General features: G+C 45.0%; 2 protein-coding genes across 9 annotated transcripts; one reads left to right on the forward strand and one right to left on the reverse strand.

Annotated features, from left to right (window-relative positions):
• Positions 1–10066: 10066 nt before the first annotated feature.
• On the reverse strand, positions 10067–11324 carry LOC115091494 (myb-related transcription factor, partner of profilin-like). The gene is made up of 2 exons (XM_029601705.1): positions 10755–11324; positions 10067–10593 (listed from the first exon to the last, which is right to left on the reverse strand). The coding sequence occupies exons 1-2, from the start codon at positions 11209–11211 to the stop codon at positions 10559–10561; spliced, it is 492 nt and encodes a 163-aa protein (XP_029457565.1). The 5' UTR covers positions 11212–11324; the 3' UTR covers positions 10067–10558.
• A 10542-nt stretch (positions 11325–21866) lies between these two features.
• PRSS23 (serine protease 23) lies at positions 21867–40789 on the forward strand. 8 transcript variants are annotated; one of them, XM_029602269.1, is made up of 3 exons: positions 21867–22133; positions 31449–31520; positions 35626–40789. In XM_029602269.1, the coding sequence occupies exons 2-3, from the start codon at positions 31510–31512 to the stop codon at positions 36770–36772; spliced, it is 1158 nt and encodes a 385-aa protein (XP_029458129.1). In that variant the 5' UTR covers positions 21867–22133; positions 31449–31509; the 3' UTR covers positions 36773–40789. The 8 variants fall into 8 exon arrangements, with proteins under 8 accessions (XP_029458129.1, XP_029458131.1, XP_029458136.1 ...); XM_029602270.1 differs by lacking the exon at positions 21867–22133 and adding an exon at positions 24162–24369; XM_029602268.1 differs by lacking the exon at positions 21867–22133 and adding an exon at positions 25637–25818.
• Positions 40790–72089: the final 31300 nt, after the last annotated feature.

Below are 72089 nucleotides of genomic sequence, written 5' to 3' on the forward strand. Positions count from 1 at the left end.
AGCTCCTTCAGTTTTGTTTAAATTGTAAATTGATTCCTGATGAGACAGTACTTGTTCAAGGATTCTGACTTCCTCTTCTAGTTACTCCCATCACTACAAGTGCAATTAAATTAGGGGGCTGCCGTGCTGACTTGTATCCGAGCTCCTATGCGGGCATCGCACTGATGTATGAATGTGATTAGGATATTTGAAAAGTGGAATCAGGACAGGAGATATTCAAAGCTAAGGGGATGTAGTTATAAAAGAAAGAGGGTTCACCCTTTAATTTTTTTTTTTTAATGAAAGTGTTAAAAAAAGTAAGAAATTATCATGTTATGCTATTTTAGGACAAAAGGAGTAGAAAATAAAAAAAAAAGAAGGAATTTCTTCTTGATAAAGCTATCTTGGATATGAAGTAGTAATTGGGCTTTCATTGTATTCTTATCTGTTCTGGCTGTGACTGTTATCAAGCCATCTTGTATTAATGGTTGTAATGTGCTTCTTTTATAATCCCAATAAAATAGAGAAGTGAAAAAAAAATAAAAAGTGTATTAGGGAAATCAGGAAAGGAGATCTAGGAATAAGACCTAAGCAATAGATCCAGGAAATGGGCAAGATGTTGTTTTGAGGATTCCAGCTGATTCTGCTGCTTTCATTTTATTCCTGAATAATATAATACGAAACCTTTCCAGAGCATTCCCGTCTTTGCTGGGCTGGCCCCCAGAGGAGGGAGAGTGCGGTCTGTTTGCTGGCTCAGACTTGTGACTGAATCCCATCACTGCTGAAACAGTACTGACAGCCCCTGAGGGGCAGATTAGGTTAAGAGCACTTATTAACCAACAAAAGGGCACATTGCTGCTTCCTGTTCTGTCTGTCTGTGCAGAGATTCTTGTCTACTTTGTGATTACAGATATTTTAGAAACTCTTCTGAAAGGTAGCACTTGTAGTAGCTTGATTCCTTCCAGTGGTGGCTATCCACTTTTCTGATTTTGTTGTTTTCCTTTTGTGGGTGTGGGGTGTGTGTGTGTGTGGGGGGGGGATATCTTTATACTTTTTGTTGTAACAAAAGGACATGCACCTTTTATCATGGCCTGCACCTTATTTTTACAACTGTCTGTCCCTGAGCTTGATCTCAAGCAGTTCTATATCAACTTGATGCTAAATGGAATTCTGTATAGGATCGTCATAGATTCACACCTTCCTAATGGTGGTAGAGGATTCTTTTTAAAGCAGCTAGTTTTATCCTCCTGCTTTGGCAATGGTTGTGAGGTCATCGTGTCCCCAGTGAGATCAGATGGCAGAGTGTTAAGCTCCCTACCATTCTCCACAAGAGACCATCCTCAGTGCATGGCTCATACCTTACACTTGGATCTTAGCCAAGAGCAATGGTTCTCAACCCTGTCCTAGGTGTACACCTAGCTAGTTAGGTTTTCAGGATATCCACAATGAATACGCATGAGATAGATTTCATTACAATGGAGGCAGTGCATACAAATTTATTTCATGCGTATTCATTGTGGATATCCTGACTAGCTATGTGTGCCCTCTGGACTGGGTTGAGAACCACTGGCCAAAAGATCAAGAGGTGAATCCAGAGACTGTGGACAACAAGCTTTCCAAAACTCAAAGTATCCCACTGCTGCAGTCAAAGTGACCCAGTGTCTGGAGGGATATGAGAACCTTTGAGGTAGATATTGAGCTGTTATGTGGCTCAGTTAGTTAGCTGGATAAATTTATTCAGCTAACTTTAGGACAGCTCTATAGGCCAACTAGACTACCTCTGGCTAACTCTGAATATTTGAGTTAGTCGGATAACTTATCTGGCTGTTCCTCCCCAGAATGCCCTTACCCTGCCCACTACTTAGCCAGATAACTAGCTATCCAGCTAAGTGGCAGCCGTTCAGCAGGACCGGATATTCAGCCGCTGCTACTTAGCCGGATAAGTCCTAACTTATTCGGCTAAGTAGCGGTAGTATTGCCCTCCATCTGACTTTATTCTTACCCTGGTACCTATAGTGCTAATGCAAAATGGAAGCTATAGGACCACAAATACCACAATGCGCTAGAATGGCCAGGAGCTGGACCACTCAGAAGACCTATCTTTCGATGTAACAGGTGTGTTTATATCTGAAGATACTATCAAGGCCCCATTTACCTTTCTCTCAAATAAATGTGCCTGCTCTTTTTCCAAAAGTCAGTGGGCAGATATGTTTGAAACTCCAGCCAGAGTTATTTAAAGGAAAATTTAAATGTGACTTGCACTGTACATAAACTGTAAGCCAGAAGTGGCTAATTAATACCAATCCATTAACAATGCATGTGTGAATTCCACATCCAACTTGTGATGTGCTTGTATAGTTCTACAGATCTATTGGGGACATTTTTGGCAAATAAATATATCCCAGGGCAAGACTGGCTCATGTTTCTGTTAGCGTCTGACATGTTCCTGGCTAAGTTTGCAGAAATTCATAATGTTTATCTAACCGGTTGTTAAAAGAAAATAGATCTGAATGCTGGAGTTTGCTGGATGACTTGGTCTGCAGTTGGGTGGGGACATGCTGAAAACTTTTGAAAGCAGACAGCAAAAGACTCCAGCAACGTAGAACTAGGTGCCTGCTGCGTACAATTAGGAGCTCTGTCTTGTGTAATGGATAGGACAGAAGAAAGATCTCAGCCATGGGGGCTTGTGAACAGGAGACAAGAGTAATACAGAAAACATGCCCAAGCATCTGTTAACATGCCATAGCGCTGCTGGTAACTTTCATGGTAGACATTCCCTTCCCAATGCATCAACTAAAGGCTTTCCTAGGAAATCAGGTTTCTGTACCTCTTTATTCTGTTTTCTGATAGGTCAAAAAAAAAAATGCAGAAATTGACACAGATTGACGGGCAGATGTTTCAAACCGTTGCTCCAGAGCAAACATTGGTCTCCATTTAACAATGAGGTTGTCATAGTGTTTTCAATGGGAATCCAACAGCAGGGAAAAGTTGGAACATTGTTGAGCACTGGGGCACAAGTTTGCTACATCTGCCCTGAAATGTCTAGGTGAGGTTCCAATGAATGAGAATCATCAGATGCTCCAGAGTGATCTGGTGAGAAAGAGACAAAAGCAAATCGAGGCCCACATCAGCATCCCTTTTGCTTTTTTGTCTTGGTCTTCTATGTTTTCTTTTTCTTTGTTACCTGGACATGCTGTGCCACATAAGGATGCTCATTCTTATAAACCAAAGTTACAGATATAGGAGTCCATTTTAAAAAAAAATGCTCAGTCCCTAAATTAGGTGGCTAAATTGCAAGCTCTTTAAATTTAGTTGAATTTTCAGCCGAATATACAAAAGGTCCAAATTTAGGCCCCCAATGTTATGCTGTAAGCCACTTTGATCGATTTTCTTGGAATTTGTTGGGTATAAGAATGTATAAATAAATAAATATATCGGGCACCTAAATTTATGATAAATTTTTAAATTAATTTTGAAAAAATATAACGGGTAAAACATGTAGCATACAATTGATTCTGTTGAAGCAGAACAAACAATTCAAGCATATCCTGTATCGAATTCCATCCACCCACCCCTTCTCTTCTCTTCCAGCTCATCCCCTATCCTTAATCCTATCTAATCATAGCCAAAGCAGACGCCCCCAAATAAAAAAATTCCTACTAAAAGTCATTCAAGATCTGGCTTCCAGCCTTATGAGAAAGTGTAGAATGTAAGGAAGCCATAAGTCCAAAACAATTTTTTTCCTCCTTGGGTGCAATGATTTATTGGTCATTTGCTACATAACCAATAAGTTATATATTTTGTTTCTCGAGAAGGTAATCAATAGAACTTCTGGTTACCACCAAAAATGCAATATAGTGTGTCTCGCCAGTAGGAAACTTTCTTAATTCACAGCTTCTGTAATGCAGAGCATATTGACGATGATCAAATATCTCCAAATAACTCTGAGGAGGCCTCACTAAGGATCTGCTATACTAGAACCGCTCTCGCATATTAACTTTTTCAAATCGACTCCACTATGTAAATTGTATTTAAGTTTACCAGATAAGCAACCGCTCTTTGCTTACCTGCTCTCCTCTACAGTTAGAATAGAAATTGTTAGAAATTGTTATACTATCCCTTTTTCTTCAAACAACCTTGTTCTACTTCCCTGTTTTAATGTAACTTTCGCTTTCTGTGTTAACTGGTTTCCCCCCTTGTTTATTGTAAACCGGTACGATAAGACCTGGTCTTGAGCATCGGTATATTAAAAGAATTTAAATAAATCAATCAATCAATCAATCAATCAATCAATCAAAGACTAAAGATTTTGAAAGAATCTGTTTCACATAGGCATAAACCTTACTCCAAAAGAATTGTATTTTAGAACAGGACCAAAAGAAATGACCAAGATTTCCCACTTCTGTTGATCACTTAATGCATGTCTGAATCTGAAATACTAGCCAGAAAGGCTTGGAGTTGTGAAGTGTATGCTCTATTCAAAATTTTAAACTGTATCTTTTGTATCTGTCCATTGTTCAAAAGTTTATGTAATTGAGGAAAACAGTCAATAAAAATCTTGTATTGATAACTCCTGAGTTCATTTATTCCATAGTTCCTCATTTATTTATTTAAAAACTTTTCTATACTGTCATTAAGTTAAATAACCATCACAACGGTTTACAGAAGGGCACGATAAAGAGAAATATGGATGGTATAGATTACAAATTACTCATGTGCCATCATAGTATGGTAACAATTTAAAATAATAAACTAAGTGTGTTAGTTAATCCTGATTGTTAGGAACAAATTAGGCGGTTTGATTTTAACATTAATATGCTTTTGTAGGTTACTAATAACAACTTCTAGCTTGGTTCATCCTTATCTATCAACTATTTTTCTCCTTCTCGTTATATTTATAAAATGCTTGTTTAAAAAGCCAGGTTTTCAGATTAGTTTTGAATAATTTCAAATTTCTCTGTAGTCTTATTTCGAGTGGCATGGTGTTCCATAGTACGGGACCAGCCAGTGACAGTGCTCTTTCCCTTACTTGCGTGAGATGTGCTGATTTGACAGAGGGGACAGTTAGTAGAGCTTTAATTGCAGATCTCAGGTTTCTTTGTGGTACATGCACGCGCAGTGCCATGTTAAGCCAGTCAGCTTTTTCATCGTGGATTAGTTTATGGATTATACAAAGTGCCTTATATTGTATTCTTTGTTCAATTACAAGCCAGTGGAGTTCAGCAAGTGTTCCTGTAATATGGTCACTCTTTTTTTTGCCAGTCAAAATTCTGGCAGCGGAATTTTGCAATATTTGCAGAGGCCGAATTGTAGATTGAGGTAGTCCTAAAAGCAGGGAGTTACAATAATCTGTGCTTGCGAATATCATTGCTAGTAGAACTGTGCGAAAATTGTTAATCGTTAGTAGAGGTTTTAGTCTTCTCAGGATCATTAGTTTTGCGTACCCTTCTTTTATTTCCTGTGAGATGTGTTGTTTCAAGTTTAGTTCAGGGTCAATTATTACTCCTAGATTCCTAACTTTTATTGCTAACTCAGCGGTTTGAATATTTTTGATTGTGAATGTTGGTTGAGTGTGGTGTGTGTTTTTACGTTCAAGGTGTAAGAATTTAGTTTTGTCAATGTTTATTACCAGTTCCATTTGGTTTAGGAGCTGTTTGATTATTTCTAGATACATATTGGCTAGTTTCATTGTTTCTTCGATGGTGTTTGGAATGGGTAACAGTAATTGTATATCATCTGCGTAAATGTAGTGTATGATTCCCAGTCCTGCTAGTAAATGACATACTGGGAGGAGGTAAATGTTAAAGAGTGTTGTAGATAGGGCTGATCCCTGTGGGACACCAGTTAGCAGTGTGACTTTGTCTGAAAGTGTATTTTTGATTTGTACCTGGAAACATCTATTGTTTAAGTATGACTCGAACCATTTTATTGTTTTATCAGTGAGTCCTATTTCGTTCAGTCTATTGATTAATATTCTGTGATTTACAGTGTCAAATGCTGCAGAGAGATCTAATAGAACCAGAAAGTAGTGTGTTCCTGTATCGAATCGATTATGTGGGTAGCAGAGTTTAATTGTTTAATCATTTTTTCTACTTCAGGGTGTGATACCTCCTCAAATTCTGACCAGATACTGACGTCTCTCGTGGGCATCTTAATCCTTGTTTTGTAGTTACGGGGATTTTTTTCCTTAGATTCTCGATTTTGTCTTTAAAGAATTGGGCTACATCATTGCATTGATTTTCTTGTAGGGTTAGGTGATTGTATTGTCGCATGTTAGGTTGTTTACTATATTAAATAGGGTTCTGGCGTTGTTTGCAAATTTTTCTATTTTTGAGCTGTAGTATTTCTTTTTGGTGTCTAAGATTGTTTTTTTGTAATATGCTAGTTTATTTCTGTACTTAGATTCTCAGTTGATTTGTTGTTTTTCCATTCTTTTTCTTTTTTTCTAAGTAACCGTTTTACTTCTTTGATTTGTTCACTATACCATGGATTGTTTAACTTTGGTTCTTTAATGCGGGCCCTTTTGAGAGGATTTAGTTCGTTAGCTAAAGAAGTGATTCTGTTCAGCCAGTCAGTTGTAGCGTTGTGGCTATCTACATAGTTGATGTGTGTTATTTCTTCGGATAGTTTGTTTTTAAGAATTTCTGAGTTGTAAGGGGGGCGGTATGAGAATTCAGCTGGTTCCATGTTTTGTTTTTTTATTGGTCCTTTGTGCTTTATCCAGGAGTTAATGAGGAAGTGGGCTGACCATGGGATTTGTGTGTATTCATTTTTTATGTTTTCAAGGAGGCTACTGTTAATGAAGGTTAGATCTAATGAGTGGCCTGCTTTGTGTGTTGGTTTGTCCGTGATCAATTTAAAACCTAATGCAGTCATTATGTCTAATAGTGCTTGGCAGGTATTAGATAGGGGGAGAGTGTCCATGTGTAGATTAAAGTCGCCTAATATTATGGTGGGTTTAGAGGGATTTAGATGAGTTGTGAAAATTCTATTAGTGGGGAGATATTTAGTTCAAGGAGTCTAGGAGGGCAGTAGACCAGGCAGATTTGAAAATGATTAGTATCAAAAAGGGCAATTTCATGATTCATTGGTGTTTTGATTGAGAGTAATTTAGTTTTAAATATTTTTTCAATAATTAATAATAATCCGCCTCCTCTTTTATTTATTCTTGGGATCGAGAAGACCTCGTAGTTTTTGTTTGGTAGTTGATTCTTTAGAACTACATCTGATTTTTTTTAGCCATGATTCTGTTATTGCTATAAAATTAGGTTTTGTGTCATATAGCAGGTCTGTTATGTTACTGATTGTGCGTTGACTAGAAGAAAAGAGATCATTAGTAGGCTGTTTAATTTGGTACTGATGGTTCGTGTTACTGGAATTAGGTTATTTGTAGTCGTATCACTTTTTTCTTTAGTGCTGTGATGGTGTTTGTGTTGGTGCTTCTTTGTGTTCTTTGTGTACTTACCATTTCCTGTGCGTACTTGTGGTCCTTGATAAGGTCCTGTTGCAGGTAGCTGTTGGTCTATGTCCATTTTTTTTCCCCTAAGATAATTAAAGACTTGTAGAAAGAAGAGAGAGTAAGTCTTCCTAGATACTCTATATCAAACCAACCTTGCAAAATAGACCATTTATCCATAATTAAATTTGTTGACTTCAAAGATTTTATATAATGACAAACTTGAAAAAAACTAAATTTGGATTCATCACTTGTCCTACCATTATCAGTCTCTTTCAACTCCAACAAGAAAAGATCGCTCAGTTAATGCCTGGAGGAAAGTCTTTATTTCCTCCCAAGGGCAAAAAATCGATATTCTAAAATTCAGAGTGAGCTTATGTGTCAACCAATGCCAGGTCTTCAATAATGGAGCAATCAAACAACGATTCCTCAAATGTATAGGTAATTGTGATCTAGTGATGTGAAGTATAAATGGTAGAGAAAGTGAAGAAATTAATGTTGATTCAAAAACAAATAGGGTGTAATGATGAGTCCCCTGGATCCAATCACCAGTGTGGTGAAGATTTGCTGCCATATTGTAAAATTTTAAATTTGGTAGGTTTAAACTTCCCTTGCTCCATGGTTTCATTAGTTGGTATAATGGAATTCAGGATCTCTTGGCCTTCCAAAGATATTTCCTCAACTCCTTAGAGAAAAGACCCAGAAAGGACTTACTCATATAAAGGGGAAGAATTCCAAAAAGATAAAGCCATTTAGGTAGGCAAACCATCTTAAGTAAATGTATTCTACCTATGAGAGAAATTGTCAAAAGTATCCAGGCCAGAGCCATAGTGTGCCTATGGCCAATATGGCCACGGCCATAGACGCCACTTCCAAAAGGCGCCATAGCGCTGCCATGTGCCAACAAGAGTAGTACGGCCGGCAGGTCCTCAGCAAATGAAAAAGCAACGTGACCCTGTCAAACTCGACAGCATGGATGGCGCAGCCATAGAAAGTGGAAAAGCACTGGCAACACTGCTGATTCTGGTGGGCCTGCACTGCTTTTCTACTTACTAAGGCCACGCTTATCATGCCATCAATTTCAGTGGGGCCGCACTGCTTTGGAGGAGGAGTAGTGCCCCTGCTGGAAGTAGTCCAATGCTAGTGCTGGATCGGCCCAGTGGCCGGAAGTCATTCCCTTGGACACGGAGGTTGAAGAAGGAGGCTGCTGCTGCCTGCTAAGCAAAGAAGAGAGTGAGAAAGAGTATGTGTGCATGTGTGTGGGAGAGAGAGAGAGAGCATGTGTGTGGGAGAGAGAGAGCACGTGTGCATGTGTGTGGGAGAGTGAGAGAGAGCACGTGTGCATGAGTGAGAGACTAATAGAAATTCTGCTATAAAATAAACGTTCTTATTGTATGTAAAGAGTGACCATCATACAGCGCCCTTGCAACTGGTGGCTTATGCTGAGTAAGCTTTTATGAGTGCTGGGGCTTTATAATCATAGGTCACTTCTTGTATGCTCATAGAAAAAATTCAATGAGAATAATATATTCCCCCTTGCTTTGGTTATTGGGGGCTATATAAAGGTGCACTTATCTTGCAATGAGATGTCAAAATTGCGATTACCTAAGACTTTGATTTGATTTCAAACAGTAGCCTACATGTCTTCCTTAATAAAGTTGTCACTGGTTTGAAAAATACACTTCCTGGTTGGCTCCTTTCATTGTGTTTTTATGTAAAGAGTTCACTAGGTACAAGGTGGGCCCTCCACATAATCTTGCATGCTAGAATGCCCTGGCAAATTCCAAGTAGCCACATCTAGCAGACAAGACCATATGGGTTAGACCATACAACTGAGCGTTCAGTGTATGCTCCTAAAGAAGACAGCAAGAGCTAAAGAAGAAGTTTATTACTGGGGACCTTCAGTATTGCAAGGATAAGATAGCAAATAGCACAAAACAGTGTATATTATATGCACAGCATATTTTGTGTAGACCTGTACATACGTTTATTTATTTTATTTATTTATTTAAAATCTTTTCTATACCATCTTTAAGTTATATACCATCACAACGGTTTACAATAAGGCACATATAGTAATTTTAAAAATGGGTAATACGTTCTAAAAGTGCCAACAGGGCTCCGGTTACAGCATGTTCCAATATAACAATGAATGACATAAGTCTTGTCCTTTTAATACATGTATCCTAGTTAATATACATGTAAATCTCTCTTGTAATGTATATATTATCTAAGGTTATCAGTGAGTCTTAAAAAAAATAACAAATAAGCACATAGGAAACTAAATGCTGAGTGCTGATGTTATGATGGCACCATTACATATACAGGCTTAGCATCTTATGCTTATGGCACAATCATGATTATAACAAAGACCCTAGGAAGCAGAAGTAGCACCCCCAATAGCTATAGTACAGCTCTAATGTTGGAGCTGATAGCAGCCCTGCTATCTGATGGCTAGGAAAAGGCCCAAGACAGTCCATGTTGAAAGAGTGCACTCAAGGGGACAGCCTACGGGGCAAGGCAGCAGAGTTCAAGTGAAGGCAGCAGGACCAGGACCAAAGAGCACAGCATGGAGGCAGGAGGCCCAGGAGAAGACACAGCAGCATGGAGGCAGCAGCGGCATGAGCTGAGATGAGACACCAGCATCCGGAGCAGGAGACGACATGATGAGAAGAGGCAGCAGCTGGACTGTGTCTGGAAGTTGCATCAAAGAGGATGGAATACGGGCAGAGCATCGAGAAGGACTTTAGAGTTAGACTGTTGGACCACAGTGGCTGACAGTAGACCATCCCTTCTGCATGCTGGCATGTCAGGGCTTCGAGGCTGCTCATGCTGAGGGTGTGGTGCTTTAAGCTGGCGCTCTGGTGTGCTGGCTTGAGGTTGTGATGAGTCTATAGGCTCCTATTCAAGGCTCTGTTCCTCCATGAAGCCAGAGAGGTTGAGGGACACATTGAGTGGGCTGGATGAAGCCAGGGGTTGCATCATCTGCAATGGCTCTTGAGCCTGTGGCTACTGCTCCTCCTCCTCCTCGCTCACTTGGGTCTGGGCATCATTCAGCAAGGGTCTGTGCAAAAAGGCTGCTGTGCTGCTGGTCCCGGGGACTTCATGGCTGGTCCCGGGGGCTTACTGACTGGGACTGGCTGCTTCGTGGGCAAGAGCTGTGGAAACAAAACATAAGACATAAGTACCAATGGCAGCAAGTAACCTTTTTTCATTTGGCATCAGAGGATCACTTTGCTTCTTAGCATTGTGAGCATCTTATGCCAAATGATGTGAACACTCGTTGCTGCCTGCCCATTTACAGGTGAGGTGAACTTACCGGTTGCAGCTTGCATGGTGTCTAGCCGCTCAGTTATGTCCTCAAAGACATCTGGTCCCAGCCTTTGCACAAGGCGCTCCTCCATGGGGGTGAAGATGATGGGACAAGGAGCTCCTCCTTCGGTCCGCCATATATATTTATTTCGGGCAGCCACCTTGGCTTTCAGCTGCACCTTGAAGTCCCAGTACCTGTGGGCCACCTGCTCCCTGCTTCGTTGGACTCCACTGCACCTAGAGATGCTCTGGGCTATGTTGCACCAGATCTGACTCTTGGATGCCTTTGAGGTCATGGCTGCCCAGTTGCCAAACAGTATGACATAATGCTCCAGGACCCCTGCAATGACCAACTTGTTCTCCTGGATGCTGAACTTGATAGCTCTGAGATGAGGGCGTCCTGCTGCCTGGCTGCCAGAAGGGGGGTGCCACTTCTGCTTCTGGAGAGGTGTCCTCCCTTTCATGTTCCTACTCCCCTCTCCGTTCCTCCCCCCTCCTGCCCTTGCCAAATCGCTTCCCCTCTGCCCTGTCTAACCATAGTCTAACGTCTTCTGCCCTGTCTTCGTCTGCCTCCTCCTATCCCTTCCCTCTTGCCTATCTCTATCCCTACTCCTGCTCCTCCTTCCCCTAGCACTCCTGCCCTCGCCCTCCCACATCCTCTCCTCACCCTCCTCTCCCTTCTCATGCTCCATCTTCCTCACTCCTCCTCACCACAAAAAACAGTCATCCACCATCACTCCTCCACTCCTTCTCACTCCTCCACACTCCACCAGCACACCTCCATGCCTCCTCACTCCTCCAACACTACTCCTCCTCACTCCTCCACCACCACTCCTCCACACTAAAAGACAGACAGACAGACAAACAGACAAATTGGACAAACAAACAAAAACTTTCACTCCAACAAAGAAGTCAAAAGACCAAGGCAAAGGGAAACAGATGGCAACATAAAGCAAGACAATTCACTCAATAATCACTATAAAGAACCTACAACTAGCCACCAACATCTACCTACCTCCTCTCTCCAAACTCCTGACACACCTTCATAGAGGCAGCTGCAGGAAGAAGGACATATAAACTGCAAAAAAATAATGCACTTGCACTAATTTACGCTAGCCTCGTAAAATGAAGCACCATGTGCTAACACAACGCATGACATGCTGATACAATGCCACGTGCACTGACACAACTCTGTGTGCGATATTTATCTATGCAATGCAGCAGACTGCAAATTAGCCTAACCACACACTTTTTTTCACGGACGCTATTTTTGCTATATTTATAGCAATTTGATGAATCTAGGTCTACATCTCTTAGTAAGGGATCTAGAGATAGGACAAATAATAATGGGGATAAAGGGCATCTCTGTCAGGTGCCTCTGTACAATATAAATTCAATTGACAGTTCCCCATGTTCCAAGATTTTTACTCTAGGATTTAAAAATTTAAAAATTAGCCTTCAAATCTTCCTATTTTCAAAGACTCGAATAAGAAGGTCCAAGCGACCCTATCAAAAGCTTTGCACCTAAATTTATATCTGCAATTTATTTACCTAGATTTAAGGACCTAACTTAGGTGCCTAGTGTTGAAAATCAGTGCTAAGCACCTAACTCTTTTCCCTGCCCTAACTCCACCCCTGTTGCTGCCTACTTTTTAGATCCCTAAATGTAGGTGCTTAGTGAACATAGGTTCCTAAAGTTAGACTTGAAATCCTAGTCAGTTTTTAAAAGGGCTGATTTAGGGGCAAAATTCCCAGAGTTGGCATCTAAACTCTTTAAAATTAACCCCATAGATGCTCAATTCTCTTTAGAGTGATCTCTTATTTCAATGGTTCCCAAAACTGGTCCTTGAGATATGTCTAGTTTTGAGGATGTCTATGATGAATACAAGCCAGTTCAAGATGAATAGCTGGATTATCCTGAAAACCACACCTCAAGGAGTGAATTGAAACATAGAAATGATGGCAGAAAAGGACCAAAATGTACCTGTCTGCCCAGCAAGCCTCCCATGATAGTCCTCCACGTTTCTCTTAAGGGTAGCAACTACTGCTCTGTAAAATTATCTCTGAGCCTTATGATAACCCACAAAAATTTACTGCTAGCAACATGTTTAATGGGTGATGAGCCTTCCTGAAAATTCAGACAATCCTGTTTCATGTGCTTTGCTTATGGACTTGGTCGTAGAAGCAGTCCTGTATTATTTCCACCCATGTCTGCACATCAGTTCCCCAGATCGCAAAAGTCAGGGAACTGATTCAGACAGCAACAATTGATTGCAGTCTGAATCCAATTCCCCTTTTTCCCCTGCCGTAGAAGCAGAGAGCAATGATGGAGATGCATCAACAGAATCAAGGCTTAGTGACTGAGTAGTACCTGCCACACCAGCAAGTTACCCCCATGCTTATCAGTTCCCCAGCCTGTAAAAGTCAGGGGCTCTCATTGGTTGTTGTCTGATTGGGGTACCTGTTTCTTATTTCATGCCATTCATTCTGGCTGGCTCTTAAAGGTTATGGTGGCAGCCTTCTGTTGGCTTTCTCACTGCACTCTGCAAATTCAGGGATTACATTCCTGTCTTCTGCTTGTAAAAACTTTTGTGAGTAAGATTCCAGAAGAAGGCATCTGCTCAATTCGTGTTAATCTGTCACACTGAATATGCTTTCCCAGCTGGGGTTTTGTTTCACACACAAGTGGTATGGATTAAATTGAACTGCCTGTGATTTGTGGAGTTATTTCCATTGCGAGTGGTAAGAGTAATAAACACTTTTTATGCCAAGTACATGAAAACATAAATTTGTGTTTCATCTGCAATCAAAACTCAAAAGACAGGCACAAAGATTTTGTATAAAAAGAAATTAAATGTTGGAACATTTCATGATGCCTAGTTTTTTCCCTTGTTACAGAAATTTGAACGTGCTTATGATTACTACTTGCCAATACGGATGCGCATGGGAAAAAAATGGTTTTATTTGGTTTGGTTGTTTTTGTATATTTTGTTTCATTTGAGGTTCATGTCATTTCTGTTTGTTTAACTGAACTGAAATATTTTTTAAAAAATGCAAAAAGAAAAAAAAACCCAAAAGAAATAATGAAATAAAGAAGCCAGATTACTTTCTCCTGACACAAGCCCACCTCCCAGCGGTGCTGCAATAAAAACATTAACACTCGCCCGGACCTTCCCCGTCTCCGCACTCTCCTCATACCCATCTTAGCCTACTGGGGGGCTCACTCCAGTCTATTTGATCTCATTGGTGGGGTAAGATGAGTACAGAAAACACTCTTCCCCTCCCCTAAAAAAAAGGCACCTGCTGGCGATACCTTTTATTGGACTAACTTATTACATTTGTGGTCAACCTTCAATACTGTGTACAGTTCTGGAGACCGCACCTTCAAGAGGATATAAACAGGACGGAGTCAGTCCAGAGGGTGGCTAAAATAGTCAGTGGTCTTTATTCTAAAGCATATGGGGATAGACTTAAAGATCTAAACATGTATATCCTCTGGACTGACTCAGGGTTCAAATCCCACTCCTTGTGACCTTGGACAAGTCACTTTACCCTCCATTGCCTCAGGTACAAACTTAGGCCCTGTTTACTTGGGCTTTTCTTCCGTTCTGTGTTTATGGGGGAAAAAATGCTTAGAAAATGAGACCCTTAGATTGTAAACCTGCTGGGGGCAGAAAAATGCCTACAGTGCCTGAATGTAATCTGCTTTGAATATAAATTAAATTACAGTTCAGCACCATCCTGAGCGTAGTTTGCATGAAGCTGATGAAACATAGAAACACGACAGCAGAAAAAGACCATATGGCCCATCCAGTAGGCCCATCCATCCAATTAATTTAGCATTATAATTCCCATCACTTTCTTGGAGATCCCCTGTATTTATTTATCCCATGCTTCCTTGAATTCAGATACAGTTTTTGTCTCCACCACTTCCACTGTGGTGGAGACAAAAACTGTATCTGAACGTACACTTTGATGTGTACAATTTTGTAATATCATCTGTAGCTTATCCTCCACCAAGCCAAAGGATACAGTTGTAGTGAACCATTCACAGATGCATTAGGTTTTAGTTTAGAATTATCACATACAGCCTGACTTTAATTTCTCTGGCCAGAAATGATTCCTACTTACCATGAAAATGTAGATAAATACCAGGTGATTTTTTTTTTTTTACATCAGAAATTAATTTTGAGTTTCCTTGTTTTTGTGTGCAGATATGAACTGCTGATGGACAGCTCCTTCCTCTCATCCCCACCTCCATCAGAAAGAGGGTTAGAGTGCATGGCACCAAATGAAGATATAGACCTAAGAGGCATCTTAGAGATCTGATGGAAAAAGGACAACCAATGGGATAGAGTCATTCCAGGGTTCAAAATAAAACAAAATGACGGAGAAGGTAGAAGAGATTGTGGCAGGGCACTATAATGTATATTAAGGATTCCATAGAGTCAAGTAGGATATGAATTCTACAGGAAGAACCTATACTCTGGAATCTCTATGGCTAGAAATTCTATGTGTGATCAGGTAAACCCCCACTACCAGTAGTGGGGGTTTACCTGATCAGGATGGTAAATAAACTGTGACATGCTAACACCGATTAGAAAGGCTACTAAAAGAGGAAAAATTATAATTTGGGGAGATTTAAATTGCCCCAGTATCAACTGGGTGAATGTCTCATTAGGGCACGTCAGGGAGATTTAATTTCCAGATTCAATAAATAATTGCTTCATAGAGCAGTTGGTCCTGAGAGAGGGAGCTACTTTAGATCTAGTTCTAAGTGGAACACAGGATCTGGCACAAGGGGCATCCAAATGGCAGATAAAATTTAACGTGGACAAGTGCAAAGTGATGCAGATGGGGAACAATAATCCAAACTGTAGTTACATGATGCTAGGTTCCATATTAGGTGTCACTATCCAGAAACAGGATCTAGGCATCATCATGAACTGTTCCTTGAAATCCTTGGCTCAGTGTGCAGTGGTGGTCAAAAAAGCAAACAGAATTAACAATTATTAGGAAAGGAATGGAGAATAAAATGAAGAATTTCATAATACTTCTATATAATTATGGTGTAACCACATCTAGAATATTGTATGCAATTCTGGTTGCCACATCTCAGAAAGATATAGTAGAACTGGAAAAGGTTCAGAGATGATGGAATGATTCCTCTATGAGAAAAGGCTAAAGAGATCAAGGCTCATCAGCTTGGAGAAGAGATGGCCTAAGGGAGATGTGATAGATGTCTATAAAATAAGGAGTGGAGTGGAAAAGTTAAATGCTAATCATTTGTTTTCTCTTTAAAAAAATAGACTAGGGGACCCTCCATGAAGTTACTAAATAGCACATTTAAAACAAATTGGAGAAAATACTTTTTCACTCAGTGCACAATTAAGCTCTGGAATTAATTGCTGGAGATGTTATAAAGGCAGTTAATTAGCTGGGGTAAAAAAGGTTTTGGAAATTCCTGGAGGAAAAGTCAATAAACTGCTATTAACCAGGTAGATTTGAAGAAAGCCACTGCTTATTCCTGGCCATAAGCAATATGGAATTTATGTCCTATTTGCCAGGGTCCATCAAGCCCAGTATCCTATTTCCAGCAGTGGATTGGCCACTGTTGGAAACTGGATACTGGGCTTGATGAATCCTTGGTCTGACCCAATATGGCAAGTCTTATGTTCTTAAACAATGGAGGGAAAATAATGAATAAGAACTACAGTAGTATTTAACTTTAAAAAGGGGAGTCTATTAATTTTATTTTTTTTTAAATTCACATTAAAAGGAGCAGATATGAGGGTTAAAACTCTGCATGAGATGTGGACATGGTTTAAAAATACCATCTTGGACAAAGATGTCTCAGTAAATACAGTGAATCTGGATTTTCAGAAGACATTTGCTAAAGTCCCTGATCAGAGAATCCTCAGGAAATGAAAAGTCTTGGGATAGGAGACAAAGTCTTATTATGGATTGGTAACTGGTTAAAGATAGAAACAAAGAATATGACTAAATGTCAATTTTCCTAAGAGAGAGAGGTGAACAGTGGCATGTTCTAGGGGGATCTCTACGGGGACTGGTGCTGTTTAACTTATTCATTAACTATCTGGAAAAGGGAGCAACGAGTGAGGTGATCAAATCTGCAGATGACACAAAAGTATTAGCAGCACTGAATTTAGCAGCATTGTCTGAATTTTCAAGAAAGCTCATCACCCAGTAAAAAAAAAAATGTTGCTAGCTGCAATTTTTATGGGTTATCATAAGGCTTGGGGGAAAACTGCATGGAGCAGTAATTACTGCCCATAAGAGAAACATGGAGTAAACTGCACTGAGTGGCAGTTACTACCTTAAGAAGCTTGTTGGGCAGACTGGATGGACCATTTGGTCCATTTCTGCCTTCATTATTATGTTATTCAAAGCAGATGAGCAGACTGTGAGGAACTGCAGGAGGACTTTGCCAGACTGGGGAACTGGGCATCTATGATGAAATTTAACATGAATAAATACAAAGTAATGCACATAGGGGAAAAAACTCCTATGTGGATACAATATTGGATTCTACCTTAGGACCATGGGATCATTTATTTATTTATTGTTATTTCTTTGATATTTCTTCTGCTTTTTGTACTTCAAAGTGGATTACATTCAGGTGGTGTAGGCACTGTGAACAATATATCAAAATCCACAACTTGCTGCAGTGGTAAAAAAAAAAAAAAAAAAAAAGCAAAGAAAATGTTAGGAATTATTTGGAAAGAAAATGTTACGCACCCAGCCCGTCCCACACACGGGCCTGCTCACCTTCATGGTTCCACAGCAGGTCCTGGTACGACCTCCCTCGCGGTAGTTGCAAGTCCTGCCAGGCCCCAGCATCCCACGGCGGCGGTCGCCGGGCCTTCCACTGCGCGCCAGGCCTCACGCCGAGGCTCGGCGTCCTTTGCCATGTTAGGCACACCCCTACGCGCGCGCACGCGGACCGCCCGGACTCATGTAGGGCCGGGTCTTAGCTCCACGGCGTGCCCCGATTGATCCCTCGATATAAGGAAGTTCCTGTCTCTGCTTCCTTCCCTTGGCAATCGGGTTGGTTTGCTCTAAGATTGCCTTTGCATTTGTTCCTGCTCTTGCATGTTCCTACTCTTGTTCCAGGATCCTTCTGTTCCAGTTCTGTTCCTGACTTGTTCCTGCATTCTAGTTCCTGCGTCCTGCTTGTTCCTGTGTCATCTGTCTGTCTACCCAGGTAGTACCTTTGGACTGTCTTACTGGTACTGACTAGAGATGTGAATCGTGTGCCAGATCGTCTTAACAATCAGGTTCGGCTGGGGGGGGGGGGGAGAAATCTGATCGATAAGATATGTGAATTGGAATCGTTTCCGATTCCAATTCACATTGCTAATTTTTTTTTTTAGGGAGGCCCGCGCCGCTAAAAAAAAAAACCCACCCGACCCTTTAAATAGACCCCCCATCAGCCCCTATTATATAGTATAATAGGGGCTGATGAGTAAAGATGGCGCCGGCCATCCAGTGCTCCTACCATGTGACAGGGGCCGGCCAATGGCACGGATACCCTGTCACATGGTAAGGGCAAAGGGGCATCGGTGCCATTTTCTTTTTAGCGCAGCTGATGCCTGGGAACGAGAAATCGCTCCCCGAAGCCCCCCTGGACCACCAGGTAATTTTAAAAGGTTTTGGGGGGGTCGGGAGGGTGGGGGAGGCTAAGGGGGGGTCAATTTAAAGGGTCGGGTGGGTTGTTTTTTTTAATCGGGCCATCGGCACCATTTTAATTAGTGGCAGCCAAAATGGCGCCGATGGCCTGAAAGCGGGAGATCGCGCCGGGACCCCACCCCCCCACTGGACCACCAGGTAATTTAACATTTTGGGGGGGTTCGGGAGGGTGGGGGAGGGTAAGGAATTGGTTTTAAAGGGTCAGGGTGGGTTTAGGGGTTGTTTTGGTGTGCCGGTTTTCCCGCCCTCCCCCAAATAATTCCCGTGCCCTATTTAATGATTTAGGACGATTTATGACGATAAATCAGGGGCATTTGTATTGTATCGTGCACTCTGACGATTTAGGACGATTTTAAAATTATCTGACGATAATTTTAATCGTTCAAAAACGATTCACATGCTTTCTCCTGACCTACCTGCCTCAAAGACCTCAGCTTGTTCCTGACCTGCCTGCCTGGTGCCTGCCTTAAAGACCTCAGCTTGTTCCTGACCTGCCTGCCTGTCTGCCGCCTGCCTCAAAGACCTCAGCTTGTTCCTGACCTGCCTGCCTGTCTGCTGCCTGCCTTAAAGACCTCAGCTTGTTCCTGACCTGCCTGCCGCCTGCCTCAAGACCTCAGCTTGTTCCTGACCTGCCTGCCGCCTGCCTCAAGTCCTCAGCCTGCCTGTTATGGTTTTGAGGTGTTGGAGTGGATTCTTGGGTACTGTGGTGATGGCCACTCCCACGGGGAGGAGCCCCGTGAGGAACTGCAGTACTAGGCTAGACTCTATACACCCAGACAGAGAATTTGTATTTATTATACAGCTTGATGGTACTGCCCGGGGTGGACAGCAGTGAAGGTAACCCAGTGGAAGTAGTCCAGGGGTCCTCGGCAGAGGAGACCAGTCTCACACTTCAGTAGATGAAAGGCAGCGCAGGGTAGCAGCGGAAGGTCCTGGATGAAGACTCCAAGCGCTGAAGCTGAGACAGACTGACAGGGTTAGTACTCACTGAATAGTTAGCTGTATTGATGAAGATCCTGGCAGGCAGAAGCAGATCAGATGCAGGCACTAGAGTAGGGAGCGCAGGCCCTCGAGGAGCGAGTACCCGGTTTCCCAGATAGGTACCTGAAAGAGAGAAGAAGGGCCCCCGAGGAGCAGGTACCCAGGTTAGCAATGAATTACCCCGAAGGGCAGAGAGAGAGCTTCCGGCGGCTGCTGGGAAGAGGCAGAGCAGCTTAGACCGGAGCGATTCCAATCCTTGCTAACTCAGTTTGTCAGCAAACGAAGGGCAGGCTAAATACCAGGATGTGCTGACGTCACGCGGAGGGGACGCCCCCCGAGGTTCCCGCCATGACGTGGATATAGACGTGGGTGGCGTGTGCACATTCACCCTAGGAGGCCCTCAGGAAAAACATGGCGAACGCTATCGCTGTTGCTGATCCAAGGACCCCAGGGAGAGCGGCATGAAGACGCGGTGGCAGCCATCTTCCCAAGGCTTGAGGACAGAGAAGGAAGAAAGGTGAGGCACAAAGGTCGAAGCCGTCTGAGACCGACGGACGCGGCAACACTGCCTTTGACCTTGTCTGACCTCCGGTACCTGACCCCTGCTTTGCTGACCATTCCTCGGACTGACCTCTGGATCTCGACCTTGGCCTGCCTGACCTCATCTCCAGATTCTGGCTCTGTTCCTCGCCTTGTCATCACCAACTCTGTTCTGATTCTCCTTGTTCCAACCAGCCTCCAACTTCGAACCCGATCGCGCTCCCCCTGTGTCCGTGGGCACGCCGGACTTTCATTCTCTCAGGACACCCTGCGAGGCCCACCTAAGTCCAAGCGGCCTGGGTCCCAACGGGCTCCTCCCGGGCAGACCTCGGGCTTCCAGTGGTGAAGCTCTTCACAGCCTCTGTCTCCTCCAGTGCTCCGCCCCCCCTGGGGGCAGTTACCTCCTGTTCCCTTTCAGGAGACGTTCCTTCACTGCCCCAAGAGCACAACAGAAAACGAAATCAAAACCGAGAGCATTGTGAAGCCTCTGTGTAGATCTACGGTGCAACCACACTTCTGAATACTACTGTGTGCACTTCTGCTCTCCCCATCTGATAAAAGATATAGCGGGAACAAGGAGGGGCATAAAAAATGACAAAGGGGGTGGAACAGCTTCCTTATGAAGAAAAGCTTAACAGATTAGAGGTTTTCTGTTCGGAGGGGGTTTATAAAATCATAAGTGGCGTGAAGAACAGTTCAACACAACTCATTGTAAGCTCTTGGGACTCTCTCCCCTTTATGCACTGCCCAGCATCTCTCCCTCACACTCTCCCAACATTGCCAAGCTTCTCCTTCTTTCTAACTCTACTCAGTAACCCCTGTCCTCATCTCCTTTCTTTCCCCCTCCCTCCTGAAACTGGCAGATATCAATATTGAATGTGCAGAAAATATGATTTATGCTCAGACCTTGTTTTCTGCTCATAAATCCTGAGTATCTTTCTGCATTGGGTGGTAATAACGAATCCCTTTATTTATTTATTGCCCTTTATTAGCATCATATTTCCATGAGAGGGCACATGAAGTTTTACACGTACATTTTTTTGTGCAAAAACTCCCTGCTCCATCGAGAGTAAAGTATGTACACAAAAAAATATGCACTCATCTGCAGACCGCTGAGCAAACCTTATTATATCGGGCCCCCCCAACAGAGATCATCGGCCCTCTGCTTCCCGCTCCAGCCCCTCCCCTCCGAGGCAGCAAACGGGGAATCGGAGAGAAGGGGTGAGACTGCGGCTGCCCTACACGAGAGTCAGATAACTTTATTGGCTTGGCAGTTTTTATATGCGTTGCCAAAGTGGTACATAAAATAGAAGAGGAAAACATTTACCAAAATAGTGATAATGTAAAATAACACTAAGCTACAACTGCAGGGAGGACAAGGATGCTGGTCCATAATGTTCCTGGCCAGATCAAGTTTCTCACCTGATAGCAAGATACAATTTTTTTTTTTTGCTGCTTTAGCTGCTGCTTCTTGTGTTTTCTTCTCGTCTCAACCGTCCGTCCTAATATCTAGCCCTACTCCTCCACGTGTCCCCCACCTCCCCGGCAACCTGCAGAGGGTGCTGGGGCGCAGAGATTTCCCCAGGTGTTTCCAGCGACACCTTCTCTCCCCCCTCCCTCCTTCCCGTGCCCAGAAAGCAGGGTCACGACGCAGGAGAATAAAGCAAGTTTGCAGCTTTCAGTCTCTGCAGCGGTGGCTGTCGGAAAGCGGTAAAAAAAAAAAAAAAAAAAAAAAAAAAAAAGAGCGCGCGCACCCCTCCCCCGTCTCCTGTCCTCCCCCCCCCTGCTCGGTGGCAGTTCAAAGAGCCTCCTTTTCTGCAGCCCGGCCCTAGCCCGCCCCCGGCCTCTCTCATTGGTGGAGCAGGGGGCGCACGTTGTGTTTAGGTTGCTGGTGCCTGTGCACGGATGACCCCACGCCCATGCCTGCACGGAGCTCGCGCCTCTGATGCCCGGAGACTGCCCGGCAGGGTCCTGCTGAGCTCTGCGCCGGGATAGTTATGCTGCTCGATCGGCGGCGGCAGCCCTTTCACCTGCCCCAGTCTGCGTGAAGGCTTTGCGATTTAATTTTATTTATTTTTTTTCGTTTTAAAGACTCGGAGGAAAAAAAGTGGAGAGAGAGTTGCAAAGTCCCCCCCCCCCCCCTGAATGAGGCTTGGTAAGTCCCACTGTCGGCGGGCACTGGTTAGAGAGGATGTGCACAGGAGTCTCACGGCGTTTGTCGCGCTATTTATAGAAGAGATGCGCTGATAATGTGCTAGTGAGTGGCCCAGAGGACAAAAGAGCAGCGGGAGCAGCACAGCCGTAATCTGAGGGGCGGACGCTTAAGTCACCTGCATTGCTCCCTGAGGTTGCCGGAGACCTTGTACTCTCTGAAGTTAAATAAGGCTTTGACTTGATAGGGAGAGAAGGCTGAGCGCTTTGGATCCGGCAGAGGCAGCCCTGGGGGTGGCTGATGCTGGAAACTGTCGTTTAGGCGGGGGCCGGCTGCTCAGAAGCTTGGAGCCCCTCACTACACAGCTTATGAGGGAAGAGATTTGCGAAAGCAGAGCAGAGGGACACCAAAGAATGAGAGAGAGAGACACCACGGAAGCGAGAGGGAATAGGTGGCCATGCTGCACAAAATCTTCTTGTTCCATAACTTGGCAATGCTTTCTGGTGCCCTTTCAAAGAGACCTTGAGTTAAAATAAGTTTAGGGTTTGTGGTGTTTCTTCTTCTTCTTCTTCTTTTTTTTTTTTTTTAACAGTATTTGAATGGTTTCTTGCATACTCCGGCCACCTTCACGCCTACAGCTGGAGACACGTTTTGTATTTGCGAGTTTAACTAATGCTAGTTTACCATAGTCAGTGCCCGGCTAAACAACTTATACTATAGTCACAGCACAATTTAAGATTTTTTTTTCTTTTTTTTACCCTATGCTGTCATTTTCATTTTAGATATGTTTTGCTAGTTTTTTAAAAATATTCTGCAATAGAAAGTTAAATTGTGTATGTGGGGAGTACAGTATAATGTTAAACGCTGTGTGAGGGACTGGGAGTGTCATTCTGCGGAATGCAACCCAGAAGAGCATTCTCCTTGGGTGACAATCGTGGGACATTAAGCGGGCCCTTCATTTTCAGTTTAGCTTTGAATTAAATAAAATCAAACAGGTTTTTTTTTTTACAAAAACTATTATTCAGCTTGTAGTGATTTTCACCCTAATTTTGTAACCCTCAAACACACAGAAATTTTCCGGTTTGCTCCCACAGAACTTGTGACTGGTGCAAGCTCCCACTCCCTGTATTCCCTGTACATCGCGCACCCCAGTAGGACCCCCCTGCCCATGACGTCTTGCCCTCAGCACCAAACCCTGACAGTATAGGTTTGCCAACTGTCCTGATTTTTGTTTTTCCGGACACTTCAGTTTTTTTGGGGGTACTTAATGGAAAATAAAAGGGAAGGGTTAAACTGTTTTGGAAATGTCCTGATTTTAGCCCTCCAGCTGCAGGTTAACATCTGATTCACCACGGCCATCACATAACACGGTGAGCGCTATTGGGTGGCCTCTTTATATTCGGTATATGTTCTGGATAACATTCATTTTGTGCCACCTATGTAGACGTCAGTCCACGATTTAATTGGAAATCTAAAAAAAAAAAAAAAAAAATCCAAACCATTATTTTGACCCCTGGGTGGTGAAAGCAAAGCTTTTTCGGAGGAAAGAAGTTCTGGGAGTGCAGTTCTGGGAGTGCTGGTCGTGCTCCAAGGCTCCACTCAAGTGTTACATCAAAAACAATTCCTTCACAGGAAAGGGTAAAGTGGGTGCCTGAAACAACCTCCCAGTGGAGGTGAGAGAAGCAAAAGCAAATAATTCAAGAAAGCACAGGGCAAAGTAGAGAGGATCCTTAATTGCAGAGAGGGGAGGGGGGGGGGGGGGGGGTGACAGAAAGCCAGAGATGCAGTGGAGTCTGTGGCACTGTGGAGCAGGAAGTAACCGGGGCAGACGAGATGGCTCCTTACCAGATTTCTAATGATGAAGCATGGTAGTAAACGTCGCATATGTGTAAACCCCATCAGCGAAGATATTAAGCAGCACATCCGAGTGTTTTGGACATTTGACAGTTGAAATTGGCAAATGAAGAGGCTTTTTTTTTTTTTTTTTACGCTGATGTTCTCTCATTTTTGTTGTTGTTGTAATAGGCACTGATAAACGAAGAGCTTTGGGCACTGGAGGGCCTGCAGGGAACAGAGACTGTGAAACCGGGGAGCTGTGTGGGTGGTTTCCGCACTGAGTGGGCTGAAGGATGTCTCTCTGGAGATGGGAGAGAGTTGGGACGCTCTGCGCCATTTAATTGGGGCCATCCATCGCCGTTCAACGCCCAAACGCTGCATGGTGGCACTGCGTACCTTCTCGGTAAAACTCAGGCATTGGTGCCCTGGCTGGGCAGAGTTTAGCTGAACAAGGCATGGGGAAGATGCGTACCTGTTGTTTGTGGGATTGACGTTTACTAGGGGATATTTTTTGGGGAGTGGTTCCTGACTCTGAGCCTACCGCCACGCCCTTTCCAGCCCTGGTTAGCAGTCACTTTGAGTGCTTCTGCATGTACTAGGGATGGGTGAGGGGGTGGGCGGCAGGGGCATGGCCGTTGTGGAGGAGGAGGAAGATTGAGGTTGCCCTTTGCAAAATGATCACACTTTCACTTCTATTACCTTCTTTCAAAATCCCATTTTTGCATGACGGGGGTTGATTAAAAATTGCTGCTCTCCCCTATTCCCGGGAATATCTTGCTCTCCCCCAATCCCCCACCCACTCCCAAAAACATTTTTTCCTTTAGCAAAGTCTATGCAGGAATTGTTGCTGGGATGCTCAAAATATCAATTTGCCTGGCGTTAGGACTTCTTTCATGTCACTTTTGGTCACATCCCTAGGTCGCCTTTTCTTTATGCCCTAATATATCATAATTTCTCTGTTTCAGCGTTCTGAATGAACGGTGAGCACTTTTTAAGAATAGGACCTCGCCTTGTTGTGGGCAGTCTCCTTCTACGAGGCCACTCTTCAGCTGTGCCATCCCTTTACAAGTGCAAGCGCGTGCTCAGCATCGAACTCTGATAGGGCTCGGCAGAACAGCACCCCGATTCCTGGAAAGTCTGGAAGAATCACTTTTAAGATCAAAATGTCCTTGGGCATTAAATAAAGTTCATAAAAACTATAAAGAAATCTTAAAGATAGTGCAAACTGAATTATTTTGGGGGAAATTTATAAGTGTTGCTGGTTGAAGGTAATAAAACGGTGCCGGTGAGAAAAGCAAAATGGAAAGTGGACTGTGTGCCTCCCCTCCCTAAAATCACATATTTGCATCGCTTTAGATATATTTTTCACGTTAATGTACCTGGACGTGGGGATCACATGACTTATGGCCCTGCCCAGAACCCTCAGAGGGGTTAGCTGAAGGTGATCTCGCTAAATTTTCTTTTGTTTTTTGCTGTCACATGGACAGATACACCTGTACCCTGTGGGTGGGAGGAAGGAAATGTGCAGTTGCCGAGCTTCCGCACAGCAAGACCGCCGTGTCCGGAGCAAACACCTGGGCCTCCATTCACTAAAAATGCTTTTATTTTTCCCCCCGAAGGCACAGAGTGAGCGAAAATTCTTTGTGAATGAGGCCCTTGGTCTTTGTGTCTGTAGTTCTCCTCTGCTCTCTTCTGTTCCTCTGGGGGGGTGCAGCGGTGGTGGTGCTTTCACTTATTCTTATTTTGCAAAGTTAATCCTTCTCTCTCTCCTACCCCTTCACTCGTAAGAACCCCTTGCCTGGATTTCGCACTTCAGGTTCCAGCACATCTAAACCTTCAAACACCTCGTATGGTAAGTTTACGCAACAGCTAGAAGCACCTACTCACCCCCCACAGCAAACTTTGAATTTCCTTCCTGCTGTAAGGAAGAGAGCTGGAGAGATGCGCTTTGGGCGAGACAGAAGCAGGCACGGGTTTCCTTTTCTCGGTATCCCACAAGACCCTCTGGTTTTTGTTTTGTTTTTTTTAGGCCAAGCTGTGCGCTGGCCTGCACCAGGGTCTGAAATAAATGGACACCTGTCCGCTATTACAAGTGGGAGAACAGGGAGTCCATTCTTACTCACGAGGAGCTCCAGATGCCAGAAACACAGCATTGGGTAATTTAGAAGCGGGCTGTTCTAGGTAGAGTGCAAACCGAACTTGTGCGTGGAGGACAAATCCGGGGAGATGCATTGTTCGTAATATGAAAATCCCCCTCTGTAAGTATGCAGTATATGTAAGTTACTAAAACTGGTTTGTAGTTTTTGAAAAGATGGCGACGAAGGCGGGTTTACATGGAAAGGCAGGAGGATGCCATTATTTAGGCCGTTCTTGCACGGTGACAACCGGCCCTGTAAATAAAAGTGGGCTTTGTTATAACAGAACTTGCTTGCACCAAACTGAAGTCATGTGCAGGGTCTGGAAAAGCAGTCACAGGCTGCTAAAAGAGATTTGTTTGCCTAACAAATGTGTCTGTTGGCACCGGTCCTGGAGACTAGGGAGGGCCCCGGCAGCCTCCTGTGACCTGCTGGGAATCCAAGGTCGGAGCTTCAAATATTTGACACAAATTTTATGAAATTAAAAGGGAATATCATGTTTATCTTTCCAAAACTAGAACCAGGAATATTTGCAGCCTCTAGCCGTTCGAAGCAATCAAAAGGTAGAGCAAATCTTGGCCTTAGCTTGTATGTAAGTAGGTGAATGTTCACAGTGGAGCTAGGTGACTACACTGATGTGAGCCAAACGTCCAGGGGCTCAGGTCCGCGTCGTTTGGAGGAGCAGGGCAGCAAATAATTTCCCCAGCCCTCTGTATGCCTCCACCCCGCCTTGCACCCGCTGCCGCCCCTCGCCTCCTGTGTAAAGGGACGGGTCCTGGCCTTGTTGCTGTCGGCAGACGGCAGCTTCGCTCCCTCCCTTCGCATTGTGCCGCCCCTGCCAGGGTTCAGGATTTATCTGAACCAGCTTGTCCGCCTGCACTGGCTCATAATAAAAGCACAGCAACACAACGTGTGCCAATAAGCACCTCCTGACTGGCACACTTCATCTTCTCCCTCCATGCCCTTGCCAGCACCGGTTTGAGCTGATTATCTGAACCTCCTGATTCGGAAGGGGTTTGGATGGAATCCTGCCCGGGGGGGTCACTGTATTTTACTAAGGAAGGATCAGCATTTGGCATAGGGAAGGCGAGGGGAGGCCGTGGCAGTACAGGAAGGTCGGTATCTTCTTTCTCTTAGCCTTGATGATGACAAAGCTTGGCAGAACCACCACAGCAGAGAACTGAGGCTTACTTTGTGCTTATCACCGCTTTCCTTGCAAAGCAATGCTACCAGTAGGGGAAGCAGGCCTTTGGGTGAGGGAGGGGAGAGGTGCTGTAGCCGGACGTGCTGAGGGTTTTCGCTCATTCTGTCTCCCGTGGAAGGACTGCTTAGTACAACTGGGCCTAGCTGTTTTTGACATTCACCTTGGCTCTGTGCCTGCACTGGCTACAGGACTGGGGAGTTTCCATGGGTTTGTGCACTACATGATTTCCTGAGAGCCTTTCCTAGGATGATTCATCCCAAAAAAAAGGGGGGGGGGGGGGGGGGGAGACTATACAGTGATTTTTAACATTTCACCAGGGGGCTTTTTTTTTTTTTTTAAACAATGCTACTGTTTAGTGAGCCAGTGGGGAGTGTGAATTATTTCTCTGTAAAGAAAAATACATATATTTAATTGGTTCTGTATTACATATATTAAGATGATTTTATCTAAGTGAAAGAAAAGGGAGGATGACTTGGAGGATTTGAAAGAGATTTGTGGCAATGTCCAGGTATGAGTTTCCCTGTGGAAACTGCCTGCAAGGGCCACAGGCACAGAGCTCCCACGGCCTCCGCCCCTCCTTTAACCACAGGCAGATGGTGGCCCGAAAACAGCGCGCCTGCGTTTAAACAGGTTTCGGACCTCCGCTGGGAACGCTTCCCCTAAGTGCGGCTGGAAACTCCCGAGCGGTGAAACAACCCGCGCACCTTTACCCGCCTCGAGGCAGACGGTTTTCAAAAATGGCGCGCCATCTGCGACGCGGCTAGACTGCTTTGAAAATTGTTCGCCCGGCCCTTTGGCTCCAAGCCCTACAGGCGACGAGCGAGAGCTGCGCGAGAGCACATGTGCATGGCTGCAAAAAATGCAATGTCCGAGCTAAGGAGGCTGACCGGGCACGAGCCTGAAGCTCGGGAGCGACAGTGCAGGCGTAACCTTGCGCTTTGTCAGCTCCTTTGGTATGTATGTTATTATCAGATGTCCAATCCATGTACATCAGTGTTTTTTAGGGTTACCCATGAGATCCACTGCCTGGTTTTGCCTTCATTTCATGCATTTCCCTAAGAAAAGCTGAAACAAGTCCATGCATCCATGCAGTGGGGTTAAAAACTAGGTCTGCAGCCAGTCGGCAACCCTTGCATATTTCTGGCAAAAGGCAACCCAATGCTGATGGCTGGAAATCTGAACCTGCAGACTTCTGAAAAGCTAATTGCACTACTCTGCAAAACTTCAGACATGCCTATCGCTTTAGCAGCTTTTTGTTACCAAGGGTGAGGTGTAAGCGTCTCTTCAAATTAATGACTTCAGTTGAGCTCTCTCCAGTCGAAGAGGATCGCAGTAAGTAGCTTCGCACAGTAGCTAGAGCAAAGTGGCCTTCGCACCCGCTGACAGCGAGTGGCCTGTGATCACTGAGATATCATTAGCAAGAAAAATCTGTAGTTTGCTTTTGCAAAAGATATGATCTGGAGCAGAGCCCACTTGAGCAGGGGGTCACAGCAGTCAGAGGTGGTGATTCACTTTCCGGAGCAAGCTGGCAGGGAACAGACATCCAGCGGTGCTCTGGAGACTACCGAAATCATTGTGCTGCTTTTGCCATTGAATGCCGCCCTCTACTGGCTGGATCCATGTTAACAGCTAGAAAGCGAGCGAGCAGGGAAGGAGGGAAATGCTGAGAGCTGGGTAGCAATGGCGACCCCTCCCATCTCAATCAAAAATAAATACAGATAATTTTTTTCAGGGGGAGTAGGACCTTAAACCCTTTTATCTATGGTTCTTTCATTCTTATTTGACTACCTGCACCGATAGCAGAGTGTATAGGAAAAATACTTCCTTTTGCAAGCTTTCTTTTTTACCCCAAAAAGTCTTGAGCATACAGCCAGGTTTTCAGAGATGCCCCTCTCCTCACCATAGGGCAGATCCCCCTCACGCTCATGTTTTTTTTTTTTATATATAACATCTCGTTCCTGCTACTGCCGTCCCAAGCATGTTTAAATTCCACTCTGGTGTAGCTCTCCACCATTTCTATTGGAGTTAGAAGCATGGCTTCTCTGTGCAGGTTTGTCCAGCCTTCCTGGAAGCCTGATGCAACTGTACCGCCACACTCAGCCCTCATGGACCCTCTAAATGTCCATGTAACTGAGCACATACATGCTCAGCCCCCTTCCTCAGTCCTTCTACCTATTACCCCCACCTGCCCTCACCTATCTCAGGCAGGTTTAAATTCTGTCACAGTTTTGGTCATCCCTGCCTCTTCTGGTAGGCTATTCCAGGCAGTAGTGAAGTATTTTCTCATGGTTGGCTGTTGTGAACCTTCCTTCCTACGACTTCAGATCATGAACCCCCCCCCCCCCCTGTTCTTCTGAATTCCTTTACCTATGGAAAATATCATCTTTCCATATTTTATTGAAACCTCTCCCCTCTCTTCCCCTCACCTGCCTTCCCTTCTCTCCTCCAGTGAGGTACGTTTTTGAGTGTCTTAAACCTCTCTTCATAGGGTTTGTGTTGCCGCCACCGTCAGTGTATCAGCCTCACGAAGGTACAGCCTCCAGCCCTGTCTTCATTAAGGACATTGATTAATCACTGCTACTATTTCTGGACACACACAAACTCACACACACACCATGCACATGAGTTTCTGGGCATAGGTCACTTTTTCCTATAGCTTCTCTCCCCAAAGGGGTTGTTTCCAACAGCAAAGCCCTCGTGAAATGAAGGCAATTTGTTCTTTTGTGTGGACATTCAGAGTGGGGGGGGGGGGGGGGCGTCCTGTGGGTGAAATACAAATCTTGTGACGCATCCCCCAATGAATAAAAAAAAAAAAAATGAAGGGGTTGAATTTAAGATGTTTGGAAGGTAGATAGGGAGTACCAGGTTAGCCTGTACATTGGATTTCTTTAAGCAAATGATAGTTTTTTAAAGTAGCTGTGTGGGGATGAAACTCTTCAGTAGGCTACCAAATCTAATCTTTACACATTGCTAGCCTGTTTAAAAGGTATCATCTCTGCAATTCCTGGTTCTCTTAACAAACTCCTTAATTTCAGGTGACTTTCCTAATGCTGGGATCCTTATTTAAAATGAAAAAAAATTAAAGTTTCTATTTCAGAAGGCTTCTTGAAAAAGTGTAGCGTGTGCATTTTGGATATAATTGTAATCAATTTATCATCAAATATATTCCTGTCTTTTTAAGATTTCTGCCTTATTTCATGGCATTTGACTTTTTTTTTTTACCATGATTAATAAATAATATCCAACAGAAATTACAGTGGAAAAAATACACACCTGGTTACTTTCCCTCTCAGTTGTGTTCAGTGAAATGAGGATAATTTCAGTGCATTGCTCACCTTTCATAAAAATACCATTGCCGCCGGCCATAATGAGTGCCCTTGTGTGCACTCCTGATGGAGGTCACAAAACGACTTGCCTACTGTTCTCTGCTGGTAGTCCATTCACTGTAGATGCACAACAAGAAGAGTAATCAGGTCCCACTGCGCTCTCTGGTCTAAAAGGTTCAGTCACTTGCCACCTCTGGCGTGACAATTTTGAACTCTTGTCACCTGGATTTCATGGAAGCCACTGAAGAGGAGAAAAATCAAATGGGTAAACTGGGACGCAGAGAGCAAAAGTGGCTTGGCCAGGGTCATATGGGTTACATTTCTCAAAGACTTGGGGGCACCTTTTGTGTAGGTAAAAAGAGAGTTTCCCCAGCTAAGTCAGCCTTATGTGGGTGAGTGGATTTTCACCCTCCTGAGTAAGTGCGCATGAGGTACTTTTAGCCACACAGAAAGGAGGCGTTCTGGGGGACGTGCTTGGATACGATGAGCGTATCTTTAATTTCTGAAAAAGTCCACGTGTCGTAGCCATGCTACTAATGCAGCCAGTTCCCGTCGTGGCTCCAAATTGTGTTTAGGATTAACACGGGTACTTTTAGCCCCATAACATCCCAATACTGAAACACAGTTCATGCAATTAGGCCGGTCGGCTTTGATACGAGCTTAAAAGTCTAGGTGTACTTTTTGTACAGGGATACTTTTTTTTGCAGTTAGTTGGTAAGGGGAAATCTTGACATGCGAGTTGGAGTTTCTCCTCCGACGCTGTGTGGTAAATTTTCCAGTAGGGCAACTGACTCCGTGTTTTTGTTGTTTTTTTCAGGAAAGACTGATCCGGTCCAGGTTTTACTGGATCGCATACAGTGGGTCCTGAGAGAAGCAGGATGACGAGGAGGTGTGTTTAGCGAGATAAAACCAGAACTGGTCAGCCTGTGCTTGAATAAGTAGAACCAGTTGGTAAACCGTTCCCGACTCATGGGTCAATGTTAAACCACAGGGCTACTCCTTCCCACTCATGAATAAGCCTTTGTGAAGCGTGGCCGCCCTTGACAGTACTGTACCGGTGTATTTTCCATGGATAAATGGAGATTCCAACAGTCATGCATCGCTGACAAATATTAGGAAACCAATATTCAGTAAGCCAGCTGGGTAACTTGTCCTGGATATTCAGCAGGATAAATATCCCGCTAAATGCACTCACCTAAAGTTATCCAGCTAGCTTAAAAAAATAAATCCCGACTGGCTGTTTGAAAGCAACCTGTTTAAATTTTTAAAGCTATCCGGCCGGATGTGGATGAATAACTTGCCCCTTAACTGGATATATTCAAAAGATGTGTGGTTAAGTGACAGCAAAATTAAACAAAAAAAGAAAACCTTGGGGCTGTTAGATTTGATACGCCAGCCCCTCACCCCAGAAAGCCTTTACAAATAATTGAGGCCATAGTACCCAATCCCCTCAAAGAAAAACAAAACAGTAGGGGCTAGTACCGCAAAGCCAGATCCTGCTTTCCATCCCCAACTTTTGCACTAAACAGGTGATCCACTCCTTCTCCCCTCCCACCTGCAGTCTCCATCCCATAATTCTAGATCCCTCGACCCCCTCCCTTGGATCTTTGAACTCCAGCCGGGAGCGGTAGACGCTTACCCTCGCATGGCATTTCCAACATTGTCCTGACAGCTTCGCTGGAAGCACCTGAAGTGGGTAGGAAGGTTTGAGGATCCAGAGGGGCTGCTGGGAAATGTCTGAGACTGCGGGTGGGTGGGGGAGGATGAAGGAGTGCATCGTCTGTTTAGTGCAAAAATCAGGGAAGGGGGAGGTCTGGCCTTGAGGTGCGAGCTCATTATAAAATCTTACGCATAATTCGCAACACCATGAATGACCATGCCCCGCTGTGTATTAGCACTCTTTTTTTTTTAAAGTTTATCAGCCAAAGTGGAATTTAAGATCTGAAAAACCCAATGTTTATTAGACATCCAACTTTCAAACCAGTTTGACTCCCAGAAATTCTCAATAAACTACTGCCTGTGGCTGGGCCACGAATTTGGAATCAACTGCCACTTCTGCCGAGAAAACACTCGGGGAAACAACTGAAAGCTCATTTATTTAAACAGGCTTTCTGGTAGGTAAAAGGGAGTAAAGTGATTCTTTCCTAAATCTGTACTTGGCTGCTACTAGAAGGTAAAGAATAATAAGAAAGGTGGACGTAATGCCTATTTATGGGTTATGAGGCAGGCAGGACCCCACGATCTACAGGGAAGTGCTTTATGCAACTGCCATCTGCTAACTGCTGTCATTTATTTATTTAAATCTTTTCTATACCGTCGTTAAGAAGGATCCGTCACAACGGTTTACAATAGGGCACATAAAATAAGGATGCTGAAATATATTAATTTACACAAGTGCCATAATGGTTCGGTACATAGTTTTCTAAATGATACAATACTGTCCAGGATTTATCAGTCTTGTCATCCTACAAGACTGCAGAGAAGCTCATTTAGTGGAAGTATTCCAGCTTCAGGGCATGAGGCTTCCCCTAGATTTGAGAGATGAGGTCAATTTGAAACAGTTTACAAAAAAAAACTAGAAGCGTGGTTAATGTCCTTTTCTCGTATTTCATGATGTGTTATTGATACCGACTGACCTGAGTGCAGAGCAGAGTGAGTTGAAGGTGTGGGTCTTATATTTGATTCTTTTTATTTTGGGTTTGTAATTAGTTATTGTCATTTTGGTATTGGTTTATTTTTAAGCTGTTGTATTATATGTAATTAATATTGTAAACTGCTTTGGGCAAGTTTTTAAATCAGTAAAGCGTTTATATAAATATTATTAAATAGCTGTACTTTATGATGGTTTCTGTAAGCTGCCTAGGTCATAGGAGAATGAGGCCTATAAATGTTTTAAATAAATAAAATACTGCTTTAGTTTTTTTTTCTGTTTGGCAGTAGAACGGGCGGGAGGGGACTTAGACAGTAAGGACCAGATTTTAAAAAGGTTACGCGCGTAAATGGGCTTGCACGTGCTGGGCCTATTTTCAAAAGGCCCGGCGACGCGCGAAAAGTCCCGGGGCTTTACTAAAGGGGTGGGAAGGGGCGGGGCGATCCAGGGGCGGGGTCAGAGGCTCCAGGCACAGCGGCCATTTGCTGCTGTGCCCGGGATCGCCCGCCGGCAGTTGGCCGGCGCGGGCAACTTACTTCAGCCCTAGGGCTGAAGTAAGTTTTGTGACAAAAGAGAGAAGACCAAAAAGGTAGGGGGGGGAAAGGGCGGGGAGGTAAGGGAACGGGGGGTGGAGGGGGTAGGGAACGAGGGAAGGCAGCGTGGCTCGGAGTGGGCTCGGCGTGCACCCCCTTGCGCACGCTGACCCCGGATGCATGTTGTAAAATCGGGCGTACGTGTGCACGCATACGCCTGCGCGCTCCTTTGTTTAAAATCTACCCCTAAGTCTTCAATTACATCTGGGCTTGGGGGATCCGGCCGTTAAAGGTGTCACGTGAGCCAGATATCTTTTGGAAATATATAACTGGTTATGTGCACCAACATGAAGCAAACTAAAAAAAAACCCAAACCTTGCCACCTTTTATAGAGGCCTGATCCCACATGTGGCCAGATAACTTTTTAGGACTTCTCTGAAGCAGGCCTACATTTTTCCGGCTGACTTGGCTGGATGTACTTGAAAATTGGCCAAGTCAGCCAAACAACTTCATCCCACCCTGGAATGCCCTCAGAATGCCTCTTGTTTATCCAGCCAATGAGTTATTCAGCTAAAATCTAGCTGAATAAATGCCCCAATATTCAAAGAGTTGGCTGGATAAATTGTGAGTTTATCTGGCTAAATGCCTTTGAATATTGACCCCTAAATTTGTAAGCAAAAAATCAAATGCAGCTTAATAAAATGTGCATTGCAATCACAACATATTGCATGAGAGTGATATTATTTATGCTTCTTACTTTCTTTGAAGATTACCCTTATATTAATTTTAGCATTCAAGGTACTTGAGTATCCACGGTCTCTGGGTAAGAAAGGGGGGGTTTCAACTCCTTATTCTGAACTGATAATCCTTACTTCACAACTGTCATCTAGCTCAGAAAACCTTCCCTGTTTACTGATTCCTTTAAAAGCTGGCTTTTTCATTTCAATCAAAACCTTCTCGCTTTCATAGTGGAACCATCTGCTGAAAAATTGCACCATCTCAGTCATCTCCTCTGCACTCTGGACCAGCTCAGTCATCTGCCTTAGACCCTGTACCAGCTCAGCCATCTCTTTGCTCTGTATTAAATCAATAATCTCCACTCAACTCTGTACCTGCTTAGCCACCTCCCTTGACCAGGTTTGGATGGTGCTTATATAAATAATAGCAAGACTTATTATGACTTTTACCATTTTTCTGCTTAGTTTGGTCATGTTTTCAGTGAAGCTATTTGAGGACTAAATGCCTATTTCTGCAGCTGTTAGCAGCAGGTGTAAGTGTGCACATATACATCCTACTACAACTGAAAAATAAGTGAAACTCGTTTTTGATGTGTTAGAAAATGAAATTGGCTGTACCTGCACACAGCATCTAATAATATTTCAAGATCTCGGTTACTGTTGGGAGATACTGGAGAGTCAGATGCTCTCGGGAATTAATCTTATTTTGTGACTATGGGGAAAATTCTTGGGATTGTACATCAGGCTCATTATGTTCTATGGAGGCTGCTTAGATATGCGTGTGAATATTAAATTGCATTTTCTTATTGTTAGAATGTGATTTGCTCCAATATTTTATTATGCAAGTTGTAATATTTTGTCACCAAAATTCCATCTACTAGGATTTCTTTGCTTTATAGCAGACACAATATGGGAATAAAGTTTCAATAAAGATAGTTGAAAGTAGAAATGTATAGGTTACTTTTCAAAAATAATTCCTTGTTTTGATTCTCATACTATTGTTCTCACTAAATATACTTCAAAATCATTTTTACTTTCATAACTGGAATCTTTTTTTTTTTTTTCTTTTTACAGAATGATATTGATCATGAGAGCATCCGGTGTGTCAACATTAATTCTTCTCCTGTGCATTAAGGGTGTTATAACATCTGGCCCTCACTGGAAACCAACATGGCCGACTTACAAAGTTCCAGTTGTTCTGCCACAGTCTACCGTCCTCTTGGCTAAACCTGACTTTGATGCAAAAGCAAATTTGGAAGTGATCTCCTCCTGTGGACCAGTGTGTCATAAGCACTTCCCATTGCCTACTGTCAACGAGCTGAAAGAATACATGTCCTATGAAACTCTGTACGCCAATGGGAGTCGCACAGAAACAAATGTAGGCATTTATGTTATTAACAGCGGGGATGGATCTCAAAACAGCGGATCACGGGGCAAATCTCGAAGAAAGAGGCAAATTTATGGCTATGACAGTAGATTTAGCATTTTCGGGAAGGACTTTTTGTTGAATTACCCCTTTTCTACATCAGTGAAGCTGTCTACAGGATGCACAGGGACACTTGTGGCAGAGAAACATGTCCTTACTGCAGCCCACTGCATCCATGATGGGAAAAATTATGTCAAAGGAGCACAGAAGCTTAGAGTGGGGTTTCTGAAACCCAAGCTGAAGGATGGAAACAAGGGGACAAACCAAACAAATCCATCCTTGTCCGAGAAGATGAAGTTCCAGTGGATTCGGGTTAAACGGACACATGTCCCCAAGGGATGGATTAAAGGAAATGGCAATGACATTGGCATGGATTATGACTACGCTCTGTTGGAACTCAAGAAGCCCCACAAAAGAAAGTTTATGAAGATAGGGGTGAGCCCATCTGGGAAGGTGCTGCCTGGGGGGAGGATTCACTTCTCTGGGTATGACAATGATAGACCAGGGAATCTGGTGTACCGCTTCTGTGATGTCAAGGATGAGACCTACGACCTTCTGTATCAACAGTGCGATGCACAGCCAGGGGCCAGTGGGTCTGGGGTGTACGTTAGAATGTGGAAGAGACAGAGTCAAAAATGGGAGCGCAAAATTATTGGAATATTTTCTGGGCACCAGTGGGTGGACCAACATGGCTCTCCCCAAGATTTCAACGTGGCAGTCCGCATCACGCCTCTCAAGTATGCACAGATCTGTTTCTGGATCAGGGGAAACTACATGGACTGCAGGGATGGATAAAGCAGTACCCTCTCCTCCTAAAGTAATGCTTCAGGGTCCAAATTGCTTACTCTAGAAAAAGGCAAACTCCATTTTGTTTTCTTAATGCCGTACCTGACTCAAAAACGTACATGAAAGTTAACCTGTTTTGGGGCATTTCTAGACATCCTCGTTCAGGCAGAAGAACACCCAGATGAAATACCTTCCACCTACAGCCAAGGAAGGAGAATCCGTTGTAAAAATTTACACAAGATCTTTCTGGGCTTCCATGCTAATCTTTGCTATTTGAACTTTTGTGCAAATAAAGCATACGTTTACCTTTCTGCCAATATTCCAGTCAGATATACATAGGAAGCATTTAACAAAGCTTTTCTTGGGATTGTGACGACATACTGTGTGATCCATCTAGTGACAATCTAATTGTGGAAGGTTTCTTGTCTGCACTATTTAGGCCCTAATAACTTTCTCAGTTTTTAGCACCTTACGTAGAAAGGCGGTAACCATAACAACGCAATTCCCCCCCCCCATATTGTGCCTCATCTTCTTGGGAGGCACAGCCCTGGGTATGAACTCACATTTACCTATCCCCCCCCACATCAGTATTTTTTTTTTTTTTTATAAATTAAATTATTGATGAGTTGTCAAACCTTTTGAAGGAAATCTTTTATTTCAAAGGCATTGTCTGAATGTGCTGTCAAGCACTTGCACTGTCCTATTTTAAGGTTCAGGTTGGAAGGGCTGCCTGCTGTGTCTGACTTCAGAGATGAGGTCCAGAGAAGTCCCTTGGAGAACCCATGAATATGCATGAGAAAAAAAAAGGTATATTCTGTTGGCCAGGAATGGAGGATGAGTAGTGAGGGCCCGGGGTGCTGAGAATAACCCCAGGCATCTTTTTATCAAAGAGAGGACAGGCGGTGACGATACAGCCCCCATATCTCCGAGTAACTGCGTTGGGGGGGATGGGGGGCGTTACTCTTCTCATGGTGCTATTCTTCAGGATGTCTAGCTGTCTTCAGTGGTGTCGCATGCTTAAGAGTTCCTTGATTTATTTTTACTCTCCTAGCCGTGCCTTTAGGATTTATAAACCTCGCTATTTTGCCTACATTAGTAAATGGAAAGTAGGAAGGGTTTAGTTTGCAGTTAAAACAAAATCATTAGGATCCCACCCCCTCTTTTTGTTCTGATTTTAATTTGATTTCCAAGGAGATACCTACCACATGGTGGCTCTTCTGATCCTTCTTAAAGCCCCCATGCAGGCATCCTACTGATTCCTGCGAAGTCCGAGTACAGCATGAAAAGCGGATGCAGGGAGGGACTTTTATTTTAAAATGGAGGCATGGCCATAATCCAAATTGTGCTGCTTCAACGTCTCAAGGTGCACATGTGGAGGGAGTTGGGAGGGGGGGGGAGAGGGGTCAATGTCCAGCTCAGATCTTCCGCTCACTAGAACGCCAGTGTTTGGAGATGCTGCGGAGGCAATGGTCACGGCCCCTGGTGGGGAAGGAAGCCATCGGCATCGTGCAACGGTGACACCTAGTGGTCAGTTTCAGACCCATGCTGACAGGGTTCTAGAAGGAGTCTTTGTACACGGCTCGGACTCTCGCTGCAGTGACTGAACTAAATTAAGTTGCTATTGAAAATTAAAGAGAGGGGAAAAAAAAATCCCTGAGTAGCTGCAGATTAAGGCTCAAGATGCCAGAGCTCCAGGAGGAAACTGCCAGATCAAAAAAATAAATGTTAGGGCAAAACCAAATGGAAATCTAGACTGGAATCAAAAGCAAAGGCAATAGATATCACAAGATCAAAGCAGGATGCAATAAAGTTAAGAAACTGTCGGTGTAGCTAGTATCGCTGTTCTCATTGGTAGACCCTGTCCATGAAAATACAGTCCTCAACCTCCCAGGGAACATTTTGCCCACTCCTCCTGGTCTAATCTGCTACTATTCTCTGTTCGACATCAGGAGGCGAACGTTTTCTCCAGGCCTGGCTTTGCAAATAAACGAGGCTAGCCTGGGGACAAAACTAAAATCCAAAATAAAAAAAATACCAAAAAGCTCTTCCCAGGTTCACTCTGTTTTTGAGAGCATGGGAAATGCAGGACAGGTTGGAGCAGGCGCTGAACCTTTTCCAACCGGGTCTAAATCATTTGGTATCCATTAAACAACTCTGGGGTCAAACTGTGGCTCTTTATTCCCAGTCTGTACAGCTGCCGGGTGGGTCAGCAGGCTGAAAACATGGCACTGTCTTACACTGCCTTCGGGCTGGCACGCTTCACATCTGGTGGCTCCAGGCAGGAATCTCCCTTAGGCAGGTGCCACCAAAGCATCTTAACTTTCGAAGCATGAAGTGGACGATGCCTTGCAGACTTGCACAGTTCATTGTAATTTCTTCGGGTTTGCTTTGTTTGTACTTTACTGTCCAAGGGGCCGATGCAATTAGACGTGCGTCGAAAAACAGGCCCTCGTATGAAGCGCTCGTTTTCCTAACACGCACGCAGCCACATCCCCCGGGCGCTCGATGCAGTATTTAAATGAGGGGGCTGCATAAAAAAAAAAAAAAGGACACACTGGGGGGATTTTTGCATCCCTAGTGCTCAAATGCATCGGATGCCCACAAATGCAATGGGTGCTCGATACGAGTGTCCATTTTTATCCCACTTCTTCTAGCCGATGTTGCTGAAGACGCCCATGGCTAAGCGTCCCTTGCTATGGGCATCTAAATTGTGCGTCCTGAATTGGGTTTTTTTGTTTTTTTTTTTAAACATGCCAATATACATTTAGTGTCTCAACAATGCTAAGTAGCAGGAACCACAGAGGACCATATTTTTTTACATTTCTCATGAGCCCTTGAATCATGCATTGACTTTGCGCCACCTCTGGGGCTTGAGTTAAATTTGCCACGTTAAAAAGTGTGCGTAGGGCACCCAGCAATTCTCTGCATCGGGAGTAATAGCTCATAACCTCATCTACATGGACTTTACATGTGATGGGCGCTTTCGACTATGCATTTGTTTGGGTGCGTGTTTTGGACGCGCTAATCTCCTTATTGCATCGGGCGATGCCAAAGCACGCGTCCAACCGCACGTGCACCAGTGCGCTGGGATGGGCGCACATCTTTGCATCGGCCCACGAATGTACAAAGCTAGTTCAAGTTGTTCAGATTAGTAGTTCTCCTTCTCTGTTATTTAATCGGTGAAAATGTTTTAATGGTGCTTCAATGTGTGTGTGTGTATCCTTTCTATGTATATCTAATTTGCTGTGTTTGCGTGTTGGTCACTTTGGCATGCATGCTCGAAAAATCATATTTATGCTGACATTTTGGGACATATCGTGATTGATTTTGGTTTCTTAGGCTCCCCTTTGGGTATCTTTAAATTGAAGAAGAAATGCAATTGAAATGAGCTTTGCCTTTTACACGTTTCCCCGTGGCTGCAAACATTTGTACCCTGCGCATTGGGGAACATAGTCTGGCCTCCATGTGGGTAAAAGCACACATGCCCTTACACGGGACGCGCACTGATCCCCACCGTGAAACGCACGCGCGTACGCAGTGCGAGACTGATGAGACGGTGCATCCCCGGGGGTGGAGGGGAGGTATGGGAGGAGAAGCGAGTCTACGCACGTACATGGCCTTTTTTTTTTTTTTGTGTGTGCTCCATGAGCTCTGATGTGCCCTTCCACTGGTCTGTGTACTGTGGATAATTACTGAAGGCCACTTTACTGGAGTGGCTTAGAGGGTTGTACTTCCAATGTGGGATGGGAGCCGGGTCCTGCGCTCTCGCCAGTTCCCTCGCGCCGCAGCCATAATTAATCATGGTATGTACTCGTTTTACAGACCTCGTCTGAATTTTGATCCATACATAATTTTCTGGCTATTAGCCTAAGCACTTCATTTGAATGTAAAGGATAAGAAAAGCAATGGAATAAAATGCAAAATATCCTTGTACTTTGCACCAAAAGGTTGTAATTCCAACCTCTTTGTAAATGTCACTACTTTTGTAAAGGAAACTCAAAATACAGCACTGTTCTTATAAACCGTTTTGACATTTTGCGTCCTGTCTCTTGTGCTCCTACTGCTCTTCACGGAAAATGAATTTGTTTTAACATCGTTTGACAGCAGCCCTGAAAAATTAAAATGATTCTGCTGCATGTTTCACAAACGATATAGGTTTGCAAAACAAACTGTGGTTTGGGGGACGGTGGGGCTTTTGTTTCTGCTTTCCTGTTTTCTGCCTTGCATGACAGGCCAGGGGGGAGGACGTTTCCAGTGAGAGTTCACATCTTCATGCAACTCCTTTTGGATTTAAAAGATCCAACTCAGAAACATGCTCCAGCTGTTCAAGTGGCATTCTTAGACTGGCTAGGGCTGAAAACATTCCCTTTTTTTATGCTTGGTGAAAGGATTACCTGGATACTTGGGGATATTTGTATCCAGGCACTGGCAGGGTACAGCTCTGATACCTTTTTTTTTTGTTTGTTTAGGATACACAGGACGATACAGAAAAATGCGTGGGAGAGCCGGCGCGCGCACAGGCCCCTCTCCTGGGCGTGCGATTCAGGAGGGTGGCCTATGCAAATTAGGGCCCACGGTAAAAGGAGGTGCTAGGGACGCTAATGCATCCCTAGCGCCTCCTTTTTGACAGGAGCGGCGGCTGTCAGCGGGTTTGACAGCCGACGCTCAATTTTGCCGGCGTCTGTTCTCAAACCCGCAGACAGCCACGGGTTTGGAAAACGGACGCCGGCATAATTGAGTATCAGTCTTCCTACCCGCGGGACCTATTTTTTTACTTTTTTTTTTTTTTACTTTTGGGGCCGCCGACTTAATATTGCTATGATATTAAGTCGGAGGGTGTACAGAAAAGCAGTTTTTTCTGCTTTTCTGTACACTTCCCCGGGGCCAACAGAAATTAACACCAGCCTTTGGACAGGTGTTAATTTCTGAAAGTAAAATGTGCGGCTTGGCTGCACATTTTACTTTCTGAATCGCACGGGAATAACTAATAGGCTCATCAACATGCATTTGCATGATGCGGGCGCTATTAGTTTCGGGGGGGGGAGGGGGGGTTGGATGCCCATTTTCGACGCGCTATTACCCCTTACTGTATAAGAGGTAAAGCTAGCGTGTCTGTACTGTATCGGCTTGATTGTGAGCTGATAGTGAACAAAACCTAGAAGGGTGGGGAAGATTTAGTTGTTATTTCCTAAAAGTGCAATCCACTGAAATGCAGTGGCACCAGGCCTGGGTATCATTGTGAGAGATCCACAGAGGAGCTCACAGTGGTACTGTTCCTAGAGGTCTGCCATGTTTTGAAACAGATTGCACTGAATAAAAATGCAAATGTTTTAACTTCCTCTGCTGCAGCTTGATAAACTGTTAAACATCTCAAAATACAAGACTGAGGAGTAGAGCGTGGATGGTGTGACCCTTTAAGGGTGAATACTACTACTTCTACTTATTTATAAAGTGCTACTAGCATATGCAGTGCTGTACAGATACACATAAGGGACAGCCCCTGGTCAATGGAGTTTACAATCCAGCCCATGACAAGCCAGGGAAACCTCTTTGAATACAATTAACGGAGAAAGCAGACGAAGTGGAGCTCCCTGCATGTAAAATATGTCTCAGAATACAACTGCACACTTGCTTCTTGTATGCTGTACTGCAAGGCTTCCCAAATCTACGCTGGGGACCCTCCAGTTAAGTTTCAGGATATCCCTAAAGGATTTTCATGAGATAAATGCATGCAAATTTATCTCATGCACATTCATGGTGGCTATTTTGAAAGCCTGAGTGGCTGTGGGAGCCCCAGGACAGCCACATGTTCTACCAGAAGGATTCCAGGTTTGCCGGAGCATTCAGCTTTCGGGCTGTGTGCTCCCACTGGGACTTTGTGGCAGTGTTTTGTAAAGGTCCATACTGAACTGAATGTGAGCATAAAGCATGCCTGACATTCTTTCCCCTGCTGTTTGTTAGACGGGCTGGTAGAAGGCCAAGCACATGTATGAAACGTCTTTGTTCTGATAGAAGGAAAGGAATGAAAATTGTATGCAAGCTTGGGCGGAAACATTTCTCTCGTTTGGAACGGAGTTTAAAGTTTGGGCTATCCTTATTGGTATGGTTTCTAGCTCTGTATAAATTTTATATTTATATATTATATTATATATATACACACACACACACACACAGTAAACAGTGTACAGGGTGTTTCAAAATGATGGTCCCAATTTCAAAGCAGTATATTTCAAAATCGGGTCCATCTTTTTGAAATACCCTGTATAATCTGTCGATCACATAATATGAAGACACCCGGGACTCATCTCTCACCCTTGCACCGCTTCTCTCACACACATAAATAATTATGCAAAAACTCCAGTTTGGGAGGTCAAAGGCCGCAACTTTAATCAAGTACCTGAGCCAAACAGCACAATCATTATTTATATTTTGTAGAAAAACACTCCCAACAAACCGCCCCCTGGTAGGTCAGTTGCGACAGCCCAGGAAATTGGCACTACCGCCAGGTCGCCTGACCTGTTAGGCCACTTAACCACAGACCCCCCCCCCCCCCCGCCACAGCCAGCAAGGAGCCAGTCACCCGCAGGCCTGAATCCAGACACCACCTCGAGCTGCTCCAGATCAAATACAGCTTACATTTTACTCGGGTACCCGCTTGCTGCGATATCAACATCAAGACCGCAAAACACCACCACCATATCAACAAAGTAGGAAAATGAATAACCAGCAACAACAAAACAACCGTGGAGGGAAAGGGAGGGATAAGATACGCAGGGGAAATCCGTGGAAAGAGGAGGAAGGGGGGTGGATCCAGATTCAAGCTCAGTTCCTCATGTTCCTAGGCCAATCAGGATCAAAGGTTGATCTGTTGCCTAGGAGACACACGAGGAGCCGAGTGAACGTAGAGCTTTTTTTTTAAACAGAGGAACACGAAAGTGTGTGGGGTGGGGGTGGGGGCTTGGTTTACCGGCTCACCTGGGGCCCATATTATATTTAGCAGCCCAGGACACGCCTGAGCTGCCTTCCATATCTACTAGATAAGGGAGCACTGACCGACGTGTCACAAATGCGCAGTAGAGAGCAACTCTACCGCACATGCGCGGGCGAGCACGTCGGTCAGAGCGGAGCATGCCCGAAAAAAAAAATGGCGCTGGGTCCAGGAGCAGGAGCGGCGGCGACGACGAGCAGAAGCGGGAGGAGCAGTACCAGCGGCGGCGACAAGCAGGAGCGGCGACGCGCGTGTGCGCGAGGGAGGGACACCTCACGTCTGCCGGTTATGGATGAGCTGAAAGGGAGGGATTGAGAGAGGGGGAGGGAGTGAGGGGAGGGAGGAGAGAGTGAGCTGAGCTGAGAGGAGGGGTAGAGAGGAGAGGGTGAGGGGTGAGGAGAGGGGGAGGGAGGAGAGAGTGAGGAGAGGGGAGGGGGAGGAGAGGGGTGAGGCGGAGGGGGGAAGGTGAGAGGGAGGGAGAATAGAGGGGAGGGAGGGAGGAGAGAGTGAGGTGGAGGGCGGGAGACTAGATGGGGGTAGGTGAGAGGGAGGGGGGGGAAATGAGGGGGGAGGGAAATGGACCGAAAATTTTTTTTTTAATGTAGCCCGTTGTTACGGGCTTAACGGCTAGTATATATATAAGAGACCAGAAATATACAGTATACAAAAATGCCTGTAAGTGAAACAATAATTCAAGCATGAATTCCTGTACAGTATTTTACTAGCTGGATGGCACCTCAGTTATCAAGGTTTTATGAACTGCAGAGCAGACAAGGTGGGTTATGTTGGAACTAGGAAGAGGTACATGGGGTTTTGATCTGTCTCATGATGAATATTTTATAATTAATCCTGGAAATGGTGAAAGCTTCCTTCTGGGCTAAGCCAGTCCCTCCCGATGCAGCCTTGGTGAAACCCAGTCCCATGTCCGGGGATTGAGTTTTGCTCATTACCAGATATTGCCTCGGATTTTGTGTTTGCCAGCAAACATTCTTTTGGAATCTGATGATCTGTTGCTTGTTGGAGGAGCTGGACCAAAGAACCAGACACTGCATTGTTAATATATTTCTGAACTGCCTTTTTGAAGAGCTGGATTGTTGCATTGCTCTGCAACTCACCCTGCCTTGATCAACTTATTTATTTATTTTCTCTGTGCCCTTCGTCCCCTCCAATCTGCTTTCATAGCCATGACAAAATAACATCGCCAACCACACGCAGAGACCAGATGTGGACAATCGGTCTAATGGGACCAGTGTTGTGGAACTGTAGTTTTTCTGATGGTATCGAAGGTGCTGGCAGCTTCCCTTACATTTTGCATAGCTCTTGGCATTCCTGGCTCAGTGTTGCTAATGCTGCTTCCGGTCTGAGGCCATTTGCAAGTCTTTTGTGACTCAGTAGCGGCCCTGGCCCACGGATTGGAAACCATACACTATTTCTGTGGTTCTTACTTGGGCATAGTCACCCGAAATGCTTGTAACGCATTACTTTCAATCTGTTTTTTACATAAAAAGTAGTTATAACTTATAAATTGAATTATAATTAAAATACATTTTGACCTCGGGAGGATGAAACAGAAGAGAATAATTTTTTGCCAGTCAGCAACTGTAATAAAAGCCAATATTCTGGAAATACTCAAGCCAATATTCTGGAAAAGATATCTGTCTTGGCTCCACAGAGTGGGTCGAAGAAGGATCCATTGCAGAGGCTTCACTAATGCCCTCTACTCTGTCCACAGATGCCTATTTAGCCAAATACAAATGCTCTTTTAATTACCTTGTAACAGCCAAGGAAGTCTGAATACACTTACTCCTGCCTCAGGTTGGCAATGTCCCGAGACTGTTGTGCAGAAACGTACTTAAGTATAGCTAGCTAGATAGCAGATACTGAAGTCACAAACATCGGTGGGAATACATGGAGAAAAAGAGATAACTAAACAGAAAGTTACACAGCATCAGTGCATGGAATGTCGCCGCTGACAAATACAGGAAGTGGGTGGAGATATTAGCAAAAAACAACTCAATAGTCCACTTTTAAACAAAAGGGCAGAAAAGGAGACCAGGAAGAGCAGCAAGCCAAGAGCGAAAAGCTGGAAAGCTTTTCATAGTCTAGAAGGCATTAACATTTCAGCTGTGCAGGCCCTAATGGTAGAGGCAGACTTGGATATTGTCGCTATTACAGAGAGATGGTTCAGAGAGTTGCATGAATAAGATAACAGCCAATCTGGGCTATAAACTGTTCAGAAAGAGCTGAGATGACAGAAATGGGAGAGGAGACATTTTTTACGTCAAAAACAATATCCGAACAACTGAAATGCAAGGGGCCCACAGTGCTTCCAGTGCTGTGGGCTGTCTTTAAAAAAAAAAAAAAAGAAGAAAAATGATGCTAGTACTTCCATTTGCACTGGTGTGGTCTACAGGCCTCCGAATCAGACAGAAGAACTGGATAGAAATCTGGCCAAAGACTTACAAAAAGGTGGGAAGGAAGGGAGGGGTGCTGCTTGCTGGAGATTTTCATCTGCCTGATGTGGATTGGAGTTTCCCTGCTGCAGAATCTGCAAGGAGTAGAGCGATTATGGATGCCCTGCCTCTTGAGGCATGGGCCGTATAACTGGGCAGACGTGCTGTAGGCAAGAGGGGGGGGGGGCGGACAATAGGATTAGTGGGGCCAGTTCAAACCTGAGCATGAGCCAAGGAGACAAAGAAGGCGGCGTCTCTGAGCTCAGGTACTTAGAGGTAGGGCTGGGTGGGGGGAGCACATTTGCAGCCTGGAATCGAGAGCAACAGTGAAGAGGAAGCAGAGCTCCACGTGGCGATCCCAGTACAGGAAAGCAGCCAGAAGAATTCTTCTCTCCGATTCACCGAATCCGATTCCAGTGCAGGAGAAGCAGCGGCATAAGAGACTAGATCTAGTCCAGCGCTGGTGAAGCAGAGACAGAGGATTTTCCGACTGCAGCTTCCAAGCGGACTACCATTGCTGAAAACTTTGCTAGCAGAGCTATCAAGTAAGCTATGCATGCTTTTCGCAGTTGATATGCCCTGCTCTTTCCCCCCTTTTTGCTACCCTCTTGTTCTTTTCCTTCTTCACTATATATAATTTTCCTGGCAGGCCCTGCCGCCCCCCGAGCCATGCGGCCACCCTACCCCCTTCCCTGCCTTCCAGCTTCGCCCTTTCCGGGAGCCTGCAGGCCACCCCGCCACGCGGCCGCCTTCCCTGCGAGTGTTCCCCCCCCCCTGCATCCCCCGCCGCTCCGGACCCCCCCCCCCCCCATTCAAATCCGCCGCTTCACCCTGCACCCCCGCCCCCGCCCAGATTGCCGCCAAGTCCCGGTTCCCTCCACGCGGCCCCAGCCCCGATATTCCCCCCCCCCCAAGTAACCCTCCTATGCCTCCGCCTCTCCATGACTCGGCCGCCCCCCCCCCGCGCGGCCCCCGGCCTGCGTTCCATCCACATGGTCGGCCGCCCCCCCCCCCCCCCCCCTCCCCTTGCGTTTTTTCCCGGGAGGCCCCTTCTCGCCTGCACCCCTGCCCGGTGCTATCGCTTCCCACATGGTCCGCGCCCCCCCTCCCCAGCAGCAATATCGCACCTCCAGCTCCCGCCCCGCCCCCAGGTTTCCCTCTGCGCTCCTGTTTTCGCCCCCTCCCGTTTCCTCCGCGTTTCCCTCCCCCCCCCCCCACGGCCCCTCCAATATATCCCGATGCCCCCCCCCCCGGTCGCCCCTTTCAAATACCATGTTGTAGCCCATGCTCGCCTGGAGCCCCGCCCGGCACTGTTTCCCCGGCAGCGCTGCCCACGTGGCCCGCAGTTTTTTGCCAGCCAAAGGCCCCCCGCCCCCTGGCTGCCCCGACGCGCCCGTGGCCCTGCGCAGTTGCCCGATGGTGGCCCGGCACACTTGGTCCTCGCCCCCCCCCCCACCACCCCGATTGCTCCCGCGCACCCGCCCGCCTAGAGCCCCGCCCAGCGCCATTTTGCCGCCAGCCCTGGTGTCCCCCCCCCCCCCCCCCCCCCCCGGGCCCCATCATTATTTCCTTGCAGGACAGGGCCTTCAGAGCTGAGCACAGTGACCCTGCCAGGTCGCTGTTGCCCCCCCCCCCCTTTTATCCACTAGTATGCCTCTTCCTATTGGCGGTTTTTTCCTCCTGCCTGCAGATTGACAGCCTTCAGGTCACTTGTGGTAAGCGTTTGTGGGGGGGTTTCTCTTGCTGGATTGCTGGTTCTGGGGGCTTGTGATTTTGGTTCTCCTAGCTGATGTGGGGCTGGTGAATTTTCATGTCATGTGTGCTTTGATCCTGCTCCGGGCACCCCCCCCCCCCCCCCTTTTTGTGTTTTTGCCCATTGGTGTTTTTTACTGCCCCGGCCCGCCCCCCCCCCCCCCCCTCTCCTTCCTCCTGCTTCCAGTCCTTTATTCCGGTGCCGTTGCAGAGCCCTATGCTATCCCTGCCATGCTCCCTGCCAGGTATTCCTCTCGGCCACACCCGACATGTATTTCTCCACTTTGCCGCTTCTCCTACGGGCTCTGAGACCGGCCCTGCCGCCACAACCGGTCTACAACGCAGGAGCCGAAAGAGAGCTACGTCAGCTCATGGACCAAACCTTGGCACCGGCTGCTATCCATGGCACTGACAGGGTGAAGTCATTGCTAGCTGGGTTAATGCATGCCGATAACCCATCCCCCCAGCAGTACGGTTCAGTACCTGTCGGTCCACACCAAAGTTCATCAGGCAGCGCCAATAGTTCAGCTGGCAGCACCCAGCCACCATCACATCACGAGACCGCTAATGAACTAAACTGGCACCCACAAGGACAGAACTGTGAGTACCTTGCTGTAAACACGGGCCAGGCTAATGCACAGGTTCCCCAAACACAGCCCAGTTACCGCTAACAAATGGCAGCGAAGTGTGGCTGGATGGCAGCGAAGTGTGGCTGGGGCCACAAGGCGCTCCAAGCGATATTTTCTCTGCTATGAAAGCATTTTTGATAACTTTCAGGGACAGGGTAATTTTAACACAAGACCACCACAAAACCCTGTTACACAGGATCCAGGGCAGTCAGGGCAGTCAGGACAACACAGGGGGGAGGCCTTAACGGTGACACAAACCCAAGCTACAGCTGGTGGAACAACGGAGGGTCAGTTGGGGACAAATGGGCATAATCTCACTGGTAGCTCAGCCACGAAAGTGAATAACGCTACACAATACACATGTATTGTGGGCTCCCTAACCGCGCATGTTTCAGAAGCAATAAAAGAGAAAATATGGCGCATCGAATATGTAGATATATTCGAGTTGCTCAGGAGAGAGGGGGAGGGATCCGATCCCAAATGCCACGAAGCGTGCAAACTATCAGCTAGGGAGAAACCCTTCATCACTAGAACGCTAGCAAACTGGTCAGCAGGTTTTAGAATTCTGTCAACTATCATAGGTCAGAAATACCCTGAAAAGCGTTGCTCCCTATTCGCTTACCAGGACGTCATTTCCGGTGCGTATCGCACTTACGGGGGTACTGCTTGGTTAGAGTATGATGAGCAGTTCAGAAGGAATATGGCAGTGAACCCTAGTTTAGACTGGGACTGCAAAGATATTGATCTCTGGCTCTCAAAAATCACCCCGTACAGACCGGTTCAGGAGGTCATCCCTGGCTTCGCTGGTAATGCATACCATCCAAGTACATGGTCAGCACCTCGCCAACACACTTTTCCTGGAAGATTCCCATTTCGGCATAGGTTCGGTCAACCCACTAGATTCAGGGGCGGGGGGGCTCCCATCTGTCGGCTGTTCAACTCCGGTTTTTGAGGATTCGCTGCTGCCTGCAAATTCAGGCACGCCTGCATGGGATGCGGTGCAGGCCACCCTCAAACAAAATGCACAAGGGGCGGTAACATCCCACATACAGAGCACCACTAAATTCAATAGAGCTCCTACCCCCATTAATATACATAGCTTATATAACTGTTTAAAGGGTTATCAGCCCAAGGAGGCAAGCTGGTTATACGAAGGCTTTTCCCAAGGTTTCCGCATACCTTTCATGGGGCCAGAAACCGACACTGAGGCTAAGAATCTGTTATCTGCAAGGAGTAATGAAGAGGTCATAGCGCAAAAAAAATTAAAAAAAAAAGAAGAAGGCGACATGGGTAGGGTGGAAGGCCCATTCAATGATAAGCCACTACCCCATTTTAGGATTTCCCCTCTTGGGGTGGTACCCAAAAAAAAAAAAAGAGCCAGGGGAATTCCGAATGATTCACCAGTTATCCTTCCCAGAGGGTGGTTCAGTGAATGATTACTTGGACCCCGACGCATGCTCTGTCGCCTACGCATCATTCGACCATGCATTAGACATGGTGAGGCATTGGGGACAAGGCGCATGGTTGGCAAAAGCCGACATTGAATCAGCCTTCCGCTTGCTTCCAATACATCCCAGCTGCTTCCATCTGTTAGGGTTTCAATTCTGAGGTAAATATTACTTCGATAAATGCCTCCCGATGGGCTGCCTCCCGATGGGCTGCTCCGTATCTTGTGCCTACTTTGAGAGGTTTAGCACATTTGTGCAATGGGCGGTGGGCGGTAGAGCAGGACATCGGGAGGGGAAAAATCATACACTATTTGGATGATTTGTTATTTACCGGCCATAGGGACACACAGGCCTGTGCACAAGCCCTTGAAGCATTCATGCGGAAAAGCGGACGAATTAGGTATTCCGCTAGCCAAGCACAAATCAGAAGGACTGTCACAAAAATTGTCATTTCTGGGAATCGAAATCGATACCCTGCAAATGGTCACACGCCTACCGCCCTCAAAGCGGGAATCGTTACGCGCCAACATATCCATTACCGAACACTCACGCAAAATCACGCTAAAACAAATGCAGTCACTCATTGGTCATCTCAATTTCGCATGCAAGATCATGCCCATGGGTCGCCCTTTGGGAGGACCTCATAGTATTGAAGACATTCCTGGGGTATTATAATGGCCGGACGGTTTGGAGGGACCCACTCATGACCAATAGGGAGTTACAGCTCTACACCGACGCAGCGGGGAGCGTTGGATTTGGGGCCTATCTGGCTGAGAAATGGTGTGCTGAACGATGGCCAGTGCAGTGGGAAGCCAAGGGTGTGCTCAGAGACATCACTTTTCTCGAATTGTTCCCCATTGTTGCAGCGATACACATGTGGAAAGCATGTTTCCAGAATAGAAGAGTAGTTTTTTGGTCGGACAACATGGCGGTTGTACAGGCTATAAATTCTCTCACCGCCCACGCCCACAGGGCATTAGGCTATTGCAGGATTTAGTACTGCTCTGCCTGCGCGTTAACCTGGTCTTTAAGGCTAAGTACGTACCGGGGGAGTTTAACTGCATTGCTGATGCACTGTCTCGTTGTCAGTGGTCTCGTTTCAGATTCCTGGCCCTGGAAGCAGAACATCAACCATATCGCATCCCACCTTGGATCTGGGAATTAGGGTGCCCGGGATTGACTCCTTATTGAGATCGGCTCTGGCAGAGAGTACTTGGAGAGCATATTCACGCGGATGGAGCTTATTCCAACAATTTGCCAATCAAAAAACACACACATTCAGGGGACAATGACAGAGAAAAATGTAACAGAGTTCTTACTTTACCTCAAGAACGCGGGTGTATCCAGAGCACAGGCAGGGCAGCACGTAGCGGCTATTGTTTTCGTTGCCAATTTATGGGGTATAAGCGCCATTAGCAACTCCTTTCTCATAAAGAAGATATTAGAGGGTTGGCGGAGACAAGAACCAGGTAGAATGGACGCCAGAAATCCTATCACACCGATGCTGCTTCAAGCACTGGTAAAGGAGCTCCCTAGCCTAGTTTGGGATAATTACGAGGTAAAGCTGTGGACCGTGGCCTTTTCACTAATGTTCTTTGGGGGCATTTAGAAACAGCGAGCTTATCCCGAGGGCAAAGGTGACCACCAGGCCATCTGATGGGGGTCTCCCGATAGAAAACATAAGGATGGTTAAGGAGGCAGTACAGATCTTTATTAGGCGAGCAAAAAATGATCAGCGGGCAGTAGGTCGTTGGATTACGTTATACCCTGCTCGTATGGGGGATATATGCCCTGTAAGGGCCGCGAGAGAATACCTTAAAGTACGCCCGCCCAGGGGGGTCCGTTACTAAAACACAAAGATGGCAACGCACTATCGCGTTACCGGTTTATCAGCATACTGCGCAAAGGATTAGAAAAGATAGGGGAAGACGCGGTAGGTTATCACACACATTCATTCCGAATAGGCGCAGCATCCTTTGCCAGCAGCAGCGGTTTAAGCGAAGATCAAATTAAAGCTGTAGGGCGGTGGAAATCCGGTAAATTCAGATCTTACATACGGCCCAATAAACAGTTTCACTAGGAAATCTAAACGGCATATAATTAACATCCTGTTCCCCTTAACCGTTCCTATTTTGTCTATCATAGACTCGTCAGCCGAGAGCGCGAAAGTGATATGGATCATGGGGCACTCGTACATTTATTGGGCGCATGTACATTTATTGGGCGCACATTAGAACCAAGAAAAAGACCTCCAGCGATCAGATGGGCATACCTCGTAGCAAGGCCAGCATATTCTGGCTGGGCAACCGAGGGATGAGGTGGGGCCAACTAAGGCCTTGCATCCTCCAATACGCCAGGCAATTGCCACGGCCTGATATTATCATCTGTCAGTTAGGAGGTAACGATTTGGTCACAGTCAAAAACACTGACCTAATAATCAATATCAAGAAGGACTTGGCTGCAATTAAGGCTATATGGCCATCCGTGGTATTTAGTGTGGTCCCACATTATCCTTATCCTTCGATTGGGATGGTGGGACTCGAGGTCGCATAAGCCATCGAAAAAAGCAGGCGCAAATTAAATAAAGAAGTGGGGACGTGGGTGAGAGCAATAGGGGGCTATGTCATCAAGCATGATGATATTTCGCTCTCATGTTCAGGCATGTATAGGCCAGATGGGGTTCACTTATCAGATGTTGGGGTAGATATCTTCATTCTCGCCCTGCAAACGGCCACAGCAGCTTTAGTTAATTAGTGGGGGTAGAAAACAAATAAGGTTTTACTGTTTCCTACTTTGGCGGGTGCCCTCACCGGAGCATAAGGGGATGTGTCGCTGCATAGGGGGGAAGTTTTTGGTGTTGGGGGAAGGGGAGGAGCACAGCACCAAGGACTTTGCATAGGGGGAAAGCGGGGGCATGGATATAACTAAGCATGGCGGAGACCGAGAAAATGGCCGGTCTGGGGGTGGCCCAATGAAGGCCTGGCATAAGCAATAATCGCGGCCCGCAAGGCCAGGGGTGGGAGGAGGCGGCAGAATACTGCACGGAGCAGCAGTAGCCACGGAGGCGTTCACGGAGCGGGATGCCAGTGGCGGGTGTTCCCCTTCACGGAGCGGAAGGCGGGATTGGCATTCACGGAGCGGGGTGCCAATGGTGTACCACCTTCACGGAGCGGAAGGATGGAGGGCTGCCGTCTCCAAAAAACAGAGGGGTGGGAAGAACAAGGAAGGTACCGGTGAGGGCGTTGGCTTTAGTTAATGCCAATTGCGTTTAAGCTGCTGCAATATAAAGTAATAATGTTTTAATGCTATTTTTGGCTGTGGCCGTTTCTTCCACTCAATAAAGGTTATCTTGGTTTACCTACTCTGTTGTTGTGTGGTCAAGGGTGGGAGGGGCGGTCGTCCGTAAGCTACGGCGTGCCCGAGTTATGGATGCCCTTCCAGAGGCACAAGGAGAGGAGCAATACTAGCCCTGGAGCTCACAAATGGGGACAATATGCGAAATGTCCGGGTAGATGTCCACCTGGGCACCAGCGATCATCAGACGGATTGGTTTAGTATAATAGCCGAGAGGGAGAGACGTCACGAGAAGATCAAAGTCCTGCATTTCAAAAATGCGGACTTTGGTAAAATAGCAACGTAACTCAAGGAGGAGCTGGAAGACTGGGAGCAGATGGGACAAGTGGAACAACAGCAGGCCAAATTAAAAGCTATCACAAAGCAACTAGACTTTATGTAAAAAAAAAGTAGATAAAGCAAGAGAAAAAGCTTCTCAAAGGAGGCGGCCAAGAAAATAAAGGCAAAAAGATCAGCATTCAAAAAGTACAAAGGAACTCAAAAGTGGAACACAGGGAAGATTGTCCAGTGAAGCTGAGGGAGACTAGGAAAGAAATCAGGATTGTGAAAGCTCGAGTGGAAGAAAAGATTGCCAAAGAGGCAGGGGTGTCGCCAGGGGCTTAAAATATCTGGGGTACAGGCACAGATCCTTCCCACCCACCTCCCTTCCCTACTTGCCTGCCACCCCCAGTTTGTTAAACATAAGATAACGAACCTAACTGGGATACAGGCTTAGCTACCTGGATTGTCTTGTTCCTCTGTTCCTTCTCTGTGCACTTGCAGTTTGAAAAGGGAGGCCTGTGGCAGTACTACAGGGTGGCACGGCTTCCAGTTTTTTGCACCACAGGCCGCTCTGCTACTGAGTCCCAGAGCTCCTATCTGCTAGGCCTCTTCTTACACTGGAGGTGGTTCCTGCACAGCTTGTGGATTGGAGTGCAGAGAAGGAAGGGACAGAATCTATTAAATCCTGCACCTCCCGCTCTCCACAGAAATTCAGCTCACCATACAAAAAAAAAAAGAATAAATTCAAATTCTTGCATCACCTCAGTAACAGCAACATAAAACACATTCCACTGCCAGATACTTTTTGAAGTAACACAAAATCCAGACAGAACTGATGTAGCAAACTTGCCATACCATAGCAGCACTAACTCTCAGGATTCAAAGAGCAGCAATCCTTCCTGAGAAAGGGCAGCATTGCCCTAGAAAACCAATACACCAGCCAAAATGATATAGGTCCTACACAGACGCTGCATTCTAGCAGAATCCCTTACCTCGGGCACACATGCAGAGCACAAGCTGACCATTTCCTATTACAAAATAAGGAGCACAAATTAAATAACAAACTGAATCATGCAGATAGAAAGTGAAATAGAAACCCCCAAAAATAGACTCTGCATGCATGCATGAGGAAAAAAAAAACCAGATGCATTTCTTCTTGCACTGAGAAAAATATAAACATATAAGAAATGCACATTCCCAAAGCCTGCACATTCCATTCTATATAAACAGAAAATAAAATATTTACTTTTTTACCTTTTGTTGTCTGGGCATTTTATTTTTTCAATTGGATTGTTTGTTTATTTATTTATTTATTTATGAACTTTTATATACCAACATTTGTAGCACACATCACGCTGGTTTACAAATAACTGTAAAATATTGGAAATTACAATGAACAGGGAACGAGGAAAGGGGAGCAGAGGATTGGTCCTGGTCTCTCTTTTTGAGCTTCCCCTATGTTCTTTTCCAGGTCTATTTTCCATTTCTTCTTTCTCCTGCTGATTTCTTCCCTTCTTTCCATACATGTGTCTGATACTGGTTTCCTTTTCATCTTTTTTTTCTCCATTTCTCTGACTCTATCTATCCACAGCCAAATGTCACCACTCCATATCCCCCATTTAACCCTCTAGTCCTCAGTCTCTTTTTTTATCTGTCGCTTACCTATCCTCTTTCCATATCTCTCTCACTCCTCCCCAATTCTCCCATTCCCCCAACTCTCACTCCTTCCCCAGCCTTTACCACTCCCTAGTTCTCTATTTCCATTCTGCATATTCCCCCTCCCCAAACGCTCGTCAACCTTCCTCTTCCTCTCACCAGTTCCAGCTCCTTCCTTCCCAGGTCTCCAGCCTATTGTGTTGCTTACCTCCTATTACATCTTTATCACCACCTCCCCAGCCTCATTCCAACCCTCCTCACCCCATTCCCAGACTTATTCCTTTCCTCTCTCACACACATCCGTAGGACCCCCATTTCTTTTCACTTCGTCTCACCCTCTCTCCAGTCCTTCTGGTCATTCACACCCACCACCTATGAACCCCACTCCACACCCTTGTTCTTACCCCCATATCACACCCCACTCATATCCACTCAGTTGCTGAGTCCCCATTGTTCCCCCAAATTCTATTTTGCCTCTCCCCCACACTTTATATCCAAGTCCCCATTCACTATTCAAGTCTCCGAGTACCTGCTCTCCTAGGCTCTCTCCCTGTCGCTGAGTCCCATTCTTTCCCTGTTCTCTGGTCTCCCAGATTCCCACTCAATTCCTGAGACCCTCTTTTTCCAGATTCCAACCCAGTCCCTGATCCTTGCCATTCTTCCTCTGCTCACCCCCAGTCATGGAGCTCTATTATTTCCTTGCTCACCCCTGAGACTGTTGTCTCCCTGACTTCCTCTTCTTCCAGATTCCTACCCAGTCCCCCCATTCTTCCCATGATCTCTCCCAGTCCCTGGTTCCTATTCTTTGCCTTCTCCTCCCCAAGTCCTATTCTTTCAGATTCCCATCCAGTCCTTGTGCCTCTCCTGCTTCTCAAGTTCCATTTTCCCCTGCTCTTGCCCCTATCCCCAACCAATTTTCCCCTGCTTTCCCCCCTACCTCCTCTCCAAGGAACTTTTCACAAACCTCCAGCCCAGCCCCCTAACCTGGTGGAGCTGCAGCTCCATCCTTCTGCCCTGAAGCTTCCCTCTTCCTTCCTGTTGCCCCCATGGTTGAGATCTGAGCTGTTTGAACCGTGCCGCAGGGACTCTTGTATCTACAGAGCCCCGCCTGGTTCAAACATCAGCTGTTTGAAGTGCACAGGGTTGCAGGGCTCTGTAGATACAAAAGCCCCCCACTTCAAACAGCTCAGATTTCAACTATGGGGACAGGAGGAGGGAAGAGGAAGGCTCCAAGGCAGGAACTACTGTTGCAGCAGTGCAGGAATGAATTGGAACTTTTTTTTTTTTTTTTTTTACAACAGTCGCAGACTCGGGCCTCAGGCCCCGTATCTCAGGGCTAACAACACCCCTGCAAAGAGGTAAAGCATGGTGTTAGAATATTTTTCAGATTATCAGAGAAAAGAGGAAGGCCAAAGGTGGCATTTTTAGAGTGAAAGGAGTCAAGGAGCAAGGTATGGATAAAAATGAGGAAATAGCAGAAATATTAAACAAATACTTCAGTTTGGTTTTCACTAAGAAAGACATTGGAGAAAGACCATTGCTGGTTGGCAAGAGTACAGATGAGTGTTGGGGTGCAGCCAGCAAAACTGAAAGTGGACAAGGCGATGGGGGCCTGATGAGATACATCCCAGAATACTAAGGGTGCTCAGAAAAGTGCTGGTAGGTTCGCTGAAGGACCTGTCTAAGTGATTCATGAAGACTGGAGTAGTGCTGCAGGATTGGAGAAGAATGGTTGTAGTCCTGCTTAACAAAAGTGATAGCCGGGAGGAGGCTGGAAACTACAGGCCCGTTAGCTTTTCCTCAGTTATGGGAAAATTAATGGAGTGACTGCTAAGGGAAAGGAAAAAAATTATCTACAATCCAATGTGCTACAGGAACCAAGGTAGCAAGGTTTTACCAGAGAAAGGCCCTGTCAAACAAATCTGATTAATTTTTTCATTGGGTAACTAGAAAAATGGAGGCTCACTCTATGCGCTTGACTTGGATTACAGCAAGGCTTTTAATACGGTCCTGCGCGGGAGGCTTATCAATAAAATGAGAAGCCTAGGGGTGGGACCCAAGACTGTGGAATGGATTACAAGTTGGCTGACTGACAGACATCAGTGGGAGTGGTAAACTGAAGAGAGAAGAATGGTAACCGGAGCTCCTCAAGGATCAGTTCTGAGTCCAGTTCTGTTCGATATTTTTGGGAGGGATATTGCCAAGGAATGAGAAGGTAAAGTTTGTCTCCTTTTGCAGTTGACACTAAGATCTGCAACAGAGTGCACGCTTGAAGGAGTAGAGAAAATGAGAAGTGATCGAAGAAAGCTCAAGGTGTGGTTGAAAGTTGGGCAGCTGGAATTCAATGCTAAGAAGTTCAGAGTCATGCATTTGGGGTGCTGCAGTCCAAAGGAGCTGTACGCGATTGGGTGTGTGCGCTCTAATATGCTCTGACCATGAAAGAGACCTCAGGATGATAGTGGCTGACGAGCTGAAGGTAACGAAGCAATGTGACAATGTAGTTGCTAAAGCCAGAGGGATGCAAAGTTGCATAGAGAGAGGCATAACCAGCAGGAAGAAAGAGGTCCATTATGCTTTTAGTTCAGCTGTAAGAATATATAGGCTTAAGGACTTATCCTAGAGGACAGGAGAGGGGAAACATGATACAAACATTTAAATACCTCAGAGGTATAAATAATGCACCAGCAGCCAATTTTTTTCAGAAGAAAGTTCTAGAACAAAAGGTCATGGTATGAGGCTCCAAAGGAGCGTCAGAAAATATTTCTTCACAGAAAGGATGGTAGATCCATGGAATGGCCTTTCAGTTGAGCTGGTGGAGACAAAAATAGGAACATGAGTCAAGAAATAATGGGATAAGTACAGAGGATCCCTAGTTGTGATGGGAAAGCCAGAGATCAACTGAGGTGTATGGCAATGCACCAAGAATGAAACTGGGCAGACAAGATGAGCCTTATCTGCCGTCATATTCTATGTTTCTATGTAACAATCGAAAACTCCCATTAAACCTTTCTCCATAGCCACCCAGATTGTTCATGGACTTGCATGTCGGCTTCCATGACAGAAGAAACAAAAAGGGAGAAAAAGAAAGAGGAGTAGATGAGTAATGAGAAGTTAATATTTGTATTCCAAAATGATTTGTATAATTTGATGTGAGTTACTGTGCTGCTGGCTGCCTTTTCACCCCCAAATAGCTAAAATTATAGGACAGGGAGAATGCTCAGTTACTTCTGGGCAGTCCCTGCAGTATTAATCTTCTAATAGCATTTTCATTTGCAAAAATGTTCAAGCCCCACTGGACTGCTTGTTTTAGGTAAAATACATTCTAAAAGAATACCACCGTTAAAAAGTCTTCAGTCACCTTTAAATTCATAACAGCCATAAATCCCTTTGGGGCAGGCATTTACCATCAGCCAAGGCTGCATGGGCAGAGGCACATCTGGCACCATGCTCCTCGATTATTGCCGTGTGAGAGAAATTGAGGTTTGCAGCTTTAGGGATCACCTTCCAAAGGTAATTATTAAAAGTCAATTTTGTGATTATAGTATTACTGTTCATCAACATAATCACCATAATGACGTTTCTATGATTTATGCAGCTATGTTCACTTGTAAGAGCAGCCCCAGCACATCTGACACATGCATGGCCTTACAGATACTGGGGAGCAGCCACCGCTGGGAGGGAAACCACAGAAGATTTTCAGAGAGAGTGCACTGAGCAATAGCTTTTGGATGGGAGAGGCTTTATATTTAGAAAGTGATTCATGGATGGATGGCTTTTATACTCTGAAAACAGTAATGTGCTGGGACCCAACTCCTCTGGAGCAGAGGTCTTCTCTTACTACAGGAATGGGGCCTGTGACTCTGAGCATTTTGCAAATATTAAAGTGCAGGGACTTACATTCAAGGCTGTCTTCATGAACCTGCACTGAGATGATATGTTAGCCTTGTTCTAGAGTGTCCTAGAATTAGCATGCCGTGGTAGCGTAAGAGTAATTTTGTGACCTTCAGTAGATATGCCTGATTTGCACTCGAGGTAACAGAGTTCACACTATCCCAGCTGGTACTCTTACCTCAGATCACATTGGGGATAGATGATACTCGCCTGAGGGAAGCTGAGAAGTCAGAATATACGTGGAGTCCCTTACAGTGGGGAGGACTTCTGTTTTCTCTGGAACCCATTCCTCTCTCCCGTCTGTGTAGGTTTAGGCGGATAAATATACCCGGCATGACCAGAATTAGCCAGATAATTTATCCGGCTAACTCTGTTCCTTTCCAAAACACCTCCTGCCCGCCCTGAGAATGCCCCCGACTTATCTGGCTAAATTCTAGCCAGGTAACTAGTAAATATGCTGGTGTTGCCATTTAGTTATCCATCTAAATGGCTTTTGAATATTGACCTCTCCATGGTTGAAAATGAAAGAAAAATGAAATATGTGAGTGCCCATAGGTCACTCTGCCAGCATGCGAGCAAGCTGGCTGATGAATTTAACATTGCATGAGAAGATAACACTTTTTCAAAACACCACTAATGATATGCAGTTTATATTCTCAGATATAAGACACCATGTGAAAATGCAAGCAAGGTGTAAGAACAGAAAAATCAAATCAGTGACTTAAAATGTATGGGTGATATTTCTAAAATATTGTATATGCTGTGTGTGTGTGTGTGTATGTGTGTGTGTGTGTGTGTGTGTGTGTGTATGTGTGGGGGGCCAGCGGGGGTGGGGATGGGGGCAGAGAGCTGCAAGAAGAGATGAATGCAAGAGATTATGTATTAAAGTTGGGCTGTTGATCTACTAGAACAAATATTCTTATTGTAGCTGCTTTCAGCTAAACTCTATTCTTAGATTCTAAGCGCTGAAATCAACTACAATAAGAATATTTGTTCTAACAGATAAAAGGCACAATTTTAACACATATTCTCTTGCATTCATCCTTCCATATACTTCTTCCTCCGCGCACACATAACACGCACTCTCCCCGATTAGTAGTACAAAACATTTTGAGTGGGGGAGCCCAAGGGTTGTCGTTGTTGTGAAGAGTTTGGGAAAGAAACATTGTTAATTGGTGTGATATTGCGCAACTGATGTTTTGTGTGTGTGTGTGGAGGGGGGGGGGGTCAGTTGTGTTAACCCATCTGTGTGTTAAGGGTTATGGTGGGGGTGTCCCCTTAAGAGCGATGAGAGGAGATGATTGGCTGGGGCGTGGACTGGGAAGGTATAAATTCTGGGTCAGTTTGGCGGGAATGACCCTTTCTGAGATTGGAGTGGAGGAAGAGAGGGACCTCCAGGACAGAGGGAGCCTGGAGTAACCAGCCCATGGCCCCAGAAAGGAGTGGGGGGTCCTACGGGTGGCTTTTTCCCTCAAGGGAAGAGACCTGAGGCCAAGGACCTGGAGAAAAGGAGATTCCTTCCTCTGAGGTAGTAGCCAGGAGCTAGGAGAATGGGGTGGTTCCGAAACGAGGAGTACCACAAAAGGAAGGTGAGGAGACCTGCATGCTGCTGGTACAGTGAAGGCGGGAGGATTCGATGGAGGTGTGCATAAAGGGAAGGGCAATAGACTGAGAGGCTCCAGGAGTCAGGGATGTTTGAAATGAAGAGGAGTCTGAAGATTATGATTTACCAGTGTCTTTGTGAAGGATGAAATTACACGTGGAAAGAGAGGTACCTGAAGGATGTAAGCCAGGGGTGGGCAAACCTTTTTTGTGCTGGAGCCACATTACAAGTCATTGACCGCAGCGAGGGCCAGGGGGAGGGTCCCCCCTTGGAGCTCCTCGACACTACAACCCAACCCCGAGCACTTGCTGCAAGCATTTCAGTATCCAGCAGGCACGTGCAATGTCATTTTTAGCTCCTGAGGAGCCTCTTCAATCATGGATCCCCAGCCTCTTACAAAAATCAGCAAGACCTTCAACCCAAGAGGTACAAGGCGTTTTCCTGGCTAGCAGACTATCTCATCTCAATCCCAAATGCAGAACACAGACAGACCCTCACCAAAAATGAATAAAAAGCACATAAAGGATAAATAGAAAGGTGCAGACAAAATACTGAACTGGAAACCACTAAAAGCCAGACTCATATGCAGAGCAATAATGCAAAAACAGAAATATCACCATTTCTCATAACAAAATCAAGAAATATAATCAATCATAACAGTGAATAAACCCTGCTGATAAAAATATTTCAAAATAGATGAAGAATAAGGATAAAAAAACCAAACATTTCCCAAAAATCAATTAAATATTTCAAAACAGCAGACATATCAAACACCCAATAATTAAATCTAATAAGGATACACATTTTCCTCTCTCCATACCTATGAACTTTAGATTTCCAGTCACCCTGAGTTTGGATTAGAAGAAGGGAGGTGGGGGGGAGGGGACGACACACACTTTCTCCCCTCTCACTCTCATATACACATACATACACTCACAAATCCTTCTACCTTCTACCTTCTCAATCCCCCACTTCCTTCCTTCCCCTTCCCCTTCCCTCTCACTCACCTTTCAGTCATTCACCCCTCAGTCATTCTTCCCTCCCCTCTCAGTTACTCACCCTCTACCCTTCCATCTGTCGTTCACCTCTCACTCCCATCTGTCTCCCTCCTTCCCACTCACTCTCATCCCTCTGTCACTCTCCCTCCTTCCCACTCACTGTCATCCTTCTGTCACTCTCCATCCTTCCCACTCCTTTCCCTCAGTCACTCATCCTCCTTCCCATTCTTAAGAACATAAGAACATAAGAAATTGCCATGCTGGGTCAGACCAAGGGTCCATGAAGCCCAGCATCCTGTTTCCAACAGAGGCCAAAACCAGGCCACAAGAACCTGGCAATTACCCAAACACTAAGAAGAACCCATGCTACTGATGCAATTAATAGCAGTGGCTATTCCTTAAGTTTAATTGATTAATAGCCATTAATGGACTTCTCCTCCAAGAACTTATCCAAACCTTTTTTGAACCCAGCTACACTAACTGCACTAACCACATCCTCTGGCAACAAATCCCAGAGCTTTATTGTGCGTTGAGTGAAAAAGAATTTTCTCCGATTAGTCTTAAATGTGTTACTTGCTAACTTCATGAAATGCCCCCTAGTCCTTCTATTATTCAAAAGTGTAAATAACCGAGTCACATCTACTCGTTCAAGACCTCTCATGATCTTAAAGACCTCTATCATATCCCCCCTCAGCCGTCTCTTCTCCAAGCTGAACAGCCCTAACCTCTTCAGCCTTTCCTCATACGGGAGCTGTTCCATCCCCTTTATCATTTTGGTTGCCCTTCTCTGTACCTTCTCCATCGCAACTATATCTTTTTTGAGATGCGGCGACCAGAATTGTACACAGTATTCAAGGTGTGGTCTCACCATGGAGCGATATAGAGGCATTATGACATTTTCCATTCTATTAACCATTCCCTTCCTAATAATTCCTAACATTCTATTTGCTTTTTTGACTGCTGCAGCACACTGAGCCGATGATTTTAAAGTATTATCCACTATGATGCCTAGATCTTTTTCCTGGGTGGTAGCTCCTAATATGGAACCTAACATCGTGTAACTACAGCAAGGGTTATTTTTCCCTATATGCAACACCTTGCACTTGTCCACATTAAATTTCATCTGCCATTTGGATGCCCAGTCTTCCAGTCTTGCAAGGTCCTCCTGTAATGTATCACAGTTTGCTTGTGATTTAACTACTCTGAATAATTTTGTATCATCCACAAATTTGATAACCTCACTCATCGTATTCCTTTCCAGATCATTTATATATATATTGAAAAGCTCCGGTCCAAGTACAGATCCCTGAGGTACTCCACTGTTTACCCTTTTCCACTGAGAAAATTGACCATTTAATCCTACTCTCTGTTTCCTGTCTTTTAACCAGTTTGTAATCCACGAAAGGACATCGCCTCCTATCCCATAACATAAGAACAAAAGAACATAAAATATGCCATACTAGGTCAGACCAAGCACCCCGTTTCCAACAGTGGCCAATCCAGGTCACAAGTACCTGGCAAGTACCCAAACATTAGACAGATCCCAGGCTACTATTCCTTATTGATTAATAGCAGTTTATGGATTTTTCCTCCAAACCTTTTCTAAACCCAGCTACACTAAGTGCCCTAACCACATCTCTGGTAACAATTCCAAAGCTTAACTGTGTGTTGCGAGAAAAACATTTTCTCCAATTTGTTTTAAATGTGCTATTTGCTAACTTCATAGAGTGCCCCCTAGTCCTATTATATGATAAAGTAAATAGATTCACATTTACCAGGTTCTAGACCTCTCATGATTTTATAGACTATCACACCCCCCCTCAGTCTTCTCTTCTCCAAGTTGAACATCCCTAAGTACCTCTTTAGCCTTTCCTCATAGGAGAGTCATTCCATGACCTTTATCATTTTAGTTGCCCTTCCACTACCCTTTCTGTAAAAAAATATTTCATTAGATTACTCCTTAGTCTACCCCCTGTCACTCTCATCCCATGAACCCTCACTCTAGACTCTCCTTACCGTTGAAAGACATTTGCCTCCTGTGAATTTATTCTTTGGAGGTAAATGTCACCATACTACCTTTTCACCTCCTTAATATGTTCTGGCATTTTTTTTATGAATTTGTTTTTTGGTTGTTTTTTTTTTAGCAGTATACTGCAAAAAGCCCACTACACCTTATTCCAGAGACCCTTACAGTCCAGTACAACAATTGGTCAGCTGGTCATATATTTCAAAACAGATTCCAATATAACACACTTTGTGAAATTAGCTTCTTTTCTTACCAAAACGTTTTGTAGGATGGACACTCAATGGGCTTATAAAATTGTAAAACCCTTTAAAGCTGAAAGTCCACTTTTCTTTATTTCAATGTTTATAAATCAACTTTTATATTTAAATTATCACAAAGTCCAACTTTTTCAAAGCAGTATATATATCTTATTTTCTTTCTTTTTCAAAGTGAGCGTCACACAATAACTCTACTTATCTTGTCATTCAAAGTCCGATCCAACCCCCACACCATATCATGTTTTGATCCTCCATCTGCCTCAGGGGGTATTTCTTTCCAAACACTCACAACGGGAAAAATTTAATGTCCCCATCCAAACCATGGGTCCAACCAACTCCACCAAAAATTTGTCTTTTTGACTTTTTGACTTTTTAGTTTTCATAGAAGCCTCTCATGAGGGACTTTGTCAAATGCCTTCTGAAAATCCAAATACACTACATCTACCAGTTCACCTTTATCCACATGTTTATTAACCCCTTCAAAAAAATGAAGCAGATTTGTTAGGCAAGACTTCCCTTGGGTAAATCCATGTTGACTGTGTCCCATTAAATCATGTCTTTCTATATGCTCTACGATTTTGATCTTGAGAATAGTTTCCACTATTTTTCCCGGCACTGAAGTCAGGCTCACTGGTCTATAGTTACCCGGATCGCCCCTGGAGCCTTTTTTAAATATTGGGGTTACATTGGCCACCCTTCAGTCTTCAGGTACAATGGATGATTTTAATGATAGGTTACAAATTTTAACTAATGGATCAGAAATTTCATTTTTTAGTTCCTTCAGAACCCTAGGATGCATACCATCCGGTCCAGGTGATTTGCTACTCTTTAGTTTGTCAATCTGGCCTACTACATCTTCCAGGTTCACAGTGATTTCGTTCAGTTCGTCTGAGTCATCACCCCTGAAAACAATCTTTGGAACTGGTATATCCCCAACATCCTCATTAGTAAACACGGAGGCAAAGAATTCATTTAGTCTTTCTGTAATGGCCTTATCTTCCCTATGAGCCCCTTTAACCCCTCTGTCATCTAATGGTCCAACCGACTCCCTCACAGGTTTCTTGCTTTGGATATATTTTAAAAAGTTTTTATTATGAGTTTTTGCCTGTATGGCCAACTTCATTTCAAATTCTCTCTTCGCCTGTCTTATCAATGTTTTACACTTACCTTGACAATGCTTATGTTTTATCCTATTTTCTTCAGATGGATCCTTCTTCCAATTTTTGAAGGATTTTTTTTGGCTAAAATAGCCTCTTTCACCTCACTTTTTAACCATGACGGTAATCGTTTTGCCTTCCTTCCACCTTTCATAATGGGGTAGATTTTCAAAAACGGCGCGTTGGCGTACTTTTGTTGGCGATCCAGGCGCCAACAAAAGTACGCGGGATTTTAGTAGATACGCGCGTAGCCGCTAAAATCCTGGATCGGCGCGCGCAAGGCTACCTCCGTTCCCTCCGAGGCCGCTCTGAAATTGGAGCGGCCTCGGAGGGAATTCGCTAATGCCCTCCGCTCACCTTCCCCTCCCTTCCTCTACCTAACCCACCCCCCCGGCCCTGTCTAAACCCCCCCCTACCTTTGTTGGGGGATTTACGCCTCCCAGAGGGAGAAGTAAATCCCCGCGCGCCAGCGGGCCGCTGGCGCGCCTAGACGCAACCCGGGGGCGGTTCTGGAGGGCGCAGCCACGCCCCTGGACCACCCCGGGCCGAAACCACGCCCCCAGGCCCGCCCCCGAAACGCCGCGTCCCGCCCCGAAAACGGCGCGCCGCTTGGCCCCGCCCCCGACACGCCCCCGTCGGAAAACCCCGGGACTTACGCAAGTCCCAGGGCTCTGCGCGCGCCGGTAGGCCTATTGAACATAGGCGCACTGGCGCGCAGGGCCCTGCTCGCGTAAATCCGGGCGGATTTACGCGAGCAGGGTTCTTAAAATCCGCCCCAATGCGTGGAATACATTTGGACTGCGCCTCTAGGATTGTATTTTTAAACAATGTCCAAGCCTGTTGAACACTTTTAACCTTTGCAGCTGCATCTCCGTTTTTTTCTATTTTCCTCATTTTATCAAAGTTTCCTTTTTAAAATTTAGTGTTAGAGCTGCAGATTTACTTATTGTCCCCCTTCCAGTTATTAGTTTAAATTTGATCATGTTATGATTACTATTGCCAAGTGGCCCCACCACCGTTACTTCTTTCACCAAATCTTGTGTTCCACTAAGAATTAAATCTAAAATAGCTCCCTCTCTTGTTGGTTCCTGAACCAATTGCTCCATGAAGCAATCATTTATTACATCCAGGAACTTTATGTCTCTAGCAAGTCCCAATGTTACATTTACCCAGTCAATATTGGGGAAATTGAAATCTCCCATTATTATTGCACTGCCAAATTGGTTTGCTTCCCTGATTTCTCTTAGCATTTCATCATCTGTCTGACCATTTTGTCCAGGTGGACGGTAGTATACTCCTATCATTATACTCTTACCCAACACACATGGGATTTCTACCCATATAGATTCTACTGAGCATTTACTCTCTTATATGATCTTTATCCTGTTGGACTCTATACCCTCCCGGACATAAAGTGCCACACCCCCACCAAGTTGATCCTCCCTATCATTGCGATATAATTTGTACCCTGATATAGCACTGTTCCTGATATAGCACTGTCCCACTGTGCTGCCAATTATGTCAATCTCATCATTTGCTGCTATACACTCTAACTCTCCCATCTTACTTCTTAGACTTCTGGCATTGGCATACAGACATTTCAAAGTGTGGTTTTTGCTTGTTTTAACAACCTGCTTTTCAGTTGTTTGGGATAATTCGGAAATCATTAGCTTTGGTGATTTTTTACATATAGGCATATGAACTATGTTTGCTTTTGATGGAACCTCTCTGTTGGGATGCCCTAACTCTCCTGTTTCATTAGTATCCTTCAATGATACATTTCTCCGAACCATGCACTGCTGAGTGACTGTTGGCTTTCCCCATTGTTCTAGTTTAAAAGCTGCTCTTTCGCCTTTTTGAAAGTTAGTGCCAGCAGCTTGGTTCCACTCTGATTAAGGTGGAGCCCGTCCTTTCGGAAAAGTCTCCCCTTTCCCCAAAAGTTTCCCCAGTTCCTTACAAAGCTGAATCCCTCTTCCCTGCATCATTGTCTCATCCACGCATTGAAACTCTGGAGCTCTGCCTGCCTCTGGGGACCTGCACATGGAACAGGAAGCATTTCAGAGAATGCCACCCTGGAGGTTCTGGATTTCAGCTTCCTACCTAAAATCCTAAATTTGGCTTCCAGAACCTCTCTCCCACATTTTCCTATGTCATTGGTGCCCACATGTACCACGACAGCCGGCTCCTCCCCAGCACTGTCTATAATCCTATCTAGGTGACGCGTGAGGTCTGCCACCTTCGCACCAGGCAGGCAAGTTACCAGGCCACTGAGTGGCTGCCTCAGGGGCTTAATTATAAAAACAAGTCAGACGAAATCTGAAGAAATTTTAAAAAAGCTCATCCACAAACACATTTATCTTATAAGAAATCAAGTGTTCTTAGTATCTTGCAAACGGCGTTATGAATATTTAATTGCCTGACAATCTTGACGGTCTCCACTCACAGCGCTTCTGTGTGGCGAAACTCGGCCAGAGTCGGGCTTATTAAGGAATAGCACATACTAATCGTCTCCACTAATAAAGATTGGAAAAGACTTCTTTGTGGCATCCACCTCCTTGTTGTTTCCTCACGGCTTTATTGGATCGCCTACCTTGCTGTTTCTATGATGCTAGTGATCCATGCGCCCAATCTATATTCAAACAGCCCCCTTTTGTCTCCAAAGCAAGCAAATTCAGCAACCATGTCCCCACGAAACTTACTACGTCACGACCCTCCACCAACTCTGACAAGGCCAATGATTGATATTGTTCTGTCAATTCCTAATTTCAAGATCCTCTGCTTCCTCTTTGAGTAATTTAGTTCATTTTTCAAGAGCATCTACTTTGGCACCATATATTGTAGCATTAATTTCCAAGCTGCAAACACATAAATCCATGTTAGAGATTTTTTCCTCAAGCCCTTGACCGAAGCCACTAATCTATCGACTTTCTCCATGACCCAATCCAATTTTACATCACTGTTTGGAGTAATTTTCTCTGAAAATACCTCCAAATATTTTTTCAGAGTCTCCGCTGATATTGTCAAGAGCTGCGGATCCGTTCCTTCACCTTCGCCTGATGAAGAGTCTTAAGTAATGCTGGTAGCACCTTTATCAATCAGGACTTTGTCCTGCATTTTCTTTCTTTTATTTGTTTTATCTGCCCACATATGCATGATTGAACATTTGGTGCATCTTTGGATGCCATTATTATAGCTCCTAGCGGCTATCAAAGCTCGATAAAGTAAAAAATCAAAGTAGGCCGAGCAGTAACTCTATCCTGCAGCTGCTGCTAGGATCAGAGCCTCAGGTGATCTCCCCACTGATTTACTGTATTTTTATAACATTGAAATTCCCATGAAAAATACAATAACTGAAAATGAAAGTCCCTAGGTGTACTGCAATTACAGGGGCGGATTTTAAAAGGGTTACACGCGTAACCCTTTTAAAACCCGCTCCTGCGCGCGCCGAGCCTATTTTGCATAGGCCCGGTGATGCGCACAAGCCCGGGGATGCGCATATGTCCCGGGGGTTGATAAAAGGGATGGGGAGTGGGCGGGGGAGGGACAGAGGTCTCCGGCACAGCAACCGTGCCGGGAGATCACGTGCTGGCACTTGGCCAACGCACGCAACCTACGCCTGCCCAGAGGCAGGCGTAAATAAACAAATAAAGGTTGGGGGGATTTAGGTAGGGCTGGGGGGCGGGTTAGATAGGGGAAGGGAGGGGAAGGTGGGGGGGTGGAAGGAAAGTTCCCTCCGAGGCTGCTCCAATTTCGGAGCGGCCTCGGAGGGAATGGGGAAAGCCATCTGGGCTCCCCTAGGGCTCAGTGCACGCAAGGTGCACAAGTGTGCACCCCTTGCGCATGCTGACCCTGGATTTTATAACATGCACGCGGCTGTATGCGCATGTTATAAAATTGGACGTAGATTTGTGCGCGCCGGGTTGCGTGCACAAATCTACGCCTGTGTGTGATTCTTACAATCCAGCCCACAGTGTATTGCAAAGGGTTTTTTATTCTCAAAAAAGAGAATTTTACTAGTTGTATTTTTTTGATGGTGGGGGAGGATTTTTGTGTGCTAAAAGTATTACAGAAAACAAAAAAGGTGAGATCCAAAAAATAAAGAGAAACACAAAGTTACTGAGTCCATACTGATAATGCGCTGAATAGCATTAGTCAGGTATATTACCTGACTGAAACGCAACCATCACCATTCGTCTGCTCCCACCATTTTTTCTCAGTTACAAGGCCTTTCCATGAATGGCAGAATCTAAACTACACTGATAAACTTTGATAAATATTTATTATTCGAGGAATCTGGGGGGGAGAAATCCATCCAGAGTGACCTAGTAAAACTTGGTCCTTCCTTTCTGCCTTGAACTCACAAACGACAAACGTTGTGGTCAGAAACTAAGCTTGCGGGTAGAAAGGAAATATCGCCAGGCAGGGCTAAACTCCTTGTTGAGTTACACAATGGCAGCAGTCACATGGTATTGAGCTCATAAACAAGACGGCTGTTCAGTGTGGGCAGGGGCGGGGAGACATTTTGTAGCTTTCAAAATGAAAGAAAGAAAGGCAACCTTGAAAGATCAAGGGTCCAGTAAAGTTCAGCGACAGAGCATCTTATTCAGAGAGCTGCCAAGAAGCAAAGTGGCATTTTGTAGGCTTGAATACTGCATGTGCATTCCAAAACCCCTGCTTTCAACAAAAAGCTGATTTTGTTTTACTTGCCAGTTGTTGGAACTGTAGCAACACTCTTAGAACAAACAATTTTAACCTTACCTCCACCCCCCACCCTCCGCAACATATGCCTTGTTTGAAAAATGTCATAATTTAATGACCAACCAAATAATGTCGATCATTCGCTAGTCTATTCTGCAGCTCAGGCTCAATGAGGGATAGGTTAATGTTTTCGGCAGATGGACACCCAAAAGAAGTGCAGTCTTTTTACCTCAAAACCTTTTTTTTTCCCCAATAATGGAACAAGTCCTGATGGCTGCCTTGCTAGAAACGCACGATTTCCGCATCCAGAAACTCATGAAAGCTGATGCAGAACAACATCTTTGGGTTATTTTTACATTGGTCTAATTTAAAGTATCACAACTTTACAGAGAATGCAGGTTCTGGCAGGACCAACATAGCCACTGAAAGTATGCATGATAAGCAAACTGCATCAAAGCAGGCCTGCCATTTTATTTTCACAGAAAGCAGTGTCACATTATACCACTGATGCTACTTAATGGTACTCTCTAATTCATTGTTATCATCATCATCATTAAATCCTAGCTTCACCCCTGCTCAGCATTTGGAATAATTTCTATCAAAAATATATTTGCAATTTAATCATTTCCTGAATTTGAAAAAAAAATGCTACGAGGCCTTGTACAGATGGGAAATCCCAAATAAACCATTTTTACGTGGAGTTTAGGCCTCTCATGCTCTTTGTCACGTAATATGTTACTGGTTTCATTACAAATTCATGAGGCTCACTATCCTTTAGATGTGCAAAGTCACTCTGCTGCTGTCTAAGTAGCATTTAGCATAAGGTGGAGGAAGCACACAGAACATGCTTATGGTGTAGAGTCTGTGCAATCTACAGGCAAGAAGCCAAAAATTCTTGCCAACATGTCAACCATTGCTTGGCTTTATTTAAATATACTCTAAAACACTTATGTGCTTCTGTACTATAGTAAACAATGGAGAAAAAAGCAACAGCACTACACACCTAGAAAACCTCTCTCTTTCTTAAAAGGCCCTGTGAATGCCTTAAGAGGGTGCAAATTATTAAGACGTACTGTCATGGAAAGCTAGCACGTCCAAGAAAAACCAACAAAAGACCTTTTGCCATCTATGCAATCTAACTTCATGTACTAAATGACAGCTGACATTTCTATTAGTATAAACAGAGGTTCCCAAACCTGCCTTCAGGGACTTCAAGCTGGTTTGCTTTTCAGAATATTCATTTATTGGAAAATTTATTTGAAAATATTGGAAACCGTCTTGATTTGATTTGCATATCGAGAAAGTCGGTATATAAAAACCCTAAATAAATAAATAAATAAATTTACACTCATTATCTTCATTGTATGTAAATAAACTTCATGCATATTCATTGTGGACAACCTGATACCCTCAAATGGCTGAGGGTCCTGGAAGGCAGGCTCGGGAACCATCAAAGTACCTAAGGTAGCAAATGGCACCTTTCTTTTACATAGAATAATCACCGCTTAGACCCTCTATAACTGACAACACAGCAAAGCAGGACAGGAAGGGCCATCCAGGGGCAGATGCAGCCTCATAATGGCTCTTCCACACCTACCCTGCAAGACATTTTCATTTGTTTTGTTTTAAAATATATTTGGCTTCCTCGGCAAAAAAACAAAAAACATCCCAAAACTCTCCTGAACCCCCAAACTTTCCCTTGCCCGGCCTCTTACCCCAGTTTTTTTTCCATCTTCATGAGGTAGATGCCATCTCCAGTCACTCCTGTCCTGCCATGGAGGAGCAGATAATGGTGCCAGCTGTTCTGAGGCCAGCGCCATTGTAAAACTCTGCCGTACAAGAAAACAGCAGATCAGCTGGCACCATTATCTGCTCCTATACTGGCAGGATGTACATATAGTACCTGACTTTGTACAACGGCGCTTATCTGCAGATATTTGGACACAAGGATATGACACAGAATTTAGTTAGAGCAAATATAAATTTAATATTTCATATCCTTGGGAGATACTAAGGACAGGCAGGACTGGTGATGTCACCTGCCTTATGAAGACTGAAGTACTGATGTAAGAAGCTGGGGGGGGGGGCTTTGCTAGGTTTTGAGGATTGGGAGAGTGCCAGGCCACATTTTTTCCACAACAAGGCCAGGCCCAAG

The sequence above is a fragment of the Rhinatrema bivittatum genome, chromosome 5 (assembly GCF_901001135.1).
Source record: "Rhinatrema bivittatum chromosome 5, aRhiBiv1.1, whole genome shotgun sequence".
NCBI lineage: Eukaryota > Metazoa > Chordata > Amphibia > Gymnophiona > Rhinatrematidae > Rhinatrema > Rhinatrema bivittatum.

Bases quoted from the DNA above. Each gene is read 5' to 3' on its own strand.
- LOC115091494 (XM_029601705.1), bottom strand. From the start codon at position 11,211: ATGAAAGGGAGGACACCTCTCCAGAAGCAGAAGTGGCACCCCCCTTCT. The intron at 10,594-10,754 runs GTAAGTTCACCT...TTGTTTCCACAG, and splicing joins CACCATGCAAGCTGCAACCG to CTCTTGCCCACGAAGCAGCC.